The 72089-nt window shown below is 45.6% G+C and overlaps 1 protein-coding gene across 1 annotated transcript; it reads left to right on the forward strand.

Annotated features, from left to right (window-relative positions):
* Positions 1-31975: 31975 nt before the first annotated feature.
* On the forward strand, positions 31976-40333 carry LOC132901095 (E3 ubiquitin-protein ligase TRIM35-like). The gene is made up of 5 exons (XM_060943459.1): positions 31976-32314; positions 32409-32639; positions 38946-38968; positions 39053-39171; positions 39714-40333. Exons 1-5 carry the CDS (start codon positions 31976-31978, stop codon positions 40331-40333), a joined length of 1332 nt encoding a protein of 443 aa, XP_060799442.1.
* Positions 40334-72089: the final 31756 nt, after the last annotated feature.

Raw genomic sequence — 72089 nt, forward strand, 5'->3', positions numbered from 1 at the left:
ACCTCCAGCATCAGTGCTCGGCGATGGAGGTGGGCATGGTGGTCTGGATCCCTGACATGCCAGGGACCGCCCTCGATTGGGCCGGAGCATATCGCATACCAGTGAGCATCCATGGGGATACATATCAGGCTTTGGTGGACTCTGGCTGTAATCAGACCTCCATCCACCAAAGCCTGGTGCAAGATGGGGCATTGGGGAGAGCACAATTGGCAAAGGCGTTGTGTGTGTAATGGCCCAGTTCTATTGGCCAGGGATTCGCGGTGATGTCCGTAGGTGGTGTACAGCGTGCCGCGAATGTCAGTTAGTAAATCCCGCGGCCACTTCAAAAGCGCCTTTGCGCCCTCTGCCATTAATCGAGACCCCATTCGAAAGAACTGGGATGGATCTCATCAGGCCATTAGATCGGTCAACACGAGGATATCGCTTTATTTTAGTTCTGGTGGACTATGCAACGCGATATCCGGAAGCAGTGCCTCTTTGCAATTTCTCAGCACGTAGTATTGCAGAAGCACACTACCGCGTCATCTCCCGAGTCGGAATCGCCAAAGAGATTCTGAATGATCAAGGCACTACACTTATGTCATGCACACTGCGCGAACTGTATGGGTTACTGGGAATTAAGCCTATCCGCACCAGCGTTTATCACCCTAAAACGGATGGCTTAGTCAAACGGTTCAATCGCACCCTCAAGAACATAATTTGGAAATTTGTAAGGGAGGACACACACAACTGGGATAAATGGCTCGAGCCCTTGTTATTTGCAGTGTGAGAGGTCCCACATGCCTCCACGGGGTTCTCCCCATTCTAATTATTATACGGGCATAAGCCGCGTGGCATTCTAGATGTGCTGCGTGAAAATTGGGAGGAGGGACCTTCAACCAGCAAAAATGAAATTCAATATGTTATCAACCTGCGCGCCAAACACCACACATTCATGCACCTAACCCAAGATAATTTGCGGCAGGCCCAAGAACGTCAAGTCCGTCTGTACGACAGGGGCACGCACCTTAGGGAATTCACACCGGCCACGTGTTGTTGCCCACGTCGAGCTCCAAATTGATTGCCAGGTGGCAAGGACCGTTTGAGGTCACACGGCGAATCAGGGGTGTCGACTATGAGGTGAGGCGAACGGACAGGTGTGGGGCATTACAGATTTACCACCTCAATCTGTTAAAACTTTGGAACAAGGAGGTCCCTGTGACATTGGTGTCAGTGGTTCCAGAGAAGGCGGAGCCGCATACCTGGATGAGATTATTTCTAGTGATGACTGTGCGTGGCACCTAGAACACCTAAGGGCCGTCCTTAGGTTGCTGAGGCGAGTGGGTCTCGCAGCCAACCCAAAGAAGTGTGTGATTGGGCAGGTGGAAGTACAATATCTGGGCTTCCACTTGGCCAATGGGCAGATGCATCCCCAAATCAATAAGACAGCCTGAGGCCCAAGACCAAAAAGGGGTTGAGACAGTTCCTGGGGCTGGCTGGCTACTATTGTAGGTTTATACCTAATTATTCAGACGTCACCAGCCCGCTGACTGATCTCACTAAAAAGGGGGCACCAGATCTGGTCCAGTGGATGGAGCAATGCCAGCAGGCTTTCTCTGAGGTGAAGGCTGCACTGTGCGGGGGGCCACTGTTACACTCCCCTGACTTTTCTCTCCTCTTTGTTTTGCAGATGGACACATCGGACAGAGGGCTGGGGGCTGTTCTGTCCCAGGAGGTGGAGGGGGAGGACCGTCCAGTGCTGTACATCAGCCGGAAGCTGTCGGTGCACGAGGGCAGGTACAGCACCATAGAAAAGGAATCCCTCGCCATCAAGTGGGCGGTCCTCGCCCTCTGCTACTACCTGCTGGGGCACCCTTTCACCCTCTGGTCAGACTACACGCCCCTGCAGTGGCTCCACTGCATGAAGGATGCCAATGTGTGGATCACCCGTTGGTATCTGGCATTCCAGCCTTTTAAGTTCGAGGTGGTCCACAGGCTGGGGGCACAGATGGTCGTGGCGGATTTCCTCTCCTGTCAAGGGGGGTGGGGGAGTCAGCTGCAGGCCGGATGGCTCCCCGGCCTGAGTCGGGCGGTGGGGGGTATGTGGCAGTGGGGGCATGGTCAAGCGTCGGTCTGTTAATGAAGGGTGGAGTCAGGGAAGGTAAGTGTCAAGTGGTAAGTGAATTTGAGTAAATAAATGTTAAATTTGAGGGTTAGATGAGGACATACAGTCAGTAGTAAACTGTTATGCAACTTAGGAAGAGTTAACTGCCTTGGTGAATGAATATCACTAAATTCACATTTGTTTGCTTGTTGTAGTATGAGCACAATAAGCTGGTATCAAAAGGAGCAACCTGCCAGAAAAACTGCAATAACATTGAGCGAGATGTTAAGGTCAGTCAAACTTGTAAAAACGACAGAACCCTATCCCAGAGAATAATTTGTGAAGATGTAACTTAAAATGTTCCTTATTTTTGCAGATGCCCCAAAGGTACTGTAACCAGCCAAAAGTACTGCGCCCAGCCAAAAGTACTGCACTCAGCTGTGAGAAGCACCAGAGGGACATCCACTGGAGGGCCTTGGAGGAACTGTGCCTGGCCATGAGAAGCTTGTAAGGTACCAGACACAGACGTGACGACAGGTTCACAAAGGTTCCGCCCCAAGCCACTTGAGGACCGCAGAGGTAATTTGCCCAGACAGGACATAGAGCCTCAAAGGTATTACACCCAGCCACGGGTGGTCCTCAGAGATCCTGTGGCCATTCCCGTTCGCCACTGGGCAATCCCTGGTGGTCTAGTGGCTAGGATTCGGCACTCTCACCGCTGTGGCCTGGGTTTGATTCTCCGTCAGGGAAAAGTCTTGGCTCGGGGGTGTGGTTCCCCCCCCAACATTATTACTAAAATAACATCAGATGCTCTGTCAGAACAAACGCTTCCTTCAAGCCAGATTCAAACCAGCGACCTAAGGATGGCCATCGTAAGCAACTACAGTCCTCCACTTTTCTGACTGAGCTATTGAAGGGTACCCTGAAGTGCTTTTCTGGTGAGTGAGCTGTCAAGCAACATCTCTAACAGCGATTGATTTTAATATACTGCATATATATTGTTGTGTGTCAAAACTCGTTTTGCACAAGCTGGCTTAACCTACCAAATTATGTCCACCTGCAATATGCAATGAAATAATTTAGAAAATCTATTATAAATAGTGATTTCTCTTCAGTCTTTTAAGGCTGATGAAAAGCTCAATTTTGAAAGAATAGAAACAAATGAATGGACCTTGTTTGTTTCGGGCATTTTGAGAAATGTGAAAGCAAACTCCAGAGAAGTTGTGTTGACGATGACTGTGATACTCTGTACACAAAACTCCAGTCGAACTCCAGGTTCTATTCAAACAGTATTAATTTTTAGTATTCCGGACCTTGAGGCTTTATTTCCTATTCTGATTTATTCAGATGGATTTATTCAGACGTTGTAGGCTTGTCCTCACCAATTTACCAGTGGCTTTCACAGAGATGAGAGCATGAAGAGAATTGCTCAGTCAGGGCAAAGTGCAAGGGCAGGAACAGCTTGTTGGCAATTTACTGACATCTTGTGGCCGTACAGTGTAATTGCTTCTAAATATTCTCAAAAAAATATCTGAAAATTGATCTCTGCTCATGCTGGTAATGAAGTTACTTCACTCTTTACCCCTTAAAGCAGTTGCTACAACCACCCTTGTATATGTATATTGTAGCGTTAGACATTTCTGCAGCAGTCTATCATAGTCACAGTCACCAAAGTGGTTAGCTAGCATCTGTTAGTGGCTAACATTTACGGGAGAAAAAGTAATAGACTTCAATCATCTCTTTGGTCTGGGAACTGACTCTGACCATTTATTCTGCGCATGCCCACAAAAGCGTTCCTGTGCATGCAGGCACACACGTTATAATGTGACATAACTTCGCAGGCTATTTAACATGGCTTTGCTGCTCTTATTAACAAATATACTTAACACTCCCACTCAAAGACATGTTTATAGCTCTCTATAGTGGTAAACACTAATAAAAAAAACATAACTCCAAAATAAAACATTTGTCATACTGGCAGTGTTATAAACCTCAAAAAAAATAATCACACCTGACAGTCAGAAAACATTTACATCTGCCAGTTCACATTCCTCTCCAAACAAATACCCCTTGAACCTCTCAAATCTAGCCTTTGTCACTGGCTTGGTAAGGACATCAGCTACCATGTTTACAGTAGGGCAGTACTCTATAGATATTTTCCCTTCTGTGTATGCAGACCGTACAAAGTGATACTTTATATCCACGTGTTTGCTTCTCTGTCTGCATACTGGGTTCTTAGAAAAGCTATTGCCTCCTGGTTGTCCTCATAAATCTTGATTGGTACATGCTGGCTACTACCATCCATTCCTTTGAGTAGTTGTACAAGGTCCATACTCTCTTGAGTAGTGGCTGTTAGTGCCCTATACTCAGCTTCGCAGGTGAATAGTGCCACTGTTGGCTGTTTCCTACTTTTCCATGATATCTTACCACTTTTCCACCAAATCAGTTCTAAGGCTGGTTCGGGGCCAGTACTGGTGCTGGTTCACAACTCATTCAACTTGCGAGCCAGCTGAGAACCAGTTTGCGTTTCCATAGCTTGGGGTGCTAAGGGGAGCCATGTCAATACGTCACTATATACGTCAGTTACGTCACTGCATTGGCATAAACCTTGGCGCAAACATCGAAGCAACAACAACACAGAGGAGAAGAAGAAGAAGAAGCAACAACAACAACAATAATGGATGACTGCTACTTTACTGCATCCATGATATCTCATAGCTTATTTAAAAATGGTGACCTTTCGCGGTCTTGCTATTGTTGTTGGTATTAACAACTCTGCCCCCCGCTGACGTAAGCAGTTCTTTCCTCTGGCCCAGCAAAGAGCTGGTGCTAGCCTGGAACCGTTTTTTTCTGGCCCCAGAGCCAGTTCTTTGTCAGTGGAAACAGAAAACCCAGTTCCAAACTAAGCACTGGCCCCGAACCAGCCCTGGAACTGATTTGGTGGAAAAGGGGCATAACTGGACCATTCTCAGTTAACCTGAAACAGTATCCAGTTGTGCTTCTCCTATCATTTTTGTTGGCTGCCCAATCAGCATCACTATATCCCTCAAGCTGTAGGCTTTCCTCACATTTCTGGTAATGTAGTTCTTGACCTTTAGTACCCTTTAAGTACCTCAGTAGGTGTTTTGCTGTGGCCCAATGCTGTTGCTTTGGTTCTGCTAGGTGCTGTGATAGTTTACTAACAACCCAGCTCAGGTCAGGTCTAGTAGATGTCATAATGTATATCAAGCTACCTACCATCTCTCTATATCCTGTTGAGTCAATAACTTCACCCTCATTGTCAAAGTTTAACTTCTGCTCACATGGGGTGGATCTCAGTTTGCATTCGGACATTCCAAATTTTGTTAGCATCTTCTCTATGTGTCTCTTTTGAGTCATTTTGATCTCTCCCTCACTCTGCCTAAAGTCGATACCGAGGAAGTGTTTAAGTGGACCCATATCTTTCATCTTAAACCTTCTCTTCAACATTTCTTTGACATCACTGAGTAAGGTGTTGTTACTTGCCGCTATGATTAAGTCATCTACCCACACTAACAGAATCACTTTCTCATTCTCAGATTCTCTGCTGTAGACACAATGATCAGCGTCATTTTGTACAAAACCATTCCCTGTAAGGTGATCATGCAATAACATGTTCCAGTTATGCCCGGACTGTTTCAAACCATACAATGTCTTATTGAGTTTACACACTAAGTGTTCTCCTGTGTTTGACTTGATCTCAAAACCTTCCGGTTGCTCCAAATATACCTCACAGTCCATCGGAGCATGGAGGTAAGCAGTCTTTACATCCATTTGATGTAGGGTAAGATCCTCCTGTACAGCCACCTGCATCAATGCTTGGAAAGAGGTCATGTTGGCTGTCGGTGAAAAGGTCTCTTTATAGTCAGTCCCTTCCACTTGACCATACCCCTTTGCAACATATCTAGCTTTACAAGTCTCAAATCCATCTGGGCACTCTTTCACTGTATATACCTAGCGACCTCCCACTGCTTGTTTGCCCCATGGCAGTGGGGTCAGAGTGAAAATCTCATTCTCTGTCAAAGAGTTCATCTCCTCTTTCATTGCATCAGTCCACATTTTTGACTTTTTAGAGTCCATTGCCTCTCTAAATGTTTGAGGTACATCATAAGCCATTCTGTAGAAATAATCCACATTATCATCTTCATCATTATTACATTCAGCTTTACACTGGTACTCCTTTAAGTATTCTGGAGCCTTTCTCTATCTCATAGGATAGCTCCCTTCTCCCTGTTCTCTCTGAGCGGTATCTGTCTGGGTCGGACCTGCCTCAGTAGTCTCCTCAACACTAGACTCTTTATTCTCCTTAGGCTGTCCCTGACCCTGATTGACTATCTTCAGTGGTGTATCTCCATAACTCTCAATGTCATCCCCCATGTCACAATCTGTCTGAGTCTGGCTATCCGCGCTACATTTGGTGATGAATTTTACTAGCCTATGTTTTAAGACTTTTCCTGTCTCAGGATAATACACATTTATATGCTGGACTATATTTATCATAGCCAACAAAGATCCCTTTTTCACACCTAGAATCCAGCTTTTTTTTTTATCTTGCTTGTATATGTAGCATTCAGAGCCAAATACCCTCATGTTAGATAGGTTAGGTGTTTTTCCTGTGAAAACATGGTCAAGTGTCTGCTCTAGCCATTTACTGTAGCACCTGTTGCAGATTTGAGCTGCTGTCTGTACAGCAAATGTCCATAAATGCTTTGGGAGGTTACGCTCCAATAGCATGCATTGTGACATCTCAAATAAGGTTCTCCAACCTCTTTCGGCAGTTCTGTCCTGATGAGGTGAGTAGGGTGCACTCATCTCATGCCTTACCCCCTTACTCCTAAGTAAAGATTGGAACTCCTGCCTGGCAAATTCTATACCATTATCAGACCTTATGCATTTTATCTCTCCATATAGGGCTATGTCTGCTATGAATTTTTCTGTACCTTTTGTAGTGTCACACTTTGCTTTCATAAAGTATGGAAAAATCATCCCACTGTAATCATCAGTAAATGCTATTGCATATCTGTACCCATCTTTATCTGCTGGTTCTATAGCAGGGGAGATTTCTCAGAGACAACAAGGGAAGCCAAGCTTCCCCTAAAATTCTCTCCCCAAACTGCAGCATCTACGACGTTGAATTCTCATTAAAACAATAACTTGCATAACATAATATATGCCCAAGATTGTATTTATGTTCATAACTATCCTGTAACTTATTTGAGTGATGTCTGACGAACGCAGTTCGCTACGAGAATCACCTTTGCTGCCAGGCTGTAACCTTTCTTATTTCAATGGGCTTTATGGACCGGCAGCAGTGTTGCCAGATTGGGCGGTTTTAAGTGCATTTTGGCGGGTTTTGAACATATTTTGGGATGGAAAACATCAGCAGTATCTGGCAACACTGACTGGCAGCCGGGTATCCGTTGCAGTCTACGAGACGGCTCTGAACAGCCAATTTCGGCTAGTTGTTATTGGTTAAAATCAACAAAATCGTCACTTCCAGGGAAGCTGGGCTTCTCTGGGACTAAACAAGACAGTGGGAGGGACAAGAAGCCGGGCTGATAAAGGATTATTGGAGGTAGTGTTTGAAAGACATGAGGAGGGCAGTACTTCGGCGAGGAACACGGAAGTATGATCAGTGAGTCCCTAGCGGATGTCGAGAAAGTGTAGTCATGTGCCAAAGTGCTGTCCGAATTTCTTTTCATATAAATGGTTCTTCTCATTGATGTCTCTGTACATTACTCTGTAAATAAATGTAAATATTACTCGTTGTGCTCCGTTAACTTTCATCCATTCTATCAGTTTGATCATTCGTGAATTCACTCATTTATTTCATTTGTAGTTCAATCTGGTTGTAGGCTAGCTTGAGCCTTATTGGGATCTGCAGTGCTAGCTGCTAACAGAAATTGGTAAAGTCTCTGGAAAGCACAACCAGCTGGTATGACAGGGTCACAGACCATTTTCTGGAAAAGGAGTGGAGGGCAGAATTTGTGTATAAATAGTGTTCATGTTCATGAATCTGAAGTGTGTATATTGTTCAGTAATGTTAAGAGAATGGTGGGCTCTGTGTTATAGGTTATACCTGGGTATAATATTCAAGGTTCTGTGTGTTGCATAGCCTACCTGGTTATGAATTTCCAGACTGTGTTGCAGAAGATGTTCAAGGATGTGTTGCACAGCTGGGTGTTGTGTTAAAGACTCTGTGTTGCATATCAGGGTATGATGTTCAAGGCTCTTCGTTGAATTGCCAGTGATTTTTGGATGTTTGATATTTTTGATTAAGGATATGAGGCACTAGCCTGGCAAGCCAGACTATAACATGAAATGTACAAGCAAAAATACTTTCTGCCACTAGGTAGGGTTGTCTAGTTCCCTATGGAGGTAGTGTTTGAAAGACATGAGGAGGGCAGTACTTCGGCGAGGAACACGGAAGTATGATCAGTCAGTCCCTAGCGGATGTCGAGAAAGTGTAGTCGTGTGCCAAAGTGCTGTCCGAATTTCTTTTCATATAAATGGTTCTTCTCATTGATGTCTCTGTACATTACTCTGTAAATAAATGTAAATATTACTCGTTGTGCTCCGTTAACTTTCATCCATTCTATCAGTTTGATCATTCATGAATTCGTGGTTATGAATTTCCAGACTGTGTTGCAGAAGATGTTCAAGGATGTGTTGCACAGCTGGGTGTTGTGTTAAAGACTCTGTGTTGCATATCAGGGTATGATGTTCAAGGCTCTTCGTTGAATTGCCAGTGATTTTTGGATGTTTGATATTTTTGATTAAGGATATGAGGCACTAGCCTGGCAAGCCAGACTATAACATGAAATGTACAAGCAAAAATACTTTCTGCCACTAGGTAGGGTTGTCTAGTTCCCTATGCTAATAGGGCACACCTTTCTATGCTTTGATATCCAGCCTACAGGTTTTACGATGAATGTGTAAAATGGGCTTCCCCTGTTTTAAAAACCAGCAGCCGCCACTGTTCTATAGGACCGCATAGGTCTGTGTGGACTAGCTCCAGTACAGTTGTAGCTTTAGCGTCTGCCTGTCTGTTTCTGCTTTGTGTAAATTTGCCCTGTGTGCATATTTCACAGTTTTGATTAGACCTGTCATTTTTCCCTTTTATAGACATCCCTTCAACTACTTTTTCTAATTTTGCAACATCATCAAAATTACAATGACCAAGTATCCTATGCCAGGTTTGAATGTCATGACAACCACACACTTCATCAACATTTTCATCTTCTTCTGTGCTAAGGTAATACAGCTTACCATACACATCCATTTTGAATTTGGTACCATTCTGGTGGACCAGCCAGTCATCACTGATCTTAAAGCGGACCTCGGCTCCATTGGCTGTTGCCACTTTGACGGAAAGGATGTTTTGTGGAAACGATGGGATGTAGAGTGCTTGCTTGAGCATCGTTTTCACCTGTTGTCCTTCGCTGTCCAGCAAGTAGACTTCGGCATCTCCCCTCATCTTCGCCATCCCGCTCACCTTGGTTCCGTCGGCGAGCTCGATCATATGATCCTCGGGTCTGAAGCTCTTATCAACAGTTTTGAACTTTGTGGCGTCGTTGATCATGTGTGATGTGGAGCCGCAGTCGACCATGAGACCTTTCTTGTTCCCTTTTTGTGTAGGACAGTTGCCCATCTTGAAGAAACAGAAAGATGTAGGCTCTGCCTCTGTCTCTCTTCACATGGTCATGGCCTCGTCCTCGACTGCGCCCCCTTCCTCGCTGTGGTGTGTCCCATCTGTGATCCTCTCTCCTCACCTGGGATTCGTCAGGACATGTTCTGGCCATGTGTCCCTTTTTACCGCACGTGTAACACTCGACATCAGCCAGGTCTATTTTCTTTCCTCGTCCTCTCCCACGCGATCTCATTGCCCTGCTAGTCTTCATTACAGTGTCTTCTTCTACATTAAAGTCACTCCTCCTATATTTTTCAGTATTCTCATTACTTCACAGTTTTGTTTTAAACTCACCGAACGTTACTACATCATTAGTCTGAGTGATATGCATGACGAATGGCTTGTATGAATCAGGTGGCCCCTTTACTGCCATGGCTATCTGAAGCCCATCACTAATCTGCTCATCTGCTCTTCTCAATGACGTGAAAATAGTCTCTGCTCGGAAAATATAGTCAGTAACTGTTTCACTGCTAGCTTTATGCAGTAAGGAAAGTTCACAATACAAACTCACCACGCAGGGTTTGTCCTTTCCTGCATAGTGTTCACAAAGAATCTCTTGTGCCCTTCTTCCATCAGGTTTCGCGTCTCTCATTATCAGTGACAAACTCTTGTTATCCAGACACTGCACTAGCTCTGCATATGCCTCTCTGTTCTTTCTCTCATCCTCCACAAGAGCTTCTCCGTCTTCCTCACCTATGTCCGGCTCCTCCAAGATAACTTCTCTGAGGCCACACAACTCCATGTACCCAAGGAACCTCATTTCCCAAAGTTTGTAACTTTTCTCATCACCGTCGAATAAAACTCTGAACCACCTTTGGCCTGCTTGACTGGGCCCATAACCTGTAGCGTTAGACATTTCTGCAGCAGTCTATCGTAGTCACAGTCACCAAAGTGGCTAGCTAGCATCTGCTAGTGGCTAACATTCACAGGAGAAAAAGTAATTGACTTCCATCATTTCTTTGGTCTGGGAACTCACTCTGACCACTTATTCTGCGCATGCCCACAAAAGCATCCCTGTGCACGCAGGCACACACATTATAATGTGACATCACTTTGCAGGCTATTTAATATGATTTTTGATTTTGATTTTATTTATTTGCACATGATAAAAGAAATTTACAAAAAAACATAAATGGAACAAAACCAGAAAACATGCTGGGGGAAGAAGAAAAGCCTCGATGGCTTTGTTCTAAGTCTTCCCCCATTTAAATTAACAAGTAATTAATACAAATTTAACAAATTAGAGAATAACAATATTAACAATAGTAAATAATAACAAATAATAACAAATAATGATAATGTGGCGGCACGAGGCGTGACATAAAGAGGGTTAGATAAGGCAGTATATAGTTTTAAGATTGCCAGACAACGCCACCCTGGAAATTTCACCCAGGGAAATAGTTTAAAGTGCCATTCCACCATTGGATGTACAACCCCGATTCCAAAAAAGTTGGGACAAAGTACAAATTGTAAATAAAAATGGAATGCAATGATGTGGAAGTTTAAAAATTCCATATTTTATTCATAATAGAACATAGATGACAGATCAAATGTTTAAACTGAGAAAATGTATCAGTTAAAGAGAAAAATTAGGTGATTTTAAATTTCATGATAACAACACATCTCAAAAAAGTTGGGACAAGGCCATGTTTCCCACTGTGAGACATCCCCTTTTCTCTTTACAACAGTCTGTAAACGTCTGGGGACTGAGGAGACAAGTTGCTCAAGTTTAGGGATAGGAATGTTAATCCATTCTTGTCTAATGTAGGATTCTAGTTGCTCAGCTCTCTTAGGTCTTTTTTGTCGTATCTTCCATTTTATGATGCGCCAAATGTTTTCTATGGGTGAAAGATCTGGACTGCAGGCTGGCCAGTTCAGTACTCGGACCCTTCTTCTATGCAGCCATGATGCTGTAATTGATGCAGTATGTGGTTTGGCATTGTCATGTTGGAAAATGCAAGGTCTTCCCTGAAAGAGACGTCGTCTGGATGGGAGCATATGTTGCTCTAGATCCTGGATATACCTTTCAGCATTGATGGTGTCTTTCCAGATGTGTAAGCTGCCCATGCCACACGCACTAATGCAACCCCATACCATCAGAGATGCAGGCTTCTGAACTGAGTGCTGATAACAACTTGGGTCGTCCTTCTCCTCTTTAGTCCGAATGACATGGCATCCCTGATTTCCATAAAGACCTTTAAATTTTGATTCATCTGACCACAGAACAGTTTTCCACTTTGCCACAGTCCATTTTAAATGAGCCTTGGCCCAGAGAAGACGTCTGCGCTTCTGGATCATGTTTAGATACGGCTTCTTCTTTGAACTATAGAGTTTTAGCTGGCGACGGCGGATGGCATGGTGAATTGTGTTCACAGATAATGTTGTCTGGAAATATTCCTGAGCCCATTTTGTGATTTCCAATACAGAAGCATGCCTGTATGTGATGCAGTGCCGTCTAAGGGCCCGAAGATCATGGGCACCCAGTATGGTTTTCCGGCCTTGACCCTTACGCACAGAGATTCTTCCAGATTCTCTTAATCTTTTGATGATATTATGCACTGTAGATGATGATATGTTCAAACTCTTTGCAATTTTACACTGTCGAACTCCTTTCTGATATTGCTCCACTATTTGTTGGCGCAGAATTAGGGGGATTGGTGATCCTCTTCCCATCTTTACTTCTGAGAGCCGCTGCCACTCCAAGATGCTCTTTTTATACCCAGTCATGTTAATGACTTATTGCCAATTGACCTAATGAATTGCAATTTGGTCCTCCAGCTGTTCCTTTTTTGTACCTTTAACTTTTCCAGCCTCTTATTGCCCCTGTCCCAACTTTTTTGAGATGTGTTGCTGTCATGAAATTTCAAATGAGCCAATATTTGGCATGAAATTTCAAAATGTCTCACTTTCGATATTTGATATGTTGTCTATGTTCTATTGTGACTACAATATCAGTTTTTGAGATTTGTAAATTATTGCATTCCGTTTTTATTTAAAATTTGTACTTTGTCCCAACTTTTTTGGAATCGGGGTTGTATTCTTTGGCATAAAATACAATATATTTTATGACAACATGACTAGACAGAGAAATCTTTTAGCTTCAAAATGATATATCAAACATAATTTTTTGACAACGACAAGTATATTAATTTTGCGACCAAAGTCACCTACCCTTTTAATTTCCACGCGGTAGTGAAATGTGATGTCATCGGCAGGTTCCCCTTCTTGTGTACCACGTGTCGGTCTATTTTTAGACCAGGAAACCCCCAAAGTGAAAGAGTCATTTCTCCTCATATATGGGGACCAAAAAAATTGCGAAAGATTTTGAGTTAATCTTTCAGTTAGCTAGATTTATTGGTATTATTTTTATCTCATTCTATCTGCCATTGCTGATAATATGTGCCACGTCACACGTCACGTGGTACACAAGAAGGGGAACCTGACGATGACATCACGCGTGGAAATTAAAAGGGTAGGTGACTTTGGTCGCAAAATTAATATACTTGTCGTTGTCAAAAAATTATGTTTGATATATCATTTTGAAGCTAAAAGATTTCTCTATCTAGTGATACCATTTATATGTTGTGAAAATATATTGTATTTTATGCCAAAGAATACATCCAATGGTGGAATGGCACTTTAAATTGTAAAAACCCCAAAACCACAGCAAAAGGGGGAGGCACTCAGGTCCGTCAGCAAAGAGGTAGAGACATAGTTCCAATACAAAAGATACTTTTTATTAATTACATAATACTTTAAAAAGGGTAAAATCTCTCTCACTCAAAGGGGGGGGGGCAATCAGGGCTGAGACTTATGGTGAGGGGCTGTCCAAAGGAAAGGGGACCCCAGGAACACCACACATAAGACTAAAAATGAAGCAAAATCAACTCAAAAGTGTAAAACACAAAAGAGGGACACCACCACCAGGACACCAATCCACCACCAAAGACTCAGCACCTGAATGGGGGGAGATGAGAGGCACAGGTTAAAAATCAGGAAAATAAAACAAAACTAATAACACAAAAGAAATCAAAGAAATAAATTGAGAAAAGGAACTATAACAATAAAATACTAGCAAATCAAATGATTAATCCAAATGTACAAAATCAAATGAAATACAAAATCAACTTAAATGAACACAAATTAAGTAATGCCAATTATAACAAGAAAATAAGGAATACACAATCAACAAAACAAATACACACAAATAACAAAGGAACAAAAAGGATTAACCATGCTGCCCCACACACGTGCACACACCATTAAAATGTGGCTGCCCTGATCACAAAACAGGGAAGGGAAACGGCGTTGATAAACCACAACAAGCACCAACAGCAACGCCAAACAAGCGAAGCTGCGCGAATAGCGCAGGGTGAAACAGACACGAAGCAAAGGTGAAGCACACACGAAGCAAAGCAACACAAGGCAAAACAAAGCAGCATGAGGCAAAGCAAAGCAGCACAAGGCAAAGCAAAGTAACACAAGGCAAAGCAAAGCAGCAGTGGGTTCTTGGGTTAGCCGACACAGTGCTGCTGCTAGGCGATCCTTATTCGATCAGGCCGTTCCGGACAATGCAGCGTGAAGCGGAGGGATTGACACTACACAAGCATCACCAGCAGCAAACAGTGAGTGCACAGGAGTGGTTAGCAGCATGCAGCCAGCAGCAACACCCAAGCGAGCCTCTGTACCACAGGAACGCGGATGCGGAAGTGGACGATGTCAGGACGTGACGTGCTCAGCCTCTGGCCAGTGAAAAAACAGACAGGTGCTCTCAGCCTGCCTTTATACAGCAATTTGCGGCAGTGATTGGCTGAAATCAGCACCCAGCTGAAAGTCGCTACAGCCAGTCACCGCATACTGCCACAATCTGCCCCCAACAATTGAATTGTCGTCCCAACGATGAAACAACCAAGAAGCCAACCATTAATTCCAAGGCCTAAACAGTGCGGCAACTGCATTAGACACAGGGTCAGGAGGATTAACAGCTCCTCGTTCAGCCCACCCTGTAGGCTGTGGGAGGCAATGAACGTTGGAGTGATGACCTGCCGTTGACCTAGTGGTCCGACGGACAGCAGCTTCCTCCAAGACAGGGAGAGAAGAAGTACCTGCCACCAGGTCCACAACCGAAGGTGGCACGACAGAAACGGAGTCAGGTGGTGGAACCAGCTGCTGAGGAGTGGTTTGAGCCACTACTTCGGCCTGAACAGGAGCGGGCAATGGGTTCTCGGGTCCCAAGACAAACCAATCACCATCATCAGATGGCTCATCCTATCTGTACGGAGAGTGTGGTGTCCTGCTAACTCAATAGCACTGTCCAGAATACTGCTGTTTAGCCATGTCTCTGTAAAGATCATGATGTTTCAAGAGGAACCATACTCAAAAGGGAACCCATCCTCATTTGGGCAACAATAGACAGCATGACTATAACATTAACAGTTTTAACATGAAGACAATTTCGTTGCCCCTCCTAGAACTCCAACGTTGCCCCTCCTAGAACTGCCACCTTATTGTGGTGGAGGGGTTTGTGTGCTTGAATGATCCTTGGAGCTATGTTGTCGGGGGCATTATGCCCCTGTTAGGGTTTCCCAAGGCAGACAGGTCCTAGGTGACAGGCCAGACCAAGAGCAGTTCACCAAAAACCCCCTATGGAGAAAAAATCCAGGACCGTGACGTCGCCCGGTACGACGCAGCCGGGGCCCCACCCTGGAGCCAGGCCCGGGGTTGGGGCTCGTATGTGAGCGCTTGGTGGCTGGGCCTTTGCCCATGGGGCCTGGCCGGGCTCAGCCCGAAGAGGTGACGTGGGCCTGATCTCCTGTGGGTTCACCACCCACAGAGGTAGCAGTAGGGGTTTGGTGCAGTGTGGATTGGGTGGCAGTCGAAGGCAGGGGCCTCGACGACCTGATCCCTGGACACAGCGGCTGGCTGTTGGGACATGGAATGTCACTTCGCTGGGGGGGAAAGAGCCTGAGCTTGTGCGGGAGGTTGAGAGGTACCGGCTAGAGATAGTTGGGCTCACCTCCACGCACAGCTTGGGCTCTGGAACCCAGCTCCTCGAGAGGGGCTGGACTTTCCACTTCTCTGGAGTCGCCCATGGTGAGCGGCGGCGGGCTGGTGTGGGCTTGCTTATAGCTCCCCAGCTCAGCCGCCATGTGTTGGAGTTTACCCCAGTGAACGAGAGGGTCGCCTCTCTGCGCCTTCGGATTGGGGAGAGGGCTCTTGCTGTTGTTTGTGCCTACGGGCCAAATAGCAGTATAGAGTATCCGGCCTTCTTGGAGTCCCTGGGAGAGGTACTGAGGGGTGCTCAGACTGGGGACTCCATTGTGCTACTGGGGGACTTCAATGCTCACGTGGGCGATGACAGTGATACCTGGAGGGGCGTGGTTGGGAGGAACGGCCTCCCTGATCTGAACCCGAGTGGTGTTTTGTTATTGGACTTCTGTGCTAGTCACGGTTTGTCCATAACGAACACCATGTTCGAGCATAGGGGTGTCCATAAGTGCACGTGGCACCAGGACACCTTAGGTCGGAGGTCGATGATCAACTTTGTAGTCGTTTCATCTGATCTCCGGCCCTATATCTTAGACACTTGGGTGAAGAGAGGGGCTGAGCTGTCAACTGATCACCACCTGGTGGTGAGTTGGATCCGCTGGCAGAGGAGGAAGCTGGACAGACCTGGCAGGCCCAAACGTATGGTGAGGGTCTGCTGGGAACGTCTGGCCGAGCACTCTGTTGGGGAGGTCTTTAACTCCCACCTCTGGGAGAGCTTTTCCCAGCTTCCGAGGGAGGCAGGGGACATTGAGTCTGAGTGGACCATGTTCTCTACCTCCATTGTGGACGCAGCTGTTTGGAGCTGTGGCCGCAAGGTCTCCGGTGCCTGTCGTGGCGGCAATCACCGAACCCGGTGGTGGACACCGGAAGTAAGGGATGCCGTCAAGCTGAAGAAGGAGTCCTATCGGGCCATGTTGACCTCCGGGACTCCTGAGGCAGCCGACGGGTATCGGCAGGCCAGGCGTGCTGCAGCTTGGGCAGTTGCGGAGGCAAAAACTTGGAACTGGGAGGAGTTCGGGGAGGCCATGGAGAAGGACTATCGGTCGGCCTCGAAGAAATTCTGGCAAACCGTCCGGCACCTCAGGAGGGGGAAGCAGTACTCCGCCAACACTGTTTACAGAGCGGGTGGGGAGCTGTTGACCTCGACTGGGGACATTGTCGGGCGGTGGAAGGAATACTTTGAGGATCTCCTCAATCCCACTGTCATGTCTTCCACTGAGGAGACTGAGGCTGATGACTCAGAGGTGGACTCGTCCATTACCCAAGCCGAAGTCACTGAGGTGGTTTGCAAGCTCCTCGGTGGCAAGGCACCAGGGGTGGATGAGATCCGCCCTGAGTACATCAAGTCTCTGGATGTTGTGGGGCTGTCTTGGTTGACACACCTCTGCAACATCGCGTGGCGGTCGGGGACAGTGCCTCTGGAGTGGCAGACTGGGGTGGTGGTCCCTCTTTTTAAGAAAGGGGACCAGAGAGTGTGCTCCAATTATAGGGGAATCACACTTCTCAGCCTCCCAGGGAAAGTTTACTCCAGGGTACTGGAGAGGAGAATTCGACCAATAGTCGAACCTCGGATCCAGGAGGAACAATGCGGTTTTCGTCCTGGTCGCGGAACACTGGACCAGCTCTATACCCTTCATAGGGTGCTCGAGGGTTCATGGGAGTTTGCCCAACCAGTCCACATGTGCTTTGTGGATCTGGAGAAGGCATTCGACCATGTCCCCCGTGGTATTCTGTGGGGGGTGCTTCGGGAGTATGGGGTTCGGGGCTCTTTGCTAAGGGCTGTCCGGTCCCTGTACGAATGGAGCAGGAGTCTGGTTCGCATTGCTGGCAGTAAGTCAGACCTGTTCCCAGTGCATGTTGGACTCCGGCAGGGCTGCCCTTTGTCACCGGTTCTGTTCATAATTTTTATGGACAGAATTTCTAGGCGCAGCCAGGGGCCGGAAGGAATCCTGTTTGGGAACCACAGGATTTCATCTCTGCTTTTTGCAGATGATGTTGTCCTGTTGGCTTCTTCAAACCAGGACCTTCAGCATGCACTGGGGCGGTTTGCAGTCGAGTGTGTAGCGGCTGGGATGAGAATCAGCACCTCCAAGTCCGAGGCCATGGTTCTCAACCGGAAACGGGTGGCTTGCACTCTCCAGGTTGGTGGAGAAGTCCTGCCTCAAGTGGAGGAGTTTAAGTATCTTGGGATCTTGTTCACGAGTGAGGGAAGGATGGAGCGTGAGATTGACAGGCGGATCGGTGCAGCCTCCGCAGTGATGCGGTCGCTTTACCGGTCTGTCATGGTGAAGAAGGAGCTGAGCCAAAAGGCGAAGCTCTCAATTTACCGGTCGATCTACGTTCCGACTCTCACCTATGGTCATGAGCTTTGGGTAATGACCGAAAGAACAAGATCGCGGATACAAGCGGCTGAAATGAGTTTCCTTCGCAGGGTGGCTGGGCGCTCCCTTAGAGATAGGGTGAGAAGCACAGTCACTCGGGAGGAGCTCGGAGTAGAGCCGCTGCTCCTCCACATCGAGAGGAACCAGCTGAGGTGGCTCGGGCATCTTTTTCGGATGCCTCCTGGACGCCTCCCTGGGGAGGTGTTCCAGGCATGTCCCCCCGGGAGGAGGCCCCGGGGAAGACCCAGGACACGCTGGAAGGACTATGTCTCTCAGCTGGCCTGGGAACGCCTCTGTGTTCTTCCCGAGGAGCTGGCCGAGGTGTCTGGGGAAAGGGAAGTTTGGGCTTCCATGCTTAGACTGCTGCCTCTGCGACCCGGTCCCAGATAAGCGGAAGAAGACGAGACAAGACGAGACAGTTTCGTTGATGTTATAACTCTTCATTGATAGAAACTTGAGTGCAAAACTGTTCATGACAACTGCAGTCCTAAAGTTAGCAAGTCAACTGTAGTCCTCAGCCATAAAAGCATTACTGTAAGAGTCCAGAGCATCCTCCAGGTGTAACCCTCAACTGTCCTCATGGGGCCGTCCTTCACAGGAGTGATGCGATAAAACGCCGACCAGACACAGGGCACCAGGATGGATCAAGCAGGTCCGAGGGGCAGAAGAGGCCAGCATCTCAATCCCAGGACCAACATGTAACTCAGACGGACTGTCAGGATAAATAGACGAGGACCCAAGAGCGCAAGTTAAATGTTGAGTTTTATTGATAGCAGGGGAAAGGGAGGATGTGCATGTGTGAAGTTCAGTGGCCAGAGGACTGAGAGGCAGGTGGGAGCATGGTGGTGATGTCTGCGGTCTCCCATCCAAGTACTAACCAGGCTCAACCCTACATAACTTCTGAGATCAGACGGGATCAGGCGTTGTCAGAGTAGCATGGCTGTAAGCTGACAACACTTGGGTTTCAGGCAGTCTCCCAGCAAGCAGTCCCTCAGCAGACAGACAGGACAGCACAACAGGCAGGAGTAGGGAACAGGCTGGAACACAGAGTCACAGATCAGGTAGCAAGATTAGGGACAGAAGTGCAGGGTCAGGTTACCAGGACTGAAGAGTTGACAGAGTCGATGCCTTGAAGACGATCTGACACTGAAGCTTGGGAGGACTGCAGTTTAAATACCCACAGAGGAGGAGCAGGTGATAGGCAACAGCCAATGACAGCTACTGAAAGTTAATAAGAGGAGGAGTATGCGGGTGTGGCAGGTAATACTGAGTGGAGAGGAGTGGAAATGTTACCTGAAGAGAGGAAAACCACAGGTAGGACCATGACAGAACCCCCCCCAAGGGACGGCTCCAGAAGTCCCTAGGCGCAGACCCACCAAGACGGGCGGGAGGAGGGGGAATAACAGTGGAGGGTCAGAATTCCTCTGACCGGTCAGTGTCCATAGTCTCCACACCATCTTCACTGTTGGAAGACTCGGATGCTGGAGCAGGGGTGGTGGCAGGGTCCGGAAGTGGCTCCGTATGGTGAAAACCCCTACGTCGACCCCGTCGGATGGAGGGCTGGTCGGGGTGTAGGCAATGGAAGTTGGCGATGAGGGCCGGATCCAAAATCCTTCCAGTGGGGACCCATGCCCTCTCCTTAGGACCATAACCCTCCCAGTCTACCAAGTATTGGATGCCCCTACCCCTTGGTCGAGAGCGGAGCAGTCGCTGGACCGTGTAGACTGGTCCACCATCAATGAAGCGTGGAGGAGGAGGCGGCGGTATTGCTGGGACCAGGGGGCTCTCGTGCACCAGTTTGAGTTTGGAGACGTGGAAGGTGGGATGTATCCTCATGGTCTTGGGCAGCAGCAGCCGAACTGCCGTGGGACTGATGACCTTCTGTACGGGAAAGGGTCCGATGTAGCGAGGCGCCAATTTGCGTGACTCCACTCGTAGTGGTAGGTCTCGAGCAGACATCCATACCTTTTGGCTGACGTGGTAAACGGGTGCAGGGGTCCTCCGCCAGTTAGCCCCAATAGCATAGCTGGTACTGGACTTCAGGAGTGCAGTGCGGGCCTAGGCCCACGTGTGATGGCAGCGGCGGGCATAGGCGAGAGCAGACGGGCAGGTGGCTTCTCCCTCCTGGCTGGCAAACAGAGGTGGTTGATAGCCATACACACACTGGAAGGGGGAGAGTCCGGTGGCAGAGCTGGTGAAGGAGTTGTGGGCATATTCCACTCAGAGCAGATGTTGAGCCCAGGCGTGGGGGTTGTGTGAAGCCACACACCTAAGTGCCTTCTCCAGTTCCTGATTCATGTGCTCCGTTTGGCCATTTGACTGTGGGTGAAACCCGGACGACAGACTGGCAGTGGCCCCGAGGAGGTGGCAGAATTCCCTCCAGAAACTGGCGGAGAACTGCGGTCTCCGGTCAGAAACGATATCCCTGGGCAGGCCGTGGACCCGAAAGACGTGTTCTAAGATGACCCGGGCAGTCTCCTTCGCAGTTGGCAGTTTTAGGAGATGCACAAAGTGGGTCATCTTACTGAAGCGGTCCACAATGGTGAGGATGACCGTATTACCTTCTGATGGAGGAAGACCAGTAACAAAGTCCAGGGAGACATGGGACCAGGGACGCATGTGTACTGGCAGGGGCTGGAGTAACCCGGCTGGGGGCTGACTGGGGGACTTGTGCTGGTTGCAAGTGGGGCAGGCTCTCACAAAAATCCTGGATGTCCTTCCTCATTGACGGCCACCAGAATCACTGAGACAGCAGATGGAGGGAGCGTGTGACCCCGGGGTGACAGGCCAGGTGGGAGTCATGTCCCCATTGAATCACCTGAGACCTCAGGTAAGCTGGAACACAGAAACGGTTGGAGGGGCAAGCGCTGGGGCCTGGCTGGTCCCTGATGGCCTCTCAAACCTGCTCCTCGATGTCCCAGGTCAGGGCAGCAATGACACAGGGGCTTGGGAGGATGGGTGTTAATTCCTCCTTGGATACCTCATCCCTCAGAAACATCCAGGAGAGTGCATTGGGCTCGATGTTGCTGGAGCCAGGACGGTAGGAAAGGACAAAGTTGAATCGGGTGAAGAATAATGACCACCGGCGCTGGCGGGAGTTTAGCCTCCTGGCTGTCTGGATATATTCCAGGTTTTTGTGGTCTGTCCAGACCACAAACGGAACCTTAGACCCCTCTGTAGCAGTTCTTACGGAGGGGTGGAGCACAGAGGATGGCAGGACAGAGATCAGGTTCAACAAATAGTTTTATTGTTACACTTTCCAGTGAACACAATATGTTGGACACAGACACACGCGCACACACACATCAGGTGTCTGGTTCAGGAGAGATCTCCTCTGCTCTCGCTCTCCCTCTCTCCCTAAATAGGGCGCGGTCACTGGGAAGACACACAAACACAGGTTAATTGCTCTCAGGTGTAGTGATTCTGCCACTCACCTTCCCTGACTCCGCCCTCCTGTCACAGACCAGCGCTTGACCATGCCCCCGCTGCCACATACCCCCACCGCCCGACTCAGGCCGGGCAGCCATCCGGCCCGCAGCCGACTCCCCCCCCCTTGACGGGAGAGGAAGTCCGCCACGACCATCTGCGCCCCCGGCCTGTGGACCACCTTGAAATTAAAGGGTTGGAGTGCCAGATACCAACGGGTGATCCGCACGTTGGCATCTTTCATGCGGTGGAGCCACTGGAGGGGCGCGTGGTCCAAACAGAGGGTGAAAGGGCGCCCCAGCAGGTAATAATGGAGGGTGAGGACTGCCCACTTGATCGCCAGACACTCCTTTTCAATGGTGCTGTAGCGCCGCTCACGCACTGACAGCTTCCTACTGATGTAGAGTACGGGGCGGTCCTCCCCCTCCACCTCCTGGGACAAAACTGCCCCCAGCCCTCTGTCCGACGCATCAGTCTGCAACACAAAAGGGAGAGAAAAGTCAGGGGAGTGTAAAAGTGGCCCCCCACACAGTGCAGCCTTTACCTCAGAAAAAGCCCGCTGGCATTGCTCCGTCCACTGGACCGGATCTGGTGCCCCCTTTTTAGTGAGATCAGTCAGCGGGCTGGTGACGTCCGAATAATTAGGGATAAACCTACAGTAATAGCCAGCCAGCCCCAGGAACTGTCTCACCCCCTTTTTGGTCTTGGGCCTCGGGCAGGCCGCAATCGCTGCCGTCTTATTAATTTGGGGACGCATCTGCCCGTTGCCCAAATGGAAGCCCAGATACCGTACTTCCACCCGCCCAATTGCACACTTCTTTGGGTTGGCTGTGAGCCCCGCTCGCCTCAGCGACCTAAGGACGGCCCTCAGATGTTCAAGGTGCCTTGGCCAGTCATTACTATAGATGATTATATCATCTAGATATGCAGCCGCATAGGTGGCGTGGGGGCGGAGGACCCTATCCATCAGCCGCTGAAACGTCGCGGGTGCCCCAAACAGCCCAAACGGAAGTGTGACGAATTGGTGTAAACCAAATGGTGTGGAAAAGGCCGTTTTTTCTCGGGATAGTGGAGTCAAGGGGATCTGCCCATATCCCTTCGTCAAATCCAGTGTCGAATAAAAGCGAGCCGTGCCTAGTCGATCGAGCAACTCATCAATACGAGGCATTGGGTACGCATCGAATTTAGACACCGCGTTGACTTTTCTATAGTCCACACAGAACCGGACCGACCCGTTGGCCTTGGGTACCAAGACCACCGGGCTGCTCCAGTCACTGTGGGACTCCTCGACAATGCCCATTTCGAGCATGGTCTGAAGTTCTTCCCAAACCACCATTTTTTTGTGTTCGGGTAGCCTGTAAGGGCGGCTACGCACTACCACCCCCGGGAGCGTCTCTATGTGGTGCTCTATGAGGTTAGTGCGACCGGGCAGGGGCGAGAACACATCTGACAACTTGGTCTGCAACTGGGCGACCTCTGTGAGTTGGGTCGGGGAGAGGTGGTCTCCACAGGGGACCGGAGAGGTATGTGATGCCAATGTCCCTTTTTGAACCTCCGGCCCCAGCTCCGCCTTCTCCGGAACCACCGACACCAACGCCACGGGGACCTCCTTGTTCCAGAGTTTAAGCAGATTGAGGTGGTAAATCTGTAGCGCCCCACCCCTGTCCGTTCGCCTCACCTCATAGTCGACGTCCCCGACTCGCCGTGTGACCTCAAAGGGTCCTTGCCACTTGGCAATCAATTTGGAGCTCGACGTGGGCAACAGTACGAGTACCTTATCTCCTGGTGTGAACTCTCTAAGGCACGTACCCTTGTTGTACAGGCGGGCTTGCCGTTCCTGGGCCTGCCGCAAATTCTCCTGAGTTAGGTGGGTGAGCGTGTGGAGTTTTGCGCGCAGGTCCATAACATACTGAATTTTGTTCTTGCTTTGTGAAGGTCCCTCCTCCCAATTTTCCCACAGCACGTCCAGGATGCTGCGCGGCTTATGCTCATATAATAATTCGAACGGGGAGAACCCCATGGAGGCTTGAGGAACCTCTCGCACTGAGAACAACAAGGGTTCGAGCCACTTATCCCAATTACGTGCGTCCTCACTTACGAATTTTTTAATAATATTTTTGAGGGTGCGGTTGAACCGTTCCACTAAACCGTCCGTTTGTGGGTGATACACACTGGTGTGGATCGGCTTAATCCCCAATAACCCATACAGTTCGCGCAGTGTTCGTGACATAAACGTAGTGCTTTGATCAGTCTGAATCTCTTTCGGGATTCCAACTCGGGAGATGATGCGGAAGAGCGCCTCTGCAATACTGCATGCTGAGATACTGCGCAGAGGCACGGCTTCCGGGTATCGCGTTGCATAGTCCACCAGAACTAATATAAAGCGGTACCCTCGTGCTGACTGATCTAATGGCCCTACGAGATCCATCCCAATTCTGTCAAATGGGGTCTCGATTAATGGAAGAGGGCGCAAAGGCGCTTTTGTAATGGCCGCTGGATTTACTAACTGGCATTCGCGGCATGCCGTACACCACCTACGGACATCGCCGCGAATCCCCGGCCAATAGAATCGGGCCATTATTTGGGCTAGTGTTTTATCCTGCCCCAAGTGTCCAGCCATGGGATTAAAGTGAGCCTCCTGGAATACCAATTCCTGGTGGCTCTTCGGAATTAAAAGCTGCGTGACTCGCTCTTTAGTTTGAGTGTCCTGCGTCACTCGGTATAATCTATCCTTCATAATCGTGAAGTAGGGGAAGGATGGGGTGGCGTTCGGCTGGAACGTTTGACCATCGATTACTCTCACTTGGTCAAACGCATGCCGCAGAGTCTCGTCTTGCGACTGCTCTAATGGGAAATCCGCGAGGTATTCCCCAATAGAGAGAGGAGGAGCCGGCAGCTCCTCACTCTGACGCGGAGATGACGTAGACGGCTCTGTGACAGCTGCCCCCGCCAAAGCGACACCGGGACCTCCCCCTGTCAAATGGCAGGACCCACTCTTTACTAGGCGTGTCATTAAACCCCGAAATCCCGGCCAATCAGTCCCCAAAATTAAAGAGTGGGTAAGGCGAGGATTAACTGCCGCCTACACTATAAATTTATCCCCTCTGAAAATAATGTGGACCGACACCAAAGGGTAGCGGTGAACATCCCTGTGCACACACAACACCTTCACCCCTTGTGCTCCCCCCAATGCCTCGTCTTGAACCAGGCTTTGGCGAATTGAGGTCTGATTACAACCAGAATCCACCAACGCCTGATATGTAGCCCCTTGGATACTCACCAGTATGCGATATGCTCCGGCCTGATCGAGGGCAGCCTCTGGCGCGTCAGGGATCTGAACCACCGCACCCACCTCCATCACTGTGCACTGCTGTTGAAAGTGGCCTGGCTCCCCGCAGCGCCAGCAAACCGGCCCGGGCTTTCCCTCTGCACCGGTGATCTGGGGCTCACTCACCTGAGGTGGGGGAGAGACAGACACAGAAGGGAGAAACGGGAGGGCACCGCGGGTGCGGCGGGCTGGCTGGGGTGGTGCCGGCCCCCGCCTCCACGGTGGGGGAACGGGGAGAGGACGGGATACAGGAGGAGGGGGAGAAAGAGAAGAGGAGAGAAGAGAAGATGCCATCTGCTGTCCTGCCGCCAGGACAGCCGCCAAATGGTCCTCCGCCAGCTCGACTGCCCGATCCAGTGACGCCGGGCGGTGGCACCGGACCCACTCCGCAGTTCCTGCCGGCAAGCGAGCGACAAACTGTTCCAGTATCACCTGGTCGATGATTCCCTCGGCGTCGTGGTTGTCAGCCCTCAGACACCACCAGCAGGCGTCCCGGAGCTGCTGGCCAAACGCGAATGGCCGGCTGACTTCCTCCAAGCGCAACGCGCGGAAGCGCTGGCGCTGCTGTTCTGGAGTGCGCCCCACGCGCTGGAGGACGGCCTGGCGGAGGTCCGCATAGGCCAGCTGGCGGTCGGCGGGGAGCTGTAGTGCGGCCAGCTGTGCCTCTCCCAATAGCAGGGGGAGGAGGTGCGCCACGTGCTGCTCCATCGGCCACCCCGAGGCTTCGGCGACTTGCTCGAAGAGCGTGATGAACGCCTTGGGGTCGTCCTGCAGGCCCATCTTGGTGACAGTGAGGGGAGACGGGCCTGCGGTCGGAGCGCTGCTGGACCCCGCCGACGCGAGGAGGTGCCGGAACGCCTCCCAATCTTCTTGTTGGGCCAACACCAGGGCCTCGAACCGCTCTTCTTGCTCCTTTCGGAGGGTGAGTAGCACCTGGTGCTGGCGTTGCTGGGCCGTGGCGAGGGCGTGGACCAGTTCGGCAAATGGGGAGGACTCCATGGGGCTGTTAGGCTGCTGTGCTCCAATTTTCCCGGGTTTTGGCACCACTGTAGCAGTTCTTACGGAGGGGTGGAGCACAGAGGACGGCAGAACAGAGATCAGGTTCAACAAATAGTTTTATTGTTACACTTTCCAGTGAACACAATATGTTGGACACAGACACACGTGCACACACACATCAGGTGTCTGGTTCGGGAGAGATCTCCTCTGCTCTCGCTCTCCCTCCCTAAATAGGGCGCGGTCACTGGGAAGACACACAAACACAGGTTAATTGCTCTCAGGTGTAGTGATTCTGCCACTCACCTTCCCTGACTCCGCCCTCCTGTCACAGACCGGCGCTTGACCACGCCCCCGCTGCCACACCCTCCAACCAGTGGCACCACTCCTCGAGGGCGAGCTTGACAGCCAGTCGCTCGCAATTGCCGATGTCGTAGTTGCTTTCTGCTGGGGTCAGTCTTCGGGAGTAGAAGGCACAGGGGTGCATTTTTCCATCCTCTGCTGCTGGCTGGGAAAGCACTGCCCCGACTCCCACATCTGAAGGTCTACCTCCACCACAAACTGCCGCTCGGCATCAGGCATCCGGAGGATGGGAGCTGAAGTGAAACGGGCCTTGAGGGTTTTGAAGGCTTTGTCACCTGCTGCAGTCCATTGGAAGGGCTGTTTGATGATGGTCAGTGCGGTGAGTGGGGCTGCCACGGTGCTGTAGCCCTGGATGAACCTACTATAGAAGTTGGCAAACCCCAGGAACTGCTGCAGTTTCTTACGGCTCTCTGGAACCAGCCCCAATGTCACTGCTGACACCTTCGCAGGGTCCATTTGAATGCTGCCCTCGGTCACCACATATCCCAGGAATGAGACAGACTGAGTGTGGAACTCGCACTTCTCTGCTTTCGCAAACAACGAATTGTCAAGCAGATGGCGCAGGACCAACTGGACGTGGTGGGTGTGTTCAGACAGGGTTTTTGAGAAGATCAAAATATCGTCCAAGTAAACGAAAATGAACTTATTGAGCATGTCTCTAAGGATGTCGTTTACCAGTGCCTGGAACACTGCTGGGGCATTGGTGAGACCGAATGGCATGACCAGATATTCATAATGTCCCGTCGGGGTGTTGAACGCAGTCTTCCACTCGTCGCCTTCTCTTACTCGCACCAGATGGTAAGTGTTCCGGAGATCTAGCTTGGTGAACACTGTGGCCCCTTGCAGCAGTTCAAAGGTGGAGGAGAGTAGTGGCAGAGGGTAGCGGTTCTTAACCGTAATGTCGTTCAAGCCCCGGTAATCTATTCATGGGCGAAGAGAACCATCTTTCTTTCCCACGAAGAAAAATCCAGCTCCAGCAGGAGAGGACGATGGATGGATTAGGCCAGCGGCCAGAGAGTCGTTTATGTAGTCCTCCATGGCCTTTCTTTCCGGGGCTGACAGGGAGTAGAGATGGCCCTTAGGGGGTGCGGTGCCTGGCAGGAGGTCGATGGCACAGTCGTATGGTCGGTGTGGGGGCAACAACGTGGCCTTGAACTTGTTGAACACCTCTCTCAGGTGGTGATAGCAGACAGGAACCTTGGATATGTCGGGGGTAGAGCTGGTGGTCTCCTGGTTGGCTGGCAGGACGGCTCCCTTCAAGCAGGTCTGATGGCATCCCCTTCCCCACTCTCGTATGGTGCCAGTCTCCCAGTCAAGTTGGGGGTCGTGTAGACGGAGCCATGGGTACCCTAGGATGAGTGGTTGGCCGGGTGAGTGTAGGAGGTGGAACTGGATGGACTCCTGGTGGTTTCCTGACAGCAACATGGTCACGGGGGTTGTGATGTGTGTAACTGTGCCGAGACGATGTCCACCCAGCGCTCGTACAGGAACAGGTGGAGTGAGATGGTGGCGACCCACACGCAGCTGCTGTGCGAACTCTGTATCCATGATGTTGGCTTCGGCTCCAGAGTCCACCAGGGCGGTCAGGGCACAAGCGGTGTCAGGAAGCTGAAGGCAGAGCTGAAGCAGGGGTTTACGGATGAAGGTCAGGCGGCGGTGTCGTTCCTCGGGGGAGAGGGAGGCACGGCCGATCTCCATGGGCTCAGACTGATTATGTCAGCTTTGGGGCGTGACAGGTGGGAACAGGGCAGCAGAAGACTCCCCCCGAGTGCGGGTGGCAGGTTGACTAGGATGCCCCTTCTCTCGTCTATGGATCTGGATACGATGATTGATGTGCACGGCAAGGGCAATGGCCTCATCGAGTGTCGGTGGTTGCTCATGGGAAACGAGCTCGTCCTTGACGTAGTCCGCCAAACTGTGGAGGAAGGCGTCCACTAGCGCCGCCATGTTCCACAAACTGCGCCTCGCCAGGGTACAAAAGTTGATGGAGTAGTCCGCCACCATCCGGTTGCCCTGACGGATACCCATCAGTGCTCGTGACGCCTCTGTTTTTGACGAGCCCAGGTCGAACACCTTTAACATCTCCTCAGTGAAGGCACTGAAGGATGCACAGGCCAGGGTCTGCCGGTCGAATTCTGCTGTCCCCCACAGCCAAGCCCGGCCGGTCAGGTGAGCGATGACATACCCCACCTTGGCTCCCTCCGTCGAGAAGGTTCTGGGCTGCAGAGAGAACTGGATATGGCAGCTGGTCAGGAATGGCCGGACCTGATTTGGGTCACCATTGAAACATTCCGGATTACCGATCTTCGGTTCCGGGTCACTGGGGGCCAGAGCAGGAGGAACATGAGCAGATGGAGTGGTGAGGTTGGTGAGTACTTGTAGGACCTGGGTTAGCTGATGCTGTTGAAACAGTTGTTGCTGCTGGTTAAGCTGGAGCAGAGATGCAATGTCGCCGGACATCCGGTTTATGTCTCCCTCTGTATGTTCCAGTTACTGCAGGGCAGTCATTTTGGGCTCAATCACCATGCTGGTCGGGGAGGGTGCTGGGTCCATGATGGTCAGATCGTTCTGTTAGGATAAACAGACGAGGACCCAAGAGCGCAAGTTAAATGTTGAGTTTTATTGATAGCAGGGGAAAGGGAGTTCGGAGGATGTGCGTGTGTGAAGTTCAGTGGCCAGAAGACTGAGAGGCAGGGATGGCGGTGATGTCTGCAGTCTCCCATCCAAGTACTAACCAGGCTCAACCCTACTTAGCTTCTGAGATCAGACAGGATCAGGCGTTGTCAGAGTAGCATGGCTGTAAGCTGACAGCACTTGGGTTTCAGGCAGTCTCCCAGCAAGCAGTCCCTCAGCAGACAGACAGGACAGCACAACAGGCAGGAGTAGGGAACAGGCTGGAACACAGAGTCACAGATCAGGTAGCAAGATTAGGGACAGAAGTGCAGGGTTAGGTTACCAGGACTGAAGAGTTGACGGAGTCGATGCCTTGAAGACGATCTGACACTGAAGCTTGGGAGGACTGCAGTTTAAATACCCACAGAGGAGGAGCAGGTGATATGCAACAGCCAATGACAGCTACTGAAAGTTAATAAGAGGAGGAGTATGCGGGCGTGGCAGGTAATACTGAGTGGAGAAGAGTGGAAATGTTACCTGAAGAGAGGAAAACCACAGGTAGGACCATGACAGGGACAGATGGGGGGGAGAGAGAAAACACAGGTTGTTAGGTATGCCCTAAAAATGACACAAGTATTAAATCTGTGTGGTAGGCTCCCAGAGACGAGAGTCTTGACATCAGGCATAATACACAACAATGCCATGTTAATATGGTTAAAAAATATCATGAAAATATCCTGTTCTGGCTGGATGCTTGATTGGGTGATGGGAGCACACTCCTCAGCAATGATGAGATGCAGATGGGACCCTTAGGGCTGGCCAAGACAATTCAGTTACATTTCTCTGGGTCTGGGACATGAGACAGAATGTCTGATGGCCGATTCCCTGCAGGCTACGATAGCCAGTCGAGGTCTCCACCCTCTCCACCAAAAGATTTCCTGTTGACTCCATGTAACTCAGAGGGACAGAGGTTTTTTTGGGGGGGGAAAAAACGCAGGTTGTTAGGTATGCCCAATGTCACATGAATAAGTAGGAACAGTATACATATTGCACTGAGTACAAGCAGGAACTCCAGCAACTAACTATGACAGCATAACTAAAAGGGGAGAGCCAGAAGGTAACACAGGCATGAGGGAGCCCTGGGACATAAAGCAGCCAGCCACTACACCGTCAACAAACTCGAGTGAGCAAGCGAGTGGGGACTGACAGCATCCATACATCCCAGTTTACCAAAACACTCTATGTCTGAGGACCCTCTAGATCTACACCTTTACCTCATAAACACCATTAACAAAAGGCTTGACTAAACAGATATGTTTTCAGCCTAGACTTAAATTCTGAGACTGTGTCTGATTCCCGAACATTACTTGGAAGGCTGTTCCATAACTGTGGAGCTTTGTATGAAAAGGCTCTGCCCCCAGACGTAGCCTTCACTATACGAGGTACCAGCAGATAGCCTGCACCTTTTGATCTAAGTAGGCGTGGCAGGTCATAGAGGAGCAGAAGTTCACTCAGGAACTGTGGTGCGAGACCATTTAGTGCTTTAAAGGTCAACAGTAGTATTTTATAATCAATACGAAATTTGATTGGGAGCCAATGCAGTGTGGATAAGACAGGCGTGATGTGGTCATATTTTCTAGTTCTAGTAAGGACTCTTGCTGCTGCATTTTGAACTAACTGGAGCTTGTTTATGCACTTATTGGAACATCCAGACAGTAAGGCATTACAATAATTGAACCTGGAGGTAACGAAAGCATGGACTAGTTTTTCCATGTCATGTAATGACATTAAATTTCTTATCTTAGCAATATTTCTGAGATGAAAGAAAGCTATCCGGGTGATAAATAAACGGCGTTACTAACGGCGCTATTTTTCTTTTTTTAGTAACGATTAATCTAAGTCGTATACCAGTTTGATTTATTTAATATGCACTATGAAGAGTCTATCTACATATATTTTATTATTATTCATTTTTTGGTACATTGCTTGACATGCATAATTTCATTTTTGACTCGTGTGATAACCAGTTGCAGCTCTTGTTTAAGTTAAGTGAATAAATATCAAAAGTTCTAAAACATTTAGAAACTGAGTTTTATTCTGTCATTAGTAACATAATTTTAATAACTACAAAAATATATTAAATATGATAGATGTCTTATCTCACATTGTCCCACAAAAATATTAATATAGTGTAGATAATGTTACTAATTGGTTCTGTTAAGTGTCCATTTCAGTCATTAAACACATTTAACATTCACTTTTATAATGATTACACTAATTGAATTTGATTTTTTTTTTTTTTTTTGGGGGGGGGGGTTTAACACAAAATGTAACGGAATAATTACTTTCCCTGGTAATTAGTTACTTTTATGACAAAGTAACTCAGTTACTAACTCAGTTACTTATTGGGAAAAGTAACCAGTAACTATAACTAATTACTTTTTGAAAGTAATGTGCCCAACACTGTTCTCAGTTTATGGAGAAATCTGAGTCTCATTTTCTGCACTGTGAGTGAAAGGAAATGATTACTAACTGAACCTACAAAGTCATCTATTTAACTTTAAAGAAACCTGAAATCAGGGTGTGATTACTTTTTACAAAAGTGAAAGATAGTGGAGATAATTCTAGACTTCAGAAGGATCTCTGCCATACCCTCCCCTCACCAGTGACCTCTGTGGAGTATTTCCACTTCCTGTGCACTACCATCACTCAAGACCTCAGCTGGGAGATGAACATCAGCTCTCACCAAGAAGACATTTTATTGCACACTTTCCAGCACACATGGTACAGCTTGGACATTTAAATAATCAATTTATTTATCTATTTATAGTTCTACTTTTGTCTCAGTACTGATTTTTCTTTTAATCTTAACTGTTCAAGTACTAAACACCAAAGCAAATTCTTTGTAAATTCCAAATTCCTTGTGAGAATGTACTTGGCAATAAACATCATTCTGGTTCTAAATCTGATTCTGACAGTGAATCTCTGAGCATTCTGACTGGAGAGAACAAGAGCAGTAGCAAAATAAAATGGCTTCTACATTTTCAGAGAAGGATTTCTCTTGTCCTATATGCTGTGAAATCTTCAAGGATCCTGTTCTCCTGCACTGCAGTCATGGTGTGTGTAAAGTGTGTTTGCAGCAGTTCTGGGAGACCAAAGGATCCAGAGAATGTCCTCTTTGTAGGAGGCAGTCGTCTGTGAAATATCCTCCCATAAACCTGGCCTTAAAGAACATGTGTGAGATTTTCTTACAGGAGAGAAGTCAGAGATCTTCATCAGGGTTTGAAACAGTCTGCAGTCTACAGGAGAAACTGAAGATTTTTAAAGACTGTAAACTGGACTGGAGTCAGACTGCAGAACATATACAGGTTACAATCAATAACATAGGTTTGATATATTAGAATTATATTTTGCTTCCTTGCATATTCAGTTACATTTCATTTGATTTCCTCTTCACTGCAGATTCAGGCCCAACACACAGAGTGTCAGATAAAGGAGGAATTTGAGAAGCTTCACCAGTTTCTACGAGATGAAGAGGCAGTCAGGATCACGATGGTTAGAGAGGAAGAGGAGCATAAGAGTCAGATGATGAAGGAGAAGATTGAGAAGCTGAGCAGAGACATATCATCTCTTTCAGAGACAATCAGAGCTATAGAAGAGGAGATGAGCACTGAAGATGTCTCAATATTACAAGTGAGAATCATTTAGTCAGTATTTATACTGTGAGCAACTTCAACTTTCAACTTTATTGTCCCCAAAAGGGGCGATTGAGTGTGCAGCAAGACAACATAAACACATATAGACAACACACAACACAGGACAGACCATAAAGTGCAATTGGTCATTAAAAAGTTAAAAGATTTAAAAAAAAATCATAATAAAATAAAATCATCATCACACCATAAAATGCCATAAACAACACCAGAAATCAAGTCAATTGATCAATGAGGATCTGAGTTTAACAGGGAAATGGCACTGGGGACAAATGAGAATCTAAACCTGTTGGTTTTGACAGAGGGGAACCTAAAGCGTGAACCAGATGGAAGTAGCTGGAATTCAGAGTGGAGAGGGTGGGCAGTGACAGATAAAATAGACTCAGCCTTCCTCAAGATGGCTTTCTTGTACAGGTCAGTGAGGCTGCTCTGCTGGGCACCTATGATTTTGCCACTGACCTTCACAATTTTAGCAAGGGAGTTTTTGGCTTTCACACTGAGGTTATTAAACCAACAAGATATAGAAAATGATAAAACTGATTCAATGTAGGATCTATAAAAAAGAGTCATCATGGTTTTGTCAACATTGAATTTGGCTAGCTTACGTAGACAAAAGAGACATTGTTGGCTTTTTTTACATATGTGTTCTATGTTAATATTAAAATTTAACTTATTGTCAATCCAACTACCCAAGTACTTATAAGAGTCTACCACGCCCACAGCCTGCCCCTTGATGATAGTGGTCAGAGCAGGGAGGGGGTTGCGCCTGAAGTCAATGACCATGTCCTTTGTTTTTGTGACATTCAGGTGAAGGTGAGAACTGTCGCACCAGGCAATAAAATCATCTAAAACGAGACCATGATCTATTTCATTTCCATGGAAAAGGCTAAGAATAATTGAATCATCTGCAAATTTCAGTATGTGTCGATTTGCATACTGGCTACGGCAGTCATCAGTATACAGGATGTAAAGCAGAGGAGACAAAACATATCCTTGAGGTGATCCTGTAGAGGATGTCATTTTTTCAGAAAATACCCCATTTACCCTCACCTGCTGGGTTCTGTTAATTAAAAAGTCCAGAATCCACCCCACTAAGCCATGGTCCAACTTAAAATTGCTAATCAGCCTATCAACTAAAATATGTGGTAAAATAGTATTAAAAGCAGATGAGAAATCCACAAATAAAATCTTTGCATGTGTGTTGCTGCCCTCAAGATGTTTAAATAACGTGTAGTAAAGTGGCAATGGCATCCTCTACCCCTCGTTTGGATCTGTAAGCAAACTGTAAAGGGTCCAGAAACCTCTCTGTGCCAAGTAAAATAAACCTTTTCATAAGTCTTTCAAAACACTTCATAACCAAGGAGGTCAGGGCAACTGGCCTAAAATCATTCAGGACCCTGGGGTGGTTGTGTTTAGCCACTGGGACAATGATGGAGTGTTTCCAGATTTTGGGGACTCTCTGTTGACTGAGAGAGAGATTAAAAATATGATAAAATATTGGAGCAAGCTGCTCAGCACATGACATGAGTAATCTGCCCCCTATATTATCTGACCTAGGACTCTTCTTAGGGTTAGTGTGTCTAAAAGCATTGGTCACAGCATCTCATCTCATCTCATCTCATCTCATCTCATCTCATCTCATCTCATCTCATTATCTCATCTCATCTCATCTCATTATCTCTAGCCGCTTTATCCTTCTACAGGGTCGCAGGCAAGCTGGAGCCTATCCCAGCTGACTACGGGCGAAAGGCAGGGTACACCCTGGACAAGTCGCCAGGTCATCACAGGGCTGGTCACAGCATGTACATTGAAAAGTGGGGGGACACTATCAGTAAGGTAATGTTTCAACTCCAAAATGGTGTTGTTAAATGTTGGTGAGTCAAACCTCAGGTAAAATGAATTAAGCTCCTGTGCAAGCTGTTTGTCACAATAGAAACCATCCAACACAATTTTAGAATCCCTTGTTTCTTTAGTTCCCGTTATAGTCTTCATACTATCCCATGCAGATCCTAAATTATTTTTCCCCAACTCCCCTTCAAGCTTATCTTTATAGTCACGTTTTGCCCTCCATATTTCGGATTTCACCTCTTTATTCAGTCTTTTAAGTTCAACAATATTTCCTTCTCTAAATGCACACCTTTTCCTATAAAGCAAAGTCTTCAGTGATGTTGTTACCCAAGGTTTACTATTAGGGTATATCTTAATAGTCTTTTCCGGGATTACATTGTCCACACAGAAGGAAACATAGCAGCTGACAACATCTGTCAGGTTGTCTAGATCAGAGCAGGTATCCTTAAACACCTGCCAATCCGTGCAATCATAGCATCCTTGTAGGCTGAGTATAGAATCTTCAGTCCAGACTTTAACTTGTTTAATGAGGGATTTCTCCCTCTGTAAGGCAGTGCGATACTTCGGTATTAAATGAATACAGTTATGATCGGCCCCTCCTAGTGGGGGAAGGGGGAGCACTTTGTAAGCGCCTTTAATCGACCCATAACACAAGTCCAATGTTTTGTTGAATTTAGTCGGGCATGTAACGTATTGGTCAAAGTTTCTTAAGTTGGTCTTAAGAGAGCAGTGGTTAAAATCCCCGAGGATTAAAACAGGCGCTTCTGGAGATATGGCCTGCAGTCCTTGGAGAGAGTGTGTTATGGTGTCTGATGCGTTATCCGCATTTGCCCTTGGATGAATGTAGACCACCATAACGAATATTTGGGGGAATTCGCAGGGCAAATAAGGGGGGGCGCAACGACACGGACAACAGTTCCACATCTTTTGTGCACAGTTTCTCCCTTACAAGAACATTTTTACAGTATTTTTGGTTCACATATAAGCAAACCCCACCCCCGCGTGACATACCTGTCACCGCAGCATTCCGATCCAGCCACACCGGTATGCCAAATCCATCTATGGCTAATTCAGTGTCCAAGTCTCTATCTTGCAACCATGTCTCTGTAAAAGCCAACAAGCAAGAATCTCTAAACTCATGTTGAGATCTCACGTTGGCCTACAACTCATCAGTCTTATTCCGTAGTGACTGGGCATTTGAGAGAATTATGGATGGCAGGGGGGTGCGGGATAGAGGTTGCTTCCTCAATCTGTTACGCACACCAGCCCGCTTACCTTGCTTCCTGGTTTTTTGGTGAACCACCTTGTTTAAATCCCTTTTGCTTCTTGTGTAATCAGCAAAACAATTAATGTCAGGAATGACTAAATCCACGGCACTCAGATCTTGGAAGTTACTCCACTGAAGGAGAAAGTATCTGCTGTATCTAATGCGCTCTGGTTTGGAGAAGCCGGCCAGAGCCTCCACGAGATAGAATGCCGTCCACAGCAGAAGCAGGCCCATAAAATCCATGATTTAATGTTCATCGGATCGTCGCGATGTACTGTAGCATAGTTCAACACTTGACTGATCAATCAATGTTATTTATGTTACAAATTATGTACGTTGATATGCGCAAATAACGAGACAAACATAGCAGAAAACGACACAGACATGACTTGCTGCAGGTTGCCGCACGAGCATGCGCCCTTGACCTTCCGGTGCCCTTGACCTTCCGCAATGGCAGTGGTGTAGCCAGGATTTTTTTTACATGGGGTGGCCAAAGGGGGGCCAAGGATATACAAGGTGTGGCCATGCTATGACTAAATAAAAGGGGGGGGGTTCCGGGGGTCATCCCCCGGGACATTTTGAATTAGCTAGATTTGATTTCCTGTATTCTGATGTATCTGGTGGCATATCTGGTGCCTAACTCATGAACAAAACCCATGTGAGCCGAGAGGTCAGAAATTAATGTATTAATTTATTTATGTAACATAAAGCATCTGCAAAACAAAGAAACCATCCAACTTGTTTACTCTAGTTAAGCATCAGGATTTTAACGATCACTACTAAAATGCAAAAGTAAAAACTAAAAGATCACCTGTCCCAGGCACCTGGGAAGTAGTAAGGATATTAGTCAGGCTTGCTCAGGAAAAGGAAGATACTTTGTGTACTTAACTCATACATACAACATATGTAAACACTTACAACATGTTGTGATATTGTCCATTGTAATTACTGTACAAACTAAATGTGTTGAGTTACAAAATGTGTTTGTGTGCACGTGTGTGTGAGTGAGTGAAAGTGTTACACTGATGTAACACATGACAGATGAGGTGTAGTGCATGAGTAGTGTGTGTGTGAGTGTGTGTGTGAAGATATGTTACATGTAAATACAAAAATGAAGTGCATAAGTTGTGTGTGTGTGAGAGAGTGTGTATGTTCAGAGTGCATGAGTGTTGTGTGTGTTATATGTGAATATAGAAATGTAGTGCATGAGTGGTGTGTGGGTGAGTCTGTGTTCAGAGTGCATGAGTGTTGTGTATACCAGTGAGTGTCTCCTCATCTCTCATCTCATTATCTCTAGCCGTTTTATCCTTCTACAGGGTTGCAGGCAAGCTGGAGCCTATCCCAGCTGACTATGGGCGAAAGGTGGGGTACACCCTGGACAAGTCGCCAGGTCATCACAGGGCTGACACATAGACACAGACAACCATTCACACTCACATTCACACCTACGCTCAATTTAGAGTCACCAGTTAACCTAACCTGCATGTCTTTGGACTGTGGGGGAAACTGGAGCACCCGGAGGAAACCCACGCGGCCACGGGGAGAACATGCAAACTCCGCACAGAAAGGCCCTCGCCGGCCCCGGGGCTCGAACCCAGGACCTTCTTGCTGTGAGGCGACAGCACTAACCACTACACCACCGTGCCACCACCAGTGAGTGTGTTACATGTAAATATAGAAATGTAGTGTATCGTGTGTGTGTGTAAGAGAGGGTGTGTGTTGAGAGTGCATGAGTTGCATCTTATAGTGAGTGAGGGAAAGACATAATGTGTGTTAAGAGAGTGAAGTACAGTATGTGTTCATATATGAGTGAGAGAGTGAGTTAAGACAGTGCATGAGTGTTACATTTAAATATAAAAATTTAGTGCATGAGTTCTGTGTCTGTATTGAGAGTGTATGAATGTTACATGTAAATATAGAAATGTAGTGCACAAATTGTGTGTGTGTGTGTGTGTGTGTGTGTGTGTGTGTGTGTGTGTGTGTGTGTGTGTGTGTGTGTGAATGAGATAGACAGTGTGTTGAGAGTGCATAAGTGTTGTGTATGAGTGAGTGTGTTACATGTAAATATAGAAATGTGGTGCATGAGAGGGGTAGGGGGAGAGTGTGTGTTGAGAGAGAGGGGTAGGGGGAGAGTGTGTGTTGAGAGAGAGGGGTAGGGGGAGAGTGTGTGTGTTGAGAGAGAGGGGTAGGGGGAGAGTGTGTGTGTTGAGAGAGGGGTAGGGGAGAGTGTGTGTTGAGAGAGAGGGGTAGGGGGAGAGTGTGTGTTGAGAGAATGCATGAGTGTTGTGTGTATATAGGAGCGTGTCAATTATTAATCAATGTGTACTCCCACCAGTAACACACAACATCTCTATATTTTCATGTAACAGACAAACATTAACTTTAAAAGTTGTATTCTGCGATTAGAGTGAGCAAAGTGATTCACAGACAGCTAACTTGCAGACGTAATTTTCTCTTTTGAGTCATACAATCGAAAACCACTGACGTTTTGCTTTCTATCTATCTAGTATCTATCTATGTGTGCACACAGCACAAATCCCACTGTAGCCGGATATCTATAAAGACGCATATTTATCTATACGGTTGCATTTACATGTAAACAAAGGTTTCAGTCACTGAAAACGGATACTTTCGAAAACCCCGGGCAAAGTGGAGATTTCTGGAAACTCGGGAGATTTCTGGAAACTCTGAATTGTCTGAGGACAGAATTGTAACTGTATGTCTACAAAGTGAGAAAACTTGAAGACAGTATAAGAGATGAATAACTTACATCCCAAATTAATCGCACATTCACGTAGTTTGTAGGTTGTTGCGTTGTCGGACTAGAGCATGACTATCTGATACCACTTGCTGCTTGAATGCGCGAAATGTTTATGTGCTACAGTAATATGCATCCCCGCAGAAACCAAATAGGCGGAACAAAAATCCAGCGGGCGGAACTAACATTTCGTGGGACATATCGGTTTTATAAATTTTATTGTCCGGCCCTGGGTTGGCCAGGGCAGGGCCAAGGCGTGCCCTGGGGTGGTCACGCCCCCCCGGCCACCTCTTAGCTCCACCCCTGACTGTGAGAAAGTAAAACTTCTTTCAGTCATTAGAAATGTCACATTTCAGTGGTGTAAAAATGTACAGTAAATCATATCCACTGACATTTGTTTTGTTGTTTTACAGAACTACAAGGCCACAATGAAAAAGTGAGTGATGTGCTTCCTGTCTCTCTCGTTCTTTGTTTCTGAATTCAAACCCACAGCAACACTGACTCCTGAATGTTTTTGCAGAACCCAGTGCACACTGCAGCCTCCAGATGAGCTTTCAGGAGCACTGATCCATGTGGCAAAACATCTGGCCAACCTGCAGTTCAGAGTCTGGGAAAAGATGCAGGACGCTGTCCAATACAGTAAGACTCTTAAGTGTGTGTGTGTTAAACATGTATAAGTTTTTTTTCTTTCTTTCTTTTTTCTGCCTTTGTTAACAACCCTAATGTGGTCATTATCATGGCATGTTTCATTTGTATGTTTGGGAATTTATTATTATTATTATTATTATTATTATTATTATTATTCAGCTTTCATGTTGAACTCATGTAATATAAGGGAAGTTTTATTTTTGGAAACCTTCTATTTCCATCAGACAGTTCAGTGTTTGAAGCACAGAGGGACTGAATGGAAAAAATTGAGCTTTTCAGCAGCTTACAAAAGCTTTAGTGTTACAGTTATTCTAAAAGTTATTTACATTTGTAATTTAAACACAGAGAAAAGGATACAAGGCATGTTATTATGTTATTCATGTTTATTAATGAACTTTAATGACAGTTCTCATTTCTTTGGCTTTGGCAAATGTTAGCAAGTTCCATGCTAATGTAATAATTAAGTTTGATTAGCTCCATCAAAACAGAATGTAAAAAGGTGTGTGTGTGTGTGTGTGTGTGTGTGTTTTCAGCCCCTGTAACTCTGGACCCCAACACTGTTCATCCTAAACTTATTGTATCTGATGATCTGACCAGTGTGAGACTCAATGATGAGAAACAGAAGCTTCCTGATAATCCAGAAAGATTTGGTTATAAATATCGATGTATCCTGGGATCTGAGGGCTTTAACTCAGGGACACACTGCTGGGATGTTGAAGTTGGAGACTGTACATGGTGGAGTGTGGGCGTGATGACAGAATCTGCTCAGAGGAAGGGGGAGATAACCTCCAGAAGTGGAATCTGGCGTCTGGGGTATTATGATGGCATACATTTTGTTGGTTCTAAACCACATCCAGTCAATCTTCTCTCAGTAACACAGAAACTCCAGAGGATCAGAGTGAAGTTGGACTGGGATGGAGGAATGCTGTCATTCTTTGACCCTCTCACTTATACACACTTACACACTTTCATAGACTTACCCACTTTCGCGCACACACCCAATTTCACACACTTACACACTTACACACACTTATACACTTTCACACACATATTTACTGATAAATTAGTGCCATTCCTACATGCTGGTTGTAAAGAATCTCCTCTAAAGATCCTCCCACTTCAGTGCTCTGTCAGAATGAATCAGATCAGTTAGGGCTCATGTTGTATTGTTCCAGTTCATTAATAACACATACATCCATTGCCACTTATCTTGTGCAGGGTTACAGGCAAGCTGGAGTCTATCCCAGCTGACTATAGGCAAGAGCCAGGGTACACCCTGGACAAGTCTCCAGATCATTGCAGGGCTAACACATAGAGACAAACAACCATTCACACCCACAGTCAATTTAGAGTCACCAATTAACCTAACCTGCACATCTTTGGACTGTGGGGGAAACCCACACAAAGCATGCAAACTCCACACAGAAAGCCCTCATCAGCCACTGGGCTCAAACCCAGGACCTTCTTGCAGTGAGGCAACAGTGCTAACCACTGTGCCACCCCATTGATAAAATATTGCAGATTAAAAGATTAATGTTCTTTGTGTCAATATTTTTTTCCTTTTGGAAACTGTGAAGCACATATTGTGATTTTTTTCAGTGAATCACCTCAAAATATTTGCAGAATATCTTGAAATAATGTATTAACTCAAATAAAAAGATAATATTGAAATATATTATCATGACATATTTTGAAAGTATGAGGAAGTCAAAATAATAAGTTAAATAATGACATACTATCTTGAAATAACAGGGTATTGACTCAAAATAATGACGTTGAATTTCATTAAAATCACAAAGGTGTGTTTAAATGTAGAATGAGCTGAAAAGATTATTTAATGTTATTGATGCATTTTAAATGCTTTAAAATAAATTGAGAATTTGAAAGTTCATGTCTTTACTGTATTTGTACTTATTAGCACTATGCTGTTAATCTTAGATGAAATGTTGAGCTCTCTCTCTGTCTCTTTCTCTGTGTGTGTGTGTGTGTGCATGTGTGTCTTACGTGTGGAAATGTGCAGTGTAGGAGAATTCAAGCTTTAAGTTTCCCTCCATCAGCAGTTTGTGGTTTTGCAAGGATCACATGGATTTGTATGCTAATCCTGCATTAGGTGATCATTCACAAGTTCAAATCAGTTCTGAGTGAAATAAAATCTGTTTATACTGACATTAAACATTGTTAAACTGAATAACTGGACAATTAAAACATGCACAAATAAATACATAAATACAGATTTTTTTTTCTAACTCTTTACTAATCTTTACAAGGGGTGCCAATACATGGAGGTCACGTGTGGGTCTCTCTCTCTCTCTCTCTCTCTCTCTCTCACACACACACACACACACACATATATATATATATATATATATATATATATATATATATACAGGGTGTTTCAAAAAAATTTGTCACAATCTAATAATTTTGCCAATTCTCATTCAATTGACATCATATTTTAACAGCATGTGTGGAAACAGGTCAAAATTTTATGTTTAATGTTTTTTGTTTTTATCTTTTTAGTTATAGAAATGCCATTCAGTGGAAAAGAAAAGACATTTTGTGTGTTAGAGTGTGCTCAAACACAGTCGAACAAGACTGTGCAGTGTGCGTTTATGGGAGAATTCTCTAAAAATGCACCAACTGCAATGAAGATTTGGGCATGGCACAAAAAGTTCAAAGAGGAAGGTTGTCTGTGTTTGTCTGTGTCTCAGGTGGCATGCATATTGAAAATTTGTGAAATCGTTCATGAAATCCACATACCTTTGAATTTCTCATTCAAATTTTGAGGAATAAATCTTATACTGCTCAAGATTAAGCTTGTTCAGTTTCATTTGCCAAGACTATGTAGTTTCTGGGATATCCATCCATCCATTATCTGTAGCTGCTTATCCTGTTCTACAGGGTCCCAAGCAAGCTGGAGTCTATCCCAGCTGACTATGGGCGAGAGGCAGGGTACACCTTGGACAAGTCGTCAGGTCATCACAGGGCTGACACATAGACACAAATAACCATTCACACTTACGGTCAATTTAGAGCCACCATTTAGCCTAACCTGCATCTTTGGACTGTGGGAGCACCCGGTGGAAACCCATGCAGAGAGCACACCAACTCCACACAGAAAGGCCCTTGTTGGCCACTGGGCTCAAACCCAGGACCTTGTTGCTGTGAGGCAACAGTGCTAACCATTACACCACTGTGTGTGTGCATGCACACACACGAGGGAAGTCAAAAAATTCTAAGACAAATTGAAAAAAATCTTCATTTATGAAAATAATAAAGCTGTTTTTCTACATATCCTCCATTTAAGTCAAAACACTTCTGCAAGTGGTGTTTCCATCGGAGAATTCCTTCTTTGTAGAATTCTGGGGGATGTCTTTCACACCTTTTGAAATTATCTGTGACTTACCCTCGTGTATATATATATATATATATATATATATATATATATATATATATATATAATGTGTGTGTATATATATAGATGTGTGTGTGTGTGTGTGTGTGTGTGTACAGTAGATAGATAGATAGATAGATAGATAGATAGATAGATAGATAGATAGATAGATAGATAGATAGATATACTGCAGACATATTTTAGAACACTAGCAGGACTTTTTTTGCACAATATTTTGAATAATTATTCACAATTTTCTGTGGTTTAATATTGGTTGAAATCCCACTGAAGTCCAGCTGATCTTTAGTAGTAGTAAGAGGAGTAATAGGAGTAAATAGATGCTTTAAAGCTCCCATACTATGCACTTTTTTATTTCCCAACAAAAAGGCTGTACAATATAAGAGAACAAAACAAAGACAATAGACAAAGACAATAATGCATGGACAGTGAATACAAGATGTGCAATGAACCAAGGGAAGAGGTAGATTTTTAAAGTGCAAATTAAATGTTTAAGTGATTTATACAGTATCAGTGATTTGTAGTATACACACCATACAAGTCAAAAGTTTATACATCCCTACTCATTCATAGTTTTTTTTTGTATTACCATTTTCTCCATTGCAGAATAATACTGAAGACACCAAACTCTGAAACAACATATGGAACACACACGGAACTATGTGACATCTGTGTTAAAAGAGGTGTAACAACTTTCTAACTTTGAGAAACAGAGGAACAGGAAGAAGGCTTAATAAGTGTTGCCAGGCAAAACAAACCTCGCCAACAGCACTTATTCTATACTTATATGTTGATAATAGTAATATTTCTCAGTCATCAGCTGTCAGGTTATAGGAAAAAAAAACTTTTATATACTGTATTACTGTATATTACAGAGAGAGAGAGACCCAGATTTAGATTTTGAATCAGAATCGTATGTTTGTGAAAGAGAGCATTACATTCAGAACCAGAATCACGTGTGTTTGTGAGAAAGAGAAATAGAATCAGAAACAGAACCAGAAGGAAGATGTTGCAAAAAAATTATTTTGACCTTGACCAAATGACCCTCAAAATGGAGGTTCTATTTGAGACCAATGCCTATCTATCTTAAGGCATAAGGGGTTTTGGTGAACTGCTCTTGGTCTGGCCTGTCACCTAGGACCTGTCTGCCTTGGGAGACCCTAACAGGGGCGTAATGCCCCCGACAACATACACTGTAAAAAATGTCCGTAGAATTAACAGTGAATTTATGTAAAATCATGACATAAAAAAACTGTAAATACAAAAACAATGAAGCAGTTTGTAATTTACATCAATATACTGTAAAACTCCTCACCAAATACCACTGTTAATTTAACAGTAAGAATATGTTGAATTGATCATTTTTTTTGTAGAATTTACAAATTGTTGTAGTTTAAACACAGACAAACTGTAATACTAAAACAGAATGTGATAGTTAAAATTACATCATTGCCCTGTTAAAAAAAATAAAAACACGCCCACCATCGTGGCTCAGTCGACCAAGGCGTCATACCATGAATCGGGGGACCTGGGTTCGATTCTGACCTGAGGTCATTTCCAGATCCCTCTCCAGCTCATTTCCTGTCTCTGCACTGTCCTATCCAATAAAGGTAAAAAAAATTCTAAAAAAATATATATATCTGTTTAGTAGATCATTGCTTGTAACCATCATTTTGAATCATTGTTTATTGTACAATGAATATCCGTAAAATTAACAGTTATGTATTGATTATTGTACATTGAATACCTGTAAAATTCAACATTTTCAAACTGTTGTTTTTACAAGTGTTGATATACCTTACCGTAAAGCCATATACACTGTCACTGTATTTTTTACGGTGAAAAAATGGCAACCACAGCTGCCAGTTTTTCACTGTAAATTTGACAAGATTTTTTTTTACAGTGTAGCTCCTAGGATCATTCAAGCACACAAACCCCTCCACCACATATTGTGGTGGAGGGGTTTGTGTGCTTGAATGATCCTAGGAGCTATGTTGTCGGGGGCATTATGCCCCTGTTAGGGTCTCCCAAGGCAGACAGGTCCTAGATGACAGGCCAGACCAAGAGTAGTTCACCAAAACCCCTTATGGATAACAATTGATCAAGGACCATAACGTCGCCCGGTATGGCGCAGCCAGGGCCCCACCCTGGAGCCAGGCCCAGGGTTGGAGCTCATATGCTAGCACTTGGTGGCTGAGCCTTTGCTCATGGGGCCTGGCCAGGCTCAGCCCGAAGCGGTGACGTGGGCCCGATCTCCTGTGGGTTTACCACCCACAGAGGTAGCCGTAGGGGGCTGGTGCAGTGTGGATTGGGCGGTAGTCGAAGGCAGGGGCCTCTACGACCTGATCCCTGAACACAGCAGCTAACTGTTGGGACATGGAATGTCACTTCGCTGGGGGGGAAAGAGCCTGAGCTTGTGCGGGAGGTTGAGCGGTACCGGCTAGAGATAGTTGGGCTCACCTCCACGCACAGCTTGGGCTCCAGAACCCAGCTCCTCGAGAGGGGCTGGACTCTCCACTTCTCTGGAGTCACCCATGGTGAGCGGCGGCGGGCTGGTGTGGGCTTGCTTATAGCTCCCCAGCTCAGCCACCATGTGTTGGAGTTTACCCCAGTGAACGAAAGGGTCGCCTCTCTGTGCCTTAGGATCGGGGAGAGGGCTCTTGCTGTTGTTTGTGCCTATGGGCTGAATAGCAGTATAGAGTATCCGGCCTTCTTGGAGTCCCTGGGAGAGGTACTGAGAGGTGCTCAGACTGGGGACTCCATTGTTCTACTGGGGGACTTCAACGCTCACGTGGGCGACGACAGTGATACCTGGAGGGGCGTGATTGGGAGGAACAGCCTCCCCGATCTGAAACTGAGTGGTGTTTTGTTATTAGACTTCTGTGCTAGTCACGGTTTGTCCATAACAAACACCATGTTCGAGCATAGGGGTGTCCATAAGTGCAAGTGGCACCAGGACACCTTAGGTCAAAGGTCGATGATCGACTTTGTTGTCGTTTCATCGGATCTCCGGCCCTATGTCTTGGACACTCGGGTGAAGAGAGGGGCTGAGCTGTCAACTGATCACCACCTGGTGGTGAGTTGGATCCGCTGGCAGAGGAGGAAGCCAGACAGACCTGGCAGGCCCAAACGTATGGTGAGGGTCTGCTGGGAACATCTGGCCGAGCACTCTGTCGGGGAGGTCTTTAACTTCCACCTCCAGGAGAGCTTCTTCCAGCTTCCGAGGGAGGTGGGGGACATTGAGTCTGAGTGGACCATGTTCTCTGCCTCAATTGTCAACGCGGCTGTTTGGAGCTGTGGCTGCAAGGTCTCCGGTGCCTGTCATGGTGGCAATCCCCAAATGCGGTGGTGGACACTGGAAGTAAGAGATGCCGTCAAGCTGAAGAAGGAGTCCTATCGGGCCACATTGGCCTCCAGGACTCCTGAGGCAGCTGACGGGTATCGGCAGGCCAGGCGTGCCACAGCTCGGGCAGTTGCAGAGGCAAAAACTCTGAACTGGGAGGAGTTCGGGAAGGCCGTGGAGGAGGACTATCGGTCGGTCTCGAAGAAATTCTGGCAAACCGTCCGACGCATCAGGAGGGTGAAACAGTACTCTGCCAACACTGTTTACAGTCAAGGCAAGGCAAGGCAAGTTTATTTATATAGCACATTTCATACACAATGGCAGTTCAATGTGCTTTACAGAAGTAAAAACAAAAACAGTAAACAATAGAGAAATAAAATTACATAAAATAATTTTATCTTTATTCTAAAATAATTAATTAAAAGAATTAAAAGAAAATAATAAGAATTAAACAATAGTAGAAATAAAATATTAAAATGCCAAAAAGAAAAAGGAGAAAGAGAAAGAGAAAAAAAACTAGCAGAATAAAATAGAATAAAGTTAAAATAAATTTAAAACATGCAGAGAAAAAGATTATAAAAAATGTAAAATATTAATTATTTAACAGAAAGCATCTGAAAACAGCTTGGTCTTTAACCTAGATTTGAAGCTGCCAACAGCAGGAGCATTTTTAATGTCCTCTGGCAGTTGGTTCCATAGCTGTACTGCATAGTAGCTAAAAGCTGCTTCACCACACTTTGTTTTAACAACTGGTTTTAATAGTAAATTTTTCTGTTGCGATCTGGTAGATCTGATTGGGTTAGGCCGCTGCAACATATCAGAGAGGTAATTGGGCCCTGTACCATTTAGAGATTTGTACACCAGCAGCAATGCTTTAAAGTCAATTCTGTAGCTTACTGGAAGCCAGTGAAGGGACCTTAGAATTGGAGTAATGTGCTCTGTTCTTTTTGTTCGTGTGAGAACCCTCGCCGCTGCATTTTGAACCAGCTGAGTGTGGGTGGGGAGCTGTTGACCTCTACTGGGGACATTATCGGGTGGTGGAAGGAATACTTTGAGGATCTCCTCAATCCCACCGTCACATCTTCCATTGAGGAAGCAGAGGCTGATGACTCAGGGGTGGACTCGTCCATTACCCAAGCTGAAGTCACTGAGGTGGTTAGCAAGCTCCTCGGTGGCAGGGCACCGGGGGTGGATGAGATCCGCCCCGAGTATCTCATGTCTCTGGATGTTGTGGGGCTGTCTTTGCTGACACACCTCTGCAACATTACGTGGCGGTCAGGGACAGTGCCTCTGGAGTGGCAGACTGGGGTGGTGGTCCCTCTTTTTAAGAAAGGGGACCGGAGAGTGTGCTCCAATTATAGGGGAACCACACTTCTCAGCCTCCCAGGGAAGGTTTACTCCAGGGTACTGGAGAGGAGAATTCGGCCAATAGTCGAACCTCGGATCCAGGAGGAACAATGCAGTTTTCGTCCTGGTCGCGGAACACTGGACCAGCTCTATACCCTTCATACGGTGCTCAAGGGTTCATGGGAGTTTGCCCAACCAGTCCACATGTGCTTTGTGGACCTGGAGAAGGCATTCGACCATGTCCCTCATGGTATTCTGTGGGGGGTGCTTCGGGAGTATGGGGTTTGGGGCTCTTTGCTAAGGGCTGTCCGGTCCCTGTATGAATGGAGCAGGAGTCTGGTTCGCATTGCCGGCAGTAAGTCAGACCTGTTCCCAGTGCATGTTGGACTCCGGCAGGGCTGCCCTTTGTCACTGGTTCTGTTCATAATTTTTATGGACAGAATTTCTAGGTGCAGCCAGGGGCCGGAAGGAATCCTGTTTGGGAACCACAGGATTTCATCTCTGCTTTTTGCAGATGATGTTGTCCTGTTGGCTTCTTCAAACCAGGACCTTCAGCATGCACTGGGGCGGTTTGCAGTCGAGTGTGAAGCGGCTGGGATGAGAATCAGCACCTCCAAGTCCGAGGCCATGGTTCTCAACCGGAAACGGGTGGCTTGCACTCTCCAGGTTGGTGGAGAAGTCCTGCCTCAAGTGGAGGAATTTAAGTATCTCATGATCTTGTTCATGAGTGAGGTAAGGATAGAGCATGAGATAGGCAGGCGGATCGGTGTGGCCTCCGCAGTGATGCGGTCGCTTTACCGGTCCGTCATGGTGAAAAAGGAGCTGAGCCAAAAAGCGAAGCTCTCGATTTACCAGTCGATCTACATTCCGACTCTCACCTATGGTCATGAGCTTTGGGTAATGACCGAAAGAACAAGATCGCGGATACAAGTGGCTGAAATGATTTTCCTTCGCAGGGTGGCTGGGCACTCCCTTAGAGATAGGGTGAGAAGCACAGTCACTCGGGAGGAGCTCGGAGTAGAGCCGCTGCTCCTCCACATCGAGAGGAATCAGCTGAGGTGGCTCGGGCATCTTCTTCGGTTGCCTCCTGGACGCCTCCCTGGGGAGGTGTTCCAGGCACGTCCCCCTGGGAGGAGGCCCCAGGGAAGACCCAGGACACGCTGGAGGGACTATGTCTCTCGACTGGCCTGGGAACACCTTGATGTTCTTCCCGAGGAGCTGACCGAGGTGTCTGGGAAAAGGGAAGTTTGGGCTTCCATGCTCAGACTGCTGCCTCCACAACCCAGCCCCGGATAAGTGGAAGAAGACGAGACAAGATGAGACGAGCCTATCTATCTTGAAAGTTTCATGAAGATTGGTCCAGCTGTTTTCCTGTAATGTTGCTAACAAAAAACAAACCAACAAAGAAACCCCACCAAAAACAATGCCTCGCTCTCTGGTGGACTCCATCCCAGGTGAGGTAATAACAAGTGAGTTCTTTTATTTAAGCACACTTTTCAGTGACCAACACATGCGACGGGGTGGCACAACTCTCTCTCTCTCTCTCTCTCTCTCTCACACAGGTTAATAGACAGCCAGTAATTTGACACAGGTGCACCTCATCACACGTTACCTTCTGGTTCATCCTGCCTCCTCGCCGTTCATAGCTGACGCTTGACCACGCTCCTGCTGCCACATACCCCCACCGCCCAACTCAGGCCAGGGAGCCATCCGGCCTGCAGCTGACTCCCCACCCGGTGGGAGAGGTAATCTGCCACCACCATCTGTACCCCTAGCCTGTAGATCACCTCAAGCTTAAAGGGCTGAAGGGCCAGATACCAACGAGTGATCTGTGCATTGGCATCCTTCATGTGGTGGAGCCACTGGAGCGGGGCATGGTCAGAATAGAGGGTGAATGGGCATCCTAGCAGGTAGTAGTGGAGAGTGAGGATTGCCCACTTGATGGCAAGACACTCCTTCTCTATTGTGCTGTACTTTGACTCTTGCATGGAGAGCTTGCAGCTGATGTACAGCACTGGACATTCCTCCCCTTCCAACACCTGGGACAAAATGGCCCCCAGCCCTCTGTCCTATGCATTGGTCTGTAAAACAAAAGGGAGAAAAAATCAGGAGAATGCAACAGTGAGCCCCCCCACAAAATCGCCTTTACCTGAGCAAAAGCCCGTTTTCATGGCTCCATGCACTGGACCAGATCTGGCACCTCCTTTTTAGTGAGATCAGTCAGCAGGCTGGTGACATCTGAAAAGTTAGGCACAAATTGCCTATAATAGTCAGGCAGCCCCAGGAACTGCCTCACCCCCTTTTTGGGCTTAGGTCACAGGCAGGCCCCAATTGCTGCAGTCTTATCAATTTGGGGACACACCTGCCCATGACCCAAGTGGAAGCCCAGATAACGTACTTCCACCCACCCAATTGCACACTTCTTTGGGTTTGCTGTGATCCCAGCATGCCTCAGTGACCTCAGAATTGCCCTCAGATGTTGTAGGTGCTGGTCCAAATCATTACTATAAATTATTATATTGTCTAAATATGCCGCTGCATACATATTGTGGGGATGGAGAATTCGATCCATGAGACCCTGAAACGTCATTGGAGCCCCAAACAACCCAAAAGGAAGGGTGACAAATTGGTGTAAACCAAATGGAGTGGAAAAGACAGTTTTCTTGTGGGATAATGGAGTCAAGGGGATCTACCAATATCCCTTTGTCAAATCCAGTGTCAAGTAAAAGCGAGCCACGCCTAACCAATCGAGCAGTTCGTCAATGCGGGGCATTGGATATGAGTCAAATTTAGACACCGCATTGACTTTTCTATAGTCAACACAGAACTTGGGAATGATTCTTGGGAATCAAGACCACTGGGCTGCTCCAGTCACTCTGCGACTCCTCAATTATGCCCATCTTAAGCATAGCCTGAAGTTCATCCCAAACCATATTTTTTTGTGTGTTTGGGGAGCCAATATAGGCAGCTGTGCACCACCACCCCTGGGGTAGTCTCAATGTGGTGTTCTATGAGGTTAGTGTGACCAGGGAGGGGCAAGAAAACACTGGAGAATTCCTCCTGCAGCCTAATTACCTGTTCTTTCTGAGACAGTGAGAGGTGGACAGGGGACAGGGGTGAATTGGACCGCACTTTTTGGACTTACTTTCGGTCCCAGCTCTGCCCTCTCCAGAACTACTGTTGCCAGAAACACAAGAACCTCCTCTCTTCATGGTTTCAGGAGATTGAGGTGGTAAATTTGACATGTGTCGCCCCTATCTGGCTGTTTGACCTCATAGTCAAAGGGCCTTTGCCACTTGGAAAGCAATGTTGAGCTTGAGGTGGGCAGTAAAATGAGGACTTTATCTCCTGGTGCAAATTCCCTTAGCCGTGCCCCTCTGTCATACAAGCGAGCTTGAAGTTCTTGGGCCTGAAGCAAATTCTCCTGGGTTATGTGACTCAGTGCATGGAATGTTGCTCTCAGGTCAAGAACATACTGAATTTTATTTTTACTTTGAGAAGGCCCCTCCTCCAAATTTTCTTTAATGATGTCTAAGACACCACAGGGCTTGTGCCCATATAGCAATTAAAATGGGTAAAACCTGGTGGAGGCTTGTGGGACCTCGCACACTGCAAACAACAGAGGGTTGAGCCACCTGTCCCAATTTTTAGCATCCTCAAATAAACTTACAAATCATGTTCTAAAGTGTTTGGTTAAATCATTCAACCAGCCCATCCATTTGCAGATGATAAACACTAGCACGAATTTATTTAAGCCCCAATAATTTGTATAATTCACACAGTGTGCATGACATGAAAGTAGTGCCTTGACCAGTCAAGATTTCTCCAGAGTCCCGACTCAGGGGATAATGCAGAAGCATGCCTCTGCAACACTGCATGCTGAGATATTGCAGAGAGGGACTGCTTCCAGGTATTGCATTGCATAATCCACAATGACTAATACAAAGCAATACCCATGTGCAGAGCAATCTAATGGCCCAATGAGATCCATGCCAATTCTTTTGAAGGAGATCTCAATTAATGAGATTTATTTTATTTTATTTATTTTTCTATTTTTTTCTGTGTGTTTGTGTAGTTTGATGTTTGTTTGAGTGTTTTTGTCGGCCGGTGGTGGTGTAGCTCCGGACCCAGTTTTGGGCGTCGGTTCCCTCCAGGCCTTGGTTTGCTGTGGGCGATGCCTGCTTTCCCAGCTGTGGACTGCAGTGAGCTCATTGCTCATTTTACATCGTGGTTGTCCAGTGCTCTGTGCTTTAATGCTTGGCGTGGTGTTCTGAGCGATGTTGTTCGGTGGTGTCGCGGCGGCTGTGCAGGCGGTTTGGGACACACCAGCGCTCTGCGTGGCGAAGCTTCTCTGCTCGCTTTGTGGATCCATGGTGTGGTGTTCGAGTGATGTTGCTGACGGCGTCACGGTGGCGGTGCTGGAGATGTGGGACTTGTTTTCGTGCGCCTTTTGGTGGGACTGTGGCTGCTACACCACGGGAATTACATCCTGACCCCTACTTGGTGGACTTTTAACTTTTTATTTATTTATTTATTTATTTATTTATTTTTATCTTTTTTTTCTTTCCTTGTCTATAATTGTAAAGCGTCCTTTTTTGAAAGGTTTTTTGAAAGGTGCTATATAAATTTAACTTATTATTATTATTATTATTATTATTATTATTATTATTAATGGCAATGGGCACAATGGCGCTTATGGCGTGGCCACTGGATTTACCAGCTGGCATTTGCAACATGCTGCACACCACCTGTGGACATCAGAGAAAATCTCTGGCCAATAGAAACAGGCCATGAGATGATTCAGTGTTTTATCCTGCCCAAAATGCCCTGCCATAGGATTATGAATTAAATGAATTGAATGAATTAATTTTTTTTAATTTCGAACATGTATAAAAAAATGTATGTAACTATTTGTACATACAAAAGAAAGAAAACAAGAAATTAAAAAAATAAATAAAATAACATAAAGAGCTAAGACATTACAAAACACCGCACATTGTTCGAAAAAGGAGTGTGAAGAAGTACAATGCTTTTTTTTAATTTCCCACCCCTTTTTAACTAGCCCGAAATCTAAACATTATGATGAGCCACATGGAATAAAAGTTCCCTGTGGCTCTTTGGGACCAACAACTGTGCCATCTTTTCTTTAGTTTGAGTGTCCTGCATCACTCTATACACCCTATCCTTAATAATAGAAAAATACAGGAAGGAAAGCGAAACATTAGGCTGGAGAATTTGACCATCAATTACTTTCACTTGGTCAAAGGTGTGTCTCACAGACACCTGCTCCAATGGGAAGTCCTCTAATGGATTCCCCAGAGAGGGAGGATGGCTCTCCCCACTCTCTGTGTCATCATGATGCAAGACGTGCCTGAAACTGCCTCCTCAGCCAACATTGTAGCATGATTCCCCTGTGATGTGCTACTGCAGGACTCATCCACTATTATTTGTTTCATTAATGTTTTAAACCCCAGCCAATTGGTCCCCAGGATCAGTGGGTGAGTGAGACTCAGACTAACCATGGTCAAGTCAAGTCAAATTTATTTGTATAGCGCTTTTAACAATAAATATTGTCGCAAAGCAGCTTTACAGAATTTTAACGACTTAAAACATGAGCTAATTTTATCCCTAATCTATCCCCAATGAGCAAGCCTGTGGCAATGGTGGCAAGGAAAAACTCCCTCAGATGACACGAGGAAGAAACCTCGAGAGGAACCAGACTCAAAAGGGAACCCATCCTCATTTAGAATAGAATAGAATGCCTTTATTGTCACTATACACATGTACAATGAGATTAAAGCATCTCCAATAACAGTGCAAAACAGCATGTAGAGTGAGAGAGAGAGAGAAGAAGGGGGGGAAAAAAGGCACACAGTCCTGAGGTGCACACACAGGGCAAGGCAAGGCAAGGCAAGTTTACTTATATAGCACATTTCATACACAGTGGCAGTTCAATGTGCTTTACAGAGGTAAAAGCAAAACAGTAAACAGTAGAAAATAAAATTACATAAAATAAATGGGGAAGAAGAGAGAAAAAATAAGAATTAACAATAGTAGAAATAAAATAATAAAATGAAGTAAAAATTCAGTAAAAAAACAGCAGAATAAAATAGAATAAAAGTTAATTAAAGTTTAAAACGTGCAGAGACTGTAAAAGTTAAGTAAAGTTTAAAACATGATCAGTTAGCAGAAAGCATCTGAGAACAGCTTGGTCTTTAGTCTAGATTTGAAGCTGCCAACAGCAGGAGCATTTTTGATGTCCTCTGGGAGTTGGTTCCATAGCTGTACTGCATAGTAGCTAAAAGCTGCTTCACCACACTTTGTTTTAACAACAGGTTTTACCAGTAAATTTTGCTGCTGCGATCTGGTAGATCTGATTGGGTTAGGCCGCTGCAACATATCAGAGAGGTAATTGGGCCCTGTACCATTTAGAGATTTGTACACCAGCAGCAATACTTTAAAGTCAATTCTGTAGCTTACTGGAAGCCAGTGAAGGGACCTTAGAATTGGAGTAATGTGCTCTGTTCTTTTTGTTCGTGTGAGAACCCTAGCTGCTGCATTTTGAATCACCTGAAGTCGTTTGATGGTCTTTTTTGGCAGGCCTGTGAAAAGGCCATTGCAGTAATCAACCCTACTAGAGATGAAGGCATGTATAAGTTTTTCCAGATCATTTTTTGACACAAGTCCTCTTAGTTTGGAAATGTTTTTTAGGTGATAAAATGCCGATTTAGTGATTGCTTTCATGTGACTGTCAAAGTTTAGCTCGCTGTCAATGAAAACACCAAGATTTTTAACCATATCTTTTGTTTTAATCCCCTTTGTGTCAAGAATAGTGGTAATCCTGAGTCTTTCATCTTTTTTCCCAAATATAATTACTTCTGTTTTATCTGTGTTCAGCTGAAGAAAATTTTGTGACATCCAGTTGTTGATTTGGTCGATACACTGGTAGAGACATTCAAGGGGGGCATAATCATTAGGTGATAGAGCAAAATAAATTTGGGTGTCATCTGCATAGTAGTGATACAAAATTGAGTTGTTCTTGATAATTCGTCCAAGTGGGAGCATATAAAGGTTGAATAGTAATGGTCCAAGGATCGACCCCTGGGGGACACCACAGGTCAAGGACATTGATGTTAAGGTACAATTTCCCATGGTAACAAAGAAGCTTCTATCTTTTAAGTATGATTTTAACCAATTGATAACTTTACCGGTGGCACAGTGGTGTAGTGGTTAGCGCTGTCGCCTCACAGCAAGAAGGTCCGGGTTCGAGCCCCGTGGCCAGTGAGGGCCTTTCTGTGCAGAGTTTGCATGTTCTCCCCGTGTCCGCGTGGGTTTCCTCCAGGTGCTCCGGTTTCCCCCACAGTCCAAAGACATGCAGGTTAGGTTAACTGGTGACTCTAAATTGACTGTAGGTGTGAATGTGAGTGTGAATGGTTGTCTGTGTCTATGTGTCAGCCCTGTGATGACCTGGCGACTTGTCCAGGGTGTACCCCGCCTTTCGCCCATAGTCAGCTGGAATAGGCTCCAGCTTGCCTGCGACCCTGTAGAACAGGATAAAGCGGCTAGAGATGATGAGATGAGATGATAACTTTACCAGTCAACCCAACCCAGTGTTCAAGTTGATATAGCAGTATGTTGTGATCAACAGTATCAAAAGCTGCACTGAGGTCCAGTAACACCAGGACCGATGTTTTGCCTGCATCAGTATTTAGATGTATGTCATTTGTAACTTTAATCAGCGCTGTTTCAGTGCTATGATTGGCACGAAATCCTGACTGAAAGTTATCAAAACAGCTGTTTGATATCAAGAAGGCAGTTAATTGATTGAAGACAATTTTTTCAAGGATTTTCCCGATGAATGGTAGATTTGATATTGGCCATAGTTGTTTAATACTGAAGCATCCAGATTATTCTTTTTAAGTAGGGGCTTTACAACGGCTTTTTTCAGGGACACAGGAACAATGCCAGTCTCTAGGGATGTATTTATGATCTGAAGCACATCTGTAATTATGAGGTGAAGAACAGACTTAAAAAAGTTGGTGGGCAGAATGTCTAATTCAGATGTTGAGGAACTGAGATTTTGTACAGTTTTTTCAAGAGTCTCGTAATCAATCAAACAAAATTCTGACATTGTGTTGAAATTGTCTGTCTGTGTAACTGGTGATTGCAGCTTTTCAGTTATTTGAAACTGAGATATATTATGAGCAATATTCTGCCGTATTTTATCAATTTTACCTTTGAAGAAGGATGCAAACTCATTGCATTTATTAACTGAGAGAAGTTCAGGTGCTAATTGTGGTGGGGGATTAGTTAGCTTCTCTACTGTTGAAAATAGCACACGGGCATTGTTCATATTCCTGTTGATGATGTTGGAGAAGAAAGACTGTCTTGCCTTATGAATTTCATAATTATATTTACAAAGCATCTCTTTATGGATTTGATAATGGATGTAAAGTTTAGATTTGCGCCATTTTCTTTCAGTCTTTCTACATTCTCTCTTTAGCAATTTAACAGCTGGGTATTGCTTCCATGGTGCTTTCTGCTTGTCATTGACTCTTTTGATTTTGAATGGAGCAATATCATCCATAATTTGGGTCATATTTAAATTAAAAATTTCCAGTAAGTCGTCTACAGAGTCTGACTTTGGTTGAGATCCGAGAGAGAGCTTGCTCAAAGAGAACACCTGTTGCCGTTTATGACTCTCCTACCCATAATCATTGAGGTGTTCTGAATGTGAGGGGACATAGAAACATCAGAGAAAACACAGAAATGATCATATAAGGCCAGGTCAACAACAATAGTAGAAACAGTAAGACCCTTTGTGATAACGAGGTCAAGGGTATGACCACGAGAGTGGGTCGGCCCCTGTACATGTTGTACTAGGTTGAAGTTGTCAATAAGTGCAAGTAGTTCTCTGGCATAAGTGTTTTCAGGATTATCTACATGCACGTTAAAATCCACAGATATAATAAGACAGTCAAACTCTAAGCAAATGACTGACAACAGTTCACCAAACTGTTCCAGAAAAACTTTGGCTGAATGTCTCAGAGGCCTGTAAATAGTTAATAACAATATGTTAGGAGAGCATGTAACAAGTGCACATAAGTGTTCAAAGGATGTAAAATCACCAAGTGAGGACTGTTTACATTGAAAAGAGGCTTTGAATATATTTGCAATCCCTCCACCTTTCCCATGTCGGGTAACACTCATGAAATTAAAATTTGGGGGAGCTGCTTCAATAAGGGTGGTAGCACTATTTGCTTGATCCAGCCATGTTTCAGCTAGAAGCAAAAAAATCAAGATTGTGTTTGCAAATAAGATCATTAATTAAAAATGACTTGTTTGAAAGTGAGCTAACGTTCAGAAGAGCTAGCTTTACAGAAAGTCTAGAAGTAATATCCACTTGGGCACTCTGATGTTGTTTTGAAACAGGAAGGAGACTAGACTGGTTTACCCCCTGGGTTAAATATGCTCTATGTTTTCTATTTCTTATCAACACAGGAATAGAGAATGGCATAGGCATACTGGATCCCAGCTTGTTTTCAAAACTACACCCAATGCAGGGACCCACAGCATATCATACCAGACTCTCTGTATGTTCCATGAGGTTGGGAGGGGAAAGGATTGGAGATGTAATGTATTTTTTAGATGGTGAAAAAGATTGGTAGCCAGCTGAAAGTCCTGGGTGAACACAATTCAGTCTGTTGGTTGATTTTCGATGAACTGGGTACACTGCTTGTCGCGAATGATTTGGGCTGGAAAAAGAGAGTGCAGCCATTGGCAGCAGTCTCTGCATACTTTTAGGGAAATCCATGCAGGGGGAGACGGAGATGGTACAACAAAGTCAGAAGAGCGAGACTGAGATTGGGACTTTGGTGAGGTCTTTGTGAGTGTCTCCATGACTGTCTCTGTGGTGACTGTCTCCCTGACAGTCTCTGTGATACTTGCATGGGGTCGAGATGTGGGTGATGCAGCCTTGGCATGATTGTCTTTGGTCAGGTCCTCAACAACATGCTCACATTCTCTATGTGATTGTTGATGTCCTTGGCAGCCTGCCCCAGATGGTTCTTGGCAGTCTGCCCCAGATGGCTGTGTGTCCTTGTTGAAGCATCTATGGGATGATTGTTTTGACTTTGCAGAGGTATTGTTGATATTTGTAACTGGGTCAGTCTGTGATACCTTATCAGCAGTTCTGCTCAATGTTGGCTGATAAAAGAATGCATGCTGGAGAGAGAGGTTGTAGTGATCAGCTAAAACTTTGGTCCCAATCTGGCTGAGTTCAGTGCTATTTGGCTTGAAGAATTCTCTGCGATTCCAGAAAAGGTTAAAATTGTCTATGAAGTTCATACCAAATAAAAAACAAGTCTTTCCAAGCCAGGTGTTAAGACTGAAGAGTCTAGTAAATGCAAAGCTTCCCCTTGCAGGGAGTGGGCCACTGATAAAAGATTGTATTCCAGTATTATAGAGATCAGAAAAAAGTTTTCTGAAATCATCTTGGACAAACAGCTGTTTTCTGAAAACATCATTTGCTCCCACATGCACAACAATACATTTGATAGTTTTATGCTCGGACATGAGTTTCAAAATGCTGTCTTTGGTGTCAGAGATGGATGCATTTGGAAGGCAGCAAATAATCATCCCTTGTCCTTTTAAATGTCTTACAGTGAAATCACCAAGAACAAGGGTTGTGGGATCAGGTGGTGTTACGAGCTGCTTTTTGCCTCTTCCCACAGCTCTTCGGTTGTGGTGCGATCTCTTTCTATGATGTGCTTGTCTGCCTGAAAATTCCGCTTCCACATCCCTGAGGCATTCAAATTTGTTCTGAAGCCTTATGGGCTGTGGATTTTCCATAGGATTGTAAATCCTATTGTAGTTTGTAGACCTGGCTCTATTTCTAATAGCCTGGCTGTGGAACATGGGTTGCATAGTATCAGAACGAACTGGTGTTGAGGTAATTACTCTTCTGTTTTTATTTTTGGGCTTGCCACCCATCGTGTGCCAGTTTTCTGTACTCACATTTTGCCCTGTTAGATCGATGTATTCATCCACTCGATCTGCAATGCCATCGGCCTGTCGGGGTGCAATCTCTGCATTCTCAGCCACTGTTTCTGTACTCCTTTCATGAGATATCGCTCTTTGTTCATCCGCCTTTGGCAGGGCATCAATCTTTGATTCCAGGATAGAAATCCTCTGTTCTAGTTCTGTGCATTTTCTGCAGGATCTCCTGGATTTTTTGCCCCCTGGCATTTTGTTTTAAAAGCTAACTTATCTTGTAAAAGTGAAAAATAAAATGAAGAAATAGTGGAAATTAAGTGAGAAAGTAAAGTAAAATAAAGTAAAATAAAGATCAAGCAGGAGCAAAGCAGGAGCAAAGCACAGTCCTGAGGTGTATGTGTTGTGTTACACATTATGGAGTGAGGTATTGCTCATTGCACATATAAATTATTGCACAGAGGGAGTCAGATTATAAATTATTGCATGAGAGATTCACATTATAAAATAAAATATTGCACATTTATGAAGTATTGCAAGGTAAGGTAGGTGCACAGACTTGAGGTGTGTGTAAGGTGCACAGTCCTGAGGTGTACGTGTTGTGTTTAAGGTGCACAGTCCTGAGGTGCATGTGCTGTATGTAAGGTGCACAGTCCTGAGGTGAGGTGAATGTGTTGTTTTTCACATTATGGAGTGAGGTATTGCACATTATAAAAGTATTGCACATAGAGAGTCCCTTATAAAGTACTGCACATTATAAATTATTGCACGAGGAGAGTCACATAGTAAAATAAATAGACTATAAAGTCAAAGCATATCCAAGTTCAGGGCTGTTATGGTTTTTGGAAAGAAGCTGGTTTTGAATCGGTTTGTCTTTGACCTGATGCACCTGTAGCGCCTCCCTGAGGGCAACAGGTCGAACAGATCAAAGCCAGGGTGGGAGCTGTCCTTGACAATGTTTTTAGCTCTGCTAAGGCAGCGGGAGGTGTAAATGTCCATCAGGGAGGGGAGAGGGCAGCCAATGATCTTCTGTGTTGCCTTAAATACCCTCTGGAGCCTCTCCCTGTCTACAGCAGTGCAGCTGCCATACCATACTGTAATACAGTACGTCAGCAGGCTCTCGATGGACGAGCAGTAGAAGGTCAGCAGCAGGTTGGAGTTTAGGTTGTACTTCCTGAGGACTCTCAGGAAGTGTAGCTGCTGCTGAGCCTTCTTAATAACTGCTGTAATGTTTACTGACCAGAAAATGTCGGCGGAGATGAGGACGCCAAGAAACCGGAAGGTGTGGACCCTCTCCACATACATGTTGTTGATGTAGAGGGGGGCTAGGTCGGTGCTGTGCTTCCTGAAGTCAACAATTAGCTCTTTGGTTTTCTTGGTGTTCAGAGCAAGGTTATTTTCTGAACACCAGGCTGCCAACTTCAGGACCTCCTTTCTGTAGGCTGCCTCGTCTCCCTTTGAGATAAGTCCCACCACTGTGGTGTAGTCAGCAAACTTGACAATGAGGTTGTTGTTGTGGGTCGAACTACAGTTGTGAGTGTAGAGGCAGTACAGGAGGGGGCTCAGCACACAGCCCTGTGGAGAGCTGGTGCTCAACTTGCGGGCTGAGGAGAAGTGGGGGCCAAGTCTCACAGTCTGGGGCCGGTTAGTAAGAAAGTCCTTTAACCAGGCACATGTGGGGGGGAGGCAGAGAGTGTCCAGTTTTCTAATAAGGATGTCCGGGATTATTGTATTAAAAGCTGAACTGTAATCCACAAAGAGTATGCGGACATAGCTCTGCTGCTGCTCCAGGTGATTTAGCGCAGAGTGGAGAGCTACGGCAATGGCGTCTTCTGTGGATCTGTTTGTGTGATATGCAAACTGGTAGGGGTCGAAGTCTGGGGGGAGGTGGTCCTTGATGTGCTGAAGAACTAGTCTCTTGAAGCACTTCATAATTACCGGGGTGAGGGCCACAGGACGGTAATCATTCAGGCTGGTGACAGGAGACTTCTTCAGCACTGGGATTATTTTTGCAGATTTTAGGCAGGGCGGGATGACTGCCTGAGCCAGGGAGAGGTTAAAGATCCTGGTGAAGGTAGGGGCAAGCTGGTGGGCGCACGCTCTGAGCACTTTACCAGGTACACCATCTGGGCCGGCAGCTTTCTTGGGGTTCAGTGCCAGGAGCACCCATCTGACATCATGCTCCTGTACAGTGAAAGGAGTGGTGTGGGAACTGTGTGGTGGTGGGGGCAGGGCAGGAGCAGATGAGTGCTGCTGAGATGTTTTAAAGCGAGCAAAGAAGTGATTTAGCTCCTCTGCTAGCGGCACACTCCAGTCTCCTGTTGGCGCATCACAGTCTCTGAAGTTTGTGATGTCCTGAATGCCCTGCCACACCTCCCGTGTGTTGCTGCTGGACAGGTGGGATTCTATGCGCAGCCTGTGGTCCGCCTTGGCTTTAATTATTCCTCTTTTCAGATCAGCTCGAGCAGCTCTGTACAGAGCTCTATCACCTGACCTGAAGTCAGCATCGCGAGCCCTGATGAGTGAGCGGACCTGGCTGGTCATCCAGGGTTTCTGATTTGGGAAGACCCAGATGTTTTTATCCACCGTCACATTCCCGATTCAGAACTTGATATAGTCCAGCACCATTCCTGTGAATGTCTCCAGCTCCTGGTGTTCAAATAAGTCCCAATCTGTCTGTTTAAAGCAGTCCTGTAGTTTGGAGAGTGCATTGTCAGGCCAGGTTGTGAAAGTCCTTGTGGTGGGCCTGGCTCTGCATCTGGGGTGGAGGTTGGGGAGAGCAGGAGGGAAAGATGGTCTGACTGGCCAAGGTGGGGAAGGGGTATGGCTCTGTACGCATGCTTGATGTTGGAGTAAACATGATCCAGAGTGTTCTCCCCTCTAGTAGAACACTTAACATGTTGGTAAAACTTCAGCAGTACAGTCTTCAAGTTGGCCTTATTAAAGTCTCCTGCTATTATGTGAACACCATCAGGGTGGGCCCACTGCTGTTTGTTAATGGTGTTCAGCAGGAGAGAGAGCGCTGTGTTTACACTGGCGTCAGGTGGAATGTACACAGCTGTGACAATCACCACAGTTAGCTCTCTCGGTAGAAAAAAAGGGCGGCATCTTACAGACATGTACTCTAGGTCTGGGGAACAGTGTTTATCTATAATTGTTCCGTTGTTACACCAATTGTCATGCACGTAAATACAGAGCCCCCCTCCTCTACTCTTACCGGAGTTCTCATTTCTATCCCAGCAGAGCAGAGCGCGGTCTGCTAGCTGCAAGCTAGCATTGGGTATTTCCAGATGAAGCCAGGTTTCTGTGATAATTAAAACACAGCAGTCCCAAACATAGCAATTTCCAGCGAGTTGTAATTCCAGATCATCCGTTTTATGTACCAGGGATCTAGCATTGGAGAGATACATGCTCGGTAGAGGTGGCTTGTGTGGCTGTTTTCTTAGCCTTAGCATAGCACCAGACTTGCGGCTCCGCTTCTGCTTCCTCTCCCTCCTCTGTCTGCACTGCCTCCTAGACCCGACAACAATCCACGGAGAGCCTGGCGGTCTCGCTATGTCATCTGGGATGTTATGCGTGAAGAGAAAGTCGCTTGAAACAGATATCTGGTGTTGGTCACCGATGGCCAAAGTGTCTGGCAGGTGTACTGGATGTTAGCAGAACTGATGGTGCACAAACAAGCAAGAAAGAAATACAAAAACAAACAAAAAAAGAGCACTGAAAAGGAGAGCCGTAAGCTGCTGCAACCACGCACGCCACCATCTTGACCAAAAACAGACAACAGACAACATGACTATAACATTAACAGTTTTAACATGAAGTCAGTTTCATGTTCATGTCAGTTTCATGTTCATGACAACTGCAGTCCTAAAGTTAGCAAGTCAACTGTAGTCCTCAGCCATAAAATCATTACTGTAAGTGTCCAGAGCGTCCTCCAAGTGTGACTTTCAACTGTCCACATGGGGCCGTCCTCCACAGGAGCGATGTGATGAGACTCCAACCAGACACAGGGCACCAGGATGGATCAGGCAGGTCCGAGGAGCAGAAGAGGTCAGCATCTCGATCCCAGGACCGACATGTAACTCAGAGGGATGGGGGGAAGAGAAAACACAGATTGTTAGGTATGCCCACTGTCACCTAAATAAGTAGGAACAGTATACATATTGCACTGAGTACAAGCAGGGACTCCGGCAAAACTAACTATGACAGCATAACTAAAAGGGGAGAGCCAGAAGGTAACACAGGCATGAGGGAGCCCCAGGACATAAAGCAGCCAGCCACTACACCATCAACAAACTCGAGTGAGCAAGCGAGTGGGGGACTAACAGCATCCATACATCTCAGTTTACCAAAACACTCTATGTCTGAGGACCCTCCAGATCTACGCCTTTACCGCATGAACACAATTAACAAAAGGCTTGACTAAACAAATATGTTTTCAGCTTAGACTTAAACACTGAGACTGTGTCTGATACCATGATCTCCACACTATGAATTTCTCCCTGGAAGTGGATAGTGACAGGCATCAGGCAATATTTGTATATATCACCATGCACACACTTAACCTTCACCAAACATGCATTTCCCAGTGCCCCACATTGAAGCTTGTGAGCCCTTTCTGCATCCATGATCTGTAGAGGTAGGGTACACCCTGGACAAGTCAGGTCATCACAGGGCTGATACATGGAGACAAACAACTATTCACACCTACCATACAGTCAATTTAGAGCTACCAATTGCCTAACCTGCATGTCTTCGGAGGAAACCAGAGCACACCACACAGAAAGGCCCTTGTCAACTACTGGGCTCAAACCCAGGACCTTCTCACTGTGAGATAACAATGCTAACCAACTGCACCACCTTGCTGTCCTGTGAACCCTTTAGAATTTTCTATATTTCTGCATAAATATGACATTAAAAAAATCATCAGCTTTTCACACAAGGCCTAAAAGTAGATAAAGAGAGCCCAGTTAAACAAATAAGATAAAAAATATTATACTTGGTCAATTATTTATTGAGGAAAATTATCCAATATTACATATCTGTGAGTGGCAAAAGTATGTGAACCTCTATGATTAGCAGTTAATTTGAAGGTGAAATTAGAGTCAGGTGTTTTCAATCAATAGGATGTGGGTGCAATTGGTCTCAAGTGATCAGTCTCATTAAATCAGTCTCATTAATAATACCTTTAATTATTTTGGTGTTTAATAATAAATTACCAAACAACTAAATTATGGTATATTCCAAATTATTATGATCACTACCAATGCAGCAATAATGCATTACTTACTGTATTACATAGACACTACAGCCAATAGTATTCATATACTCTTGGGTGAAGGCAATTTGGAGGTCTTTGAGATTGTGTGACTTCAAAAATATATATTAGCAAAAACAGACAATCACAGTTTCAGAATAATTGAATTTATTATAACAATGATACTAAATTGATAATAGCAAAACAGTGAGGTAGTGTATGTGTGTGTGAGAGTGTGTGTCTGTGTGTGTGTGTGTGTATGTGAGAGGGAGAGCAAGTGTGTGTGTGTGTGTGTGTGTGTGTGTGCGTGCGCAAGGGGGCTGTGAGGTTTGGAATGTTATCTGAGTAGTGTTGGGGGAGGGGATTCCACCTCGTGGTCAAGACAAAGGAATCCCACCTACTTATAACATTACCAAATCCACTGAAATCTTGATGAGGTCAAGATATGTGTAATAATGAAATGAAAGGTGTTAGAAAGGATAGAGGAAAGCATGCAGCAACCTATCTATTAAAACAACTGAGAGGACACAAAGAACAATGATCAATTCAACATTCTGAGTGTCTACAGTGTGCACAATTAAACAGCTCCTGAGTTTAAATTCACACTACTTCATAAAGCTAATTCCTAATACTAATTTGCCCCAAATGCCAGTCTTACTTCCAGTATTTTGCTCCTATGTAGGAATGCAGAGATGTTCCGAAATTTCTGGAGTTCACAGAGCTCGTGGAGGCTTCTATAAAAAGCAGAGGATTCTTGGTCCGACACTTCGTCGTTCGTGAGGAAGAGTCTCTGCTCAATAATGTGCACAGCGATTAAGTCAGAAGGAATCCAGTCGCTTCTAACTTTTAATTAACTGCTTGGGCGGCAGTCATAACGTTACTTATAATAAACAAATAAAACCGGTTGTAACTCAATCTGAGTGAGATGGCTCGATTTAAGTAGTTTTACCATGGCCAGTGGTAAATGAAAGCACGCTGAATCTTCTTTCTTGCCAGGCAGAAGTCGTGATTTCGGACGGTCGGGTAAGAGGGTGCCTCTTTATGTCTGTGTGACCCACGAGGTTCACAGCGCCAAAGAGACTGAACTGGAAGTTTCCGGGTCACTTATAGTCATGGAGGAAGTGACGTAGGTGATCCCGCCCAGCCGTGACGTAGGTCATCGTGGAAGTTAGTTGATGGGATTTGTAGTCCTAGACGGGACTGGGCTGTCCCTACAGGGATGACAATCAGGTGTGAGTGGGCACCATGTTTTATTTAAAGAACAGGGATCTATCAAAGTCTGATCTATCAAAGTTCATGTTTGTGGAAGTGTATCATGGCACGAACAAAGGAGATCTCTGAGGACCTCAGAAAAAATGTTGTTGATGCGCATCAGGCTGGAAAAGGTTACAAAACCATCTCTAAAGAGTTTGGACTCCAACAATCCACAGTCAGACAGACTGTGTACAAATGGGGGAAATTCAAGACGATTGTCAGCCTCCCCAGGAGTGGTCAACCAACAAAGATCACTCCAAGAGTGATGTAATAGTTGGCAAGGTCATGAAGGACCCCAGGGTAACTTCTAAGCAACTGAAGGCCTCTCTCACAATGGCTCATGTTAATGTTCATGAGAACACTGAACAGAAATGGTTTACATGGCAGGGTTGCAAGGAGAAAGCCACTGCTCTCCAAAAAGAACATTGCTGCTCATCTGCAGTTTGCTAAAGATCATGTGGACAAGCCAGAAGGCTATTGGAAAAATGTTTTGTGGACGTATGAGACCAAAATAGAACTTTTTGGTTTAAATGAGAAGCATTATGTTTGGAGAAAGGAAAACACTCCATTCCAGCATAAGAACCTTATCCCATCTGTGAAAGATGGTGATGGTAGTATCATGGTTTGGGCCTGTTTTGCTGCATCTGGGCCAGGACAGCTTGCCATCATTGACAGAACAATGAATTCTGAATTACAAGCGAATTCTAAAGGAAAATGCCAGGATATCTGACCATGAACTGAATCTCAAGAGAAGGTGGGTCATGCATCAAGACAACAACCCTAAGCAAAGAGAGATCATAATTAAAAAGAATAGCAAACCTGTTTCTGAACCAGAGATCCTGCTTGTGTAAGACAACAGTGATAACCACTACACTACAGAAACCACATGAGTAATGTTGATTTGCCATTGCCTGGGCCTCTGTCTTTCTGGCTGTTTCAAGAGGACCTGCTTTGAGCAGGATGAAAACTGGACATTTACGAAAGTACAGCTCAAAAGGCAAAGCATGGATCTGCCAGCTGTTTAGGGAGCGTCCATTCGCTTGTTAGGTGAAAGTGATAACCACTAGATAGCAGAAAATACATGAAGATTTTTCAGGTTCTACGTTCGGGGTTGTTCCAAAAGGCATGGACAGAGCAGAGACAGCAGCTCGAAGTTTATTCACTGCCAAGTTGAATAAAAGCAGTGCGGTTTCCAATCGGGGCCCTTTCGCGTGTTAGGCAAACGTGATAACCACTACGACACAGGAACCAGGACAGCCACATTTATTTGCCGTTTCCAGTGCCTCGAGAAGAGCACAGCTCACACATAAATGTTTGCTTTCCACGAGCATTGTCAGTAATTGTTCGAATGACGTCGGCTTGCCCCAGGGACGTTTGAGCCGTGAAGAACACAGGTTCCCACGTGTTTTTCTTTGGTTGGCAATAAGCAACAGGTGCATATTTCCAACAAACAGAGAACTGCACAGTCACTGTTTTAGATTCAATAAACAAATGTATCTATACGTTGGCAGGTCTGATGGAAACTCTTGCTTTCGTGTTTGGCATGGACAGAGCAGAGATGACAATTAAAAAGTAAAGCAAACCTGTTTCTGCCTGGTTTCAAATCGGGGACATTTCGTGTGTAAGACAAATGTGATAACTACTACACTACAGAAACTGCTTGAGTGGGGTTGATTTAACATTGCCTGGGCCTCAAAAACAGAAGCAATCACACTTAAGCATCCCAGCCCAGAGTAGGTACACAGCATTGGTGGTGTAGTGGTTAGCATAGCTGCCTTCCAAGCAGTTGATCTGGATTTGATTCCCGGCCAACGCATGATCTTTAATGCCGGTGTTCTGTTGCTACAGTGAAAAAGGCATTGAACACTTGGGATGAAACAACAGGAAGGAATCACCTGCCTGTCACAGCCTTGTTTGGACTTGCCTCAGACCTGAGAGAGGCCTCAGGTTTGTCCGGTGAAGCGCTGGGAATAAAAAAAAAAAAACAACCCAAAGCCCACGAGTCCTGCGTGCTTTCCTTTGTGACAAGCTCTTTTTTTCACATTTTCCACAAGCAGAGAACTGTACAGTCACTGTTTTAGATTCAAGAAGCAAATGTGTCTATATGTTGGTCAGTGTAAAGCAAATACTTGTTGATACATGATGAAGCATTCCAAAGTCAGTGCCACTTTGCTGAGCTCTGATGCTGTGTGCAACCACGGTCAACAGAAATGAAGAGAAGGCTTGTTTTTGATTTTCAAGCAGCCATTATCTACCTGGATGGAAAACCAGAAAGGTAGGGGAAACGGTTCAAACCAGGCTTTGTCCTGATGACCGTTTGCACATAGGAGAACATGACAACCATTCATTGACAGAAAGTAATCCAGTCATGCGAAGACTCTGTCTTTCTGGCTGTTTCTAGAGGACCTGCTTTGAGCAGGATGATAACTCGACATTTACGAAAGCACAGCTCAAAAGGCAAAGCATGGATCTGCCAGCTATCTCGGGAGCGTCCATTCGCTTGTTAGGTGTAAGGGATAACCACTAGATAGCAGAAAATATGTGAAGGTTTTTCAGGTTCTCTGTTCGGGGTTGTTCCAAAAGGCACGGACAGAGCGGAGACAGCAGCTTGACGTTTATTCACCGCCAAGTTGAAGAAAAGCAGCGCAGTTTCCAATCGGGGCCCTTTCACGTGTTAGGCGAACGTGATAACCACTACGACACAGAAACCAGGACAGCCGTGTTTATTTGCCATTTCCAGTGCCTTGAGAAGAGCACAGCTCACATATAAACATTTGCTTTCCACGAGCATCGTTAGTAATTGTTCTAATTACATCGGCTTGCCCCAGGGACGTTCTTTGGTTAGCAATAAGCGACAGATGCATACTTCCTTGGAGACAAGACTTTTTTTTTTTGCATATTTTCCACAAGCAGAGAACTGTACACTCACTGTTTTACATTCAAGAAGCAAACATGTCTGTACGTTGGCTGGTCTCAAGGAAACACTTGCTTTCGTGTTTGGCATGGACAGAGCAGATTTCACAATTAAAAAGAAAAGCAAACCTGTTTCATATCAGGGACCTTTCGTGTGTAAGACAAATGTGATAACCACTCCACTACAGAAACCACCTGAGTGGTTTTGATTTGCCATTGCCTGGGCCTCAAAAACAGAAGCAATCACACTTAAGCATCCCAGTCCAGAGTAGGCGTTGGTGGTATAGTGGTTAGCATAGCTGCCTTCCAAGCTTTCGTTTGGACTTGCCTAGGACCTGAGCAAGGCCTCTTTCTTCTGCTTCTGGCTAACCTTATGTGTTTGCAAGGTTAAACGACATCTGTTTACACCTGGGCACATTTGACCTGTGAAGTGGTGAAAAAAAAAACGTGAAGCCTAGGAGTCCTGCGTGCTTTCCTTTCCTTGGCGACAAGCTTTTTTTTTTTGCATATTTTTCACAAGCAGAGAACTGTACAGTCACTGTTTTAGATTCAATAAGCAAATGTGTCTATATGTTGGTTGGTGTAAAGAAAATACTTGTTGATACAGGATGAAGCATTCCAACGTCAGTGCCACTTTCCTGAGTTCTGATGCTGTGTGCAACCCTGTTGACTTGACATCACTCCGTCAATGAGGAATAGGGTGACCAGATGTCCCGGTTTTACCGGGACAGTCCCGATTTGGGGTTGTGTGTCCCGTGTCCCGACAAAAGTCTGTCGGGACACGGATATGTCCCGGTTTTCGCCACTCGCGACGTTTGCGACTGAGCAGCGTGGGACTCATTAGCGGAGAAATGTCTGCATTTACTATTTTGATGAATTGACAGGAATCGCAAACTTTCCTGGTTACTGCCCCCTGGCCCTGTGGCATGGGTGTTTATTTAGCCACATTATTCCAGACAACAGAAAGTGTTGCCATGCAACAATAAAATAAACATTAACTGGCATGAATGTTCTTTGTCTAGCAGCTAGCAGCAGTAATGCCGCAGCAATTATGCCGAAAAGAAAATGTACCTTTTCCAAAGATTTACAGGGCACCTACCCCTTCCTCCGAGAGGTGCAGAACAATGCGCACGAAGCCTACTGCACACACTGTAAGTGTTTTGTTCTTGTACTGAGTTGGGTAGCCTATGTTGCAAATGATGTGCGCTCCTGTGGGGGCTTTCCTTGGGCTGTCACCCCTCTCCTCCTTTATTGCTGTTTTGTTTGAGTGTATATTCTCAAATCACTTGTCTCTTTTTTGTTTCTGTTTAACATACCATTCTGACAGTTTGACCGTATTGCTGTGTTGAACAGTTTGTTGCACCTTCCATTAAAGTGTTCACTTTTGTACACATCTTCTTGCTTTATTCATTCAGTTGTGGGGAATGGTTAGTAAGGTTGATTCTGACCTAGGCTATGTTGAGGTCACATATCTACTTTTTAAGTTCATGCTATAGTGCATACAATTTTAGAGATATAGCCTACATGTGCATATGCATTCTTCTTGGTGTTCTCACAAACAGGTGAAATAAATCAGTTTAAATTTGGCCTATGGACATAGCCTGGCCTATTCTCAGCCATTACAAAATCTGTTGTCTGACCATAATTTAACTGATCTGTATACCACTATGCTACTAGATAACAAAATGCCTGTTTGTTTTATTTCATGTGAGATGTTGATAAATGTGAGCTTCAATGAAATGATAAGAGCACATCTCTGAGTGTCACATTTACGTAAAAAAAAGGTGTGCGTGCACGAGCATGGTCGCGCGCAAAAGTGTCCCGGTTTCAGACTAGGGAAATCTGGTCACCCTAACGAGGAAGGAAGTGCTATTTAAGAACTCCACCTCCTTGTGATGAATTGCAATTTCCACGCTTCCATGGTCAACAGAAATGTAGAGAACGCTTGTTATCTAGGTGCCTCTAGATAGCAGAAAATATGTGAAGGTTTTTCAGGGGCATTATGTTGACGCTGTGAAAAAACCCCAACCTCCGTTTGGGGTTGTTCCAAAAGGCATGGACGGAGCACAGACAGCAGCTTGACGTTTATTCACCACCAAGTTGAAGAAAAGCAGCGCGGTTTCCACGAGGTTTTGAATCAGGGCCCTTTCGCATGTTAGGCGAACATGATAACCACTACGACACAGAAATCATGATAGCCATGTTTATTTGCCATTTCCAGTGCCTCAAGAAGAGCACAGCTCACACATAAATGTTTGTCACCAAAGCTGGGGCATGGCATTGGTGCCATGAGCAGGTGGGCGAGGGTGACAATGAGAAGGTTCAGCACTGAAAATCACCATAAACTGCATCTCAGGAAGTAATCAAATGCCTTGTTTGGATTGGCCAAGGAGGTGACTGAAACCTGTTCCCTCTACTTTCCACTAGCATTGTTAGTAATTGTTCTTCACGGTCAGTGTGAAAGCTTGTTTTTTTATTTTCAATTAGCCTTTATCTACCTTGATGGAAAACCAGAACGGTAGGGGAAACCGTTCAAACCAAGCTTTGTCCTGATGACCTTTTGCACGTAGGAGAACATGACATCCACTAATCGACAGACAGTAATCCAGTCACATTAATCGTCTGTCTTTCTGGCTGTTTCTGGAGTAAGCATTTGAGCCAGGTTCAATTCCTGGCCAGCGTGTGCCATTTAATGCTGATGTACCATTGCTACAATGTAAAAGCCATTGAACATTAAAAGTCTCTGTGATGAAACAACATGAATCACTCACATGCCTGTCACTGCCTTGTTTGGACTTGCCAAGGATTTGAGTGAGGGCTGTTCTTTCTGCTAGCATTACCTGTTTCATTCATTGCCAAGTTCAAAAAAATATATATTTTCTTCGGGGACCTTGCATGTGTTAGCCAAGCATGCTATCCACTTTTCCACAGAAACCATGATTGCTGTGTTTATTTGCTTTTGCCTGTGCCTCAAGACCAGCACAGATCACATTTAAACATTTGTCATCAGAATGGGGCATGGTGTTGGCACTATAGCTGTGAACAGGTGTTTGAGTGTGACAAAGGCAAGGTTCAGCATTGAAACAATGGGGTTAGGGTTAAAAATATTATCTAATATCTAGTAGGTCGCATGTGAAGTCTGTTGTATGAGACTCTGAGTAATTAACGTTTTAGTGAATCATAACCAAGGCCTCATTTATCATCGGTCACGTGGTTTTCTGTTAAACAATATAAAGTCTTGAAGCAGGGCTTCATCTGCCACACCTCCTTATTCTCGATACACACTTCAGAGCCTCATTTGGCCATTACTATTTGACGAGGGTCAACAAAATATTGTGATGTGTTAGTGGTGAGCAAGCAATTAATTATTTGCTCATGCCGAAGGCAGAGGCAAATAATTGCAAGTCACTAACAAATCATGATATTTTATGAAAACCAAGTTCAATAATTGTTTTATTCTTCAAATTTTTTGCCATGCTAAAGTTCATGCACCGTGTCAAACAATAACAAAGAAATTGAGCCATGTTCACCAAAGTCCTACGGTAGGTAACTGTGCATGAGCAGAGCATTATTTGTTGGCAGTTATTTGCAGTTCTCTGAGCCAATCAAAACCGGGTAAAAATAATTTTAATTATAATGAACAATTATTCGCCAATTATTCAACTTCATCTCAGTTATTATTCATCGATATTCACTGAGCCTGAGGCAGATAAATGCACAGATGATTATTTAAAAAAAAAGTAATATACATTTTTTTTTATTTCAAACTTCAAAAGTGGCATGCAAATGCAATGTGCACAGACTTGTGTCACTTATCTATGCCGACTCACATAAAATATTTTATTTTGAAGTAGATCAAATAAATCACAATTCCACCTTACCTTTGAATACTTTTAGACCAAACTTCATAGCATTTTTAGTGCTTTTAGGAACAGCATTTTCTTTGATCATTTGTAATTTTTCCTCACTTACAGTGACAAAGCGATTGGCAGCCATTTTCCTGAGTCGCTTGAGGTGATCATTGTTAAATAATCCTAATTTCTTGACCAATCAGCACAAGCGATTTCTGATGATCGCCTCCGTATTTATACTAAAACAAAATTCCAAGCAAACAATACATTTCTGGAGGTGCTGACTCTGTAAGTATGAAAGAAAAATGTCTCCATCATGTTCAAAACAGCATGGCTGTTTTGTTAAATCATTTTTTAATGACGTTGTCAATTTGGGACACATTTTCACTGATTTAAGTTTTTACTTTCTACTCAGTGGTCATTTATTTGTAGTATTTTTATTAACGGCATTAACAAATCAAATTTCAATAACAGTATTTTACAAAACTTTTGCCATCAACATATTATAATATTGTATAAGTATTTTAGAAATGTTAAATT

The sequence above is a fragment of the Neoarius graeffei genome, chromosome 17 (genome assembly GCF_027579695.1).
Source record: "Neoarius graeffei isolate fNeoGra1 chromosome 17, fNeoGra1.pri, whole genome shotgun sequence".
Lineage (NCBI taxonomy): Eukaryota > Metazoa > Chordata > Actinopteri > Siluriformes > Ariidae > Neoarius > Neoarius graeffei.

Excerpts from the sequence above, each read along its gene's own strand:
- LOC132901095 (XM_060943459.1), top strand. The coding sequence starts at position 31,976 with ATGGCTTCTACATTTTCAGAGAAGGATTTCTCTTGTCCTATATGCTGT. Across the intron at positions 32,640-38,945 it reads AAGATGTCTCAATATTACAA|AACTACAAGGCCACAATGAA; the intron begins GTGAGAATCATT and ends GTTGTTTTACAG. Across the intron at positions 38,969-39,052 it reads TACAAGGCCACAATGAAAAA|AACCCAGTGCACACTGCAGC; the intron begins GTGAGTGATGTG and ends ATGTTTTTGCAG.